Source organism: Salmo trutta, chromosome 16 (genome assembly GCF_901001165.1).
Source record: "Salmo trutta chromosome 16, fSalTru1.1, whole genome shotgun sequence".
Classification (NCBI taxonomy): Eukaryota; Metazoa; Chordata; class Actinopteri; order Salmoniformes; family Salmonidae; genus Salmo; species Salmo trutta.
In genome coordinates, this window is record NC_042972.1 from 52365795 (window position 1) to 52437883 (window position 72089).

The window sequence follows — 72089 nt, forward strand, 5'->3', positions numbered from 1 at the left end:
ATGACCTTGACCCGCAATATTGTATAGATCAGGGGTCTCCAAAAGGTTGATTGCGAGCTACTACCCACCTATGAGAAGCTCGCCACATAATTCTGAAAGTACATAGAATTTTCACCACCGCCAACTCTCACAAACAAATCTCACAAGTATCAGAAACCGCAAGCAATTAATGCAACATTGACATTATCCCACCCCTGGTTAGCCACTATTGGTTTAAAAAGCCAAACCTAACAAAATATCTGCCAATTAATTTCCAGCAATATTGCCCCTCTGTCTGTGTTGTCTACCACTCCATGTGATAACCATTGATGTCATAACCTTTGATGTGACAACCTTCTTGTGGGTTGACAGAAATCCTTCCCCAATTAAATGTTATGCAAAGTAGGCTTACCTGGCAGAAATATATCATGAGTAAGTCTGTCGTTTGTACTTTATCTATTATTTGCAAACTTTGACATGAAATGAGCAGCAGCAGTACATAACCATGGCATGACCGACACGTTAGATGGCACATTACACTCAAAAAACTAAATTGGTTAGTTTTCTTCCAAACCTAAAAAAAGTTTTATTCTGATGTGATTTCAGCACTGGTATGCACACAGAACATCCAATTGTGTTGTTTCTCTATTAATTTTTTTTAATTTCAGAGTGAAAATCCCAAAAAGTATGAAACCAGGAAAATAAAACTGAGAACGCATTATTTAGGAAAATCTAAACATATAACAAAAAAATTTGAGGGGGTGATCAAAGATTATATAGTTAATTATATAGTTAATTAACAATTATTTTACTTGGTATATTGGCAGAAAACATAGTGCACTACTTGTATTGTACACTAAGGACCCTGGGAAGAGTTGCGGGGTAGAGGAGAAGAGAAGAATGTGCCTATTTGAAAGGTAGAAAAAAAATAGTAGCTCACAACATTACATTTTTTTAAAGTAGCTCTCATGCTAGAGAGGTTGGAGACCCCTGGTGTAGATAGACAGTGTAGTGTGTAGTGATTCCACGCACAGCCAATGGATTACGTATCGATGGCCCCTGGTCTCTCTCTGGCTCTATTGATTCCACTGTGTGCTTACGAGCTGGAGAGGACGTACAAAAAATACTTGTTTCTCATTAGTCAAAGAGGCACCTAAGCATCGTTACTATGATAAAACATGAACCGCATTGAAGAAATGTCATCTGGCCTGGTGTACTGTAGTAGAAGTATGACTGGAGTGGCATATTCTCTTTATTCCCCAGTGCAGATCAGACTGTTTTGTTTCTGAGGGAATTATGGTTGTTACCAGTGTGCTTTGGCTTGCCAGGTCCTTGTCCTAAGCTGTGAGACAATCACACTCAGCAGTTTCGAATATCATACTACATTTCAGCGGTACCAAAGATAAACATTCACTCCCAAAATGAAGATGTAGCCCATTTTAAAGTGCTCTTCACTCCTAAGATTTGAATGCAGAACAATTCTCATTGGTAGGTTTGAATGGGTTAGAATGTGGTAAATGCACGCAGGGACTTTATATGAAAGCCTATTAACTATTAATGCAAATACTTTATGTGAAATTGAGCATGGGGATGTCTGAAAAGGTTGTTCATGTCCAACCACTGCCCTGGCCTGTTCTAGATGGGAGAATCAATCACTTTTGGTGGTGTTTCATTGTGACTGGAACAGTTCAAATAACCAACTTGATTTGCAGCCTGACTGACATCTTGGATCTCACATTGGTTGTACACAGTGGGGAATTCCATTCTCTCTCTCTCTCTCTCTCTCTCTCTCTCTCTCTCTCTCTCTCTCTCTCTCTCTCTCTCTCTGTCTCTCGAACACACAAGAACACTTGGATGTCATACGTGAAGATACATATTATGCACACCCTTCACACCGTCACCAAAATGACATTAGGCAGGTGTGATTAATGATGTCCTTAATATGAAATTGGCCTACCAAAGATGTCAGAACTCCTGAATTAATGACTCTTCATCCCTGTTAATTTAACACATCGAACCACTTCCAAAAACAGGAAAGGCTTATGAAAACATACATGAAAACATGTTTCTCAAAGTGTAAGATCAGATCCCGGGTGGGTCAGACATGGTTCAGAACAGTTACTCCCTCACTGTTCACAGGGATAAACAAACTGCTTAGTGCTTACACAAATTCTCTGGGTAAATTACCGATTTAAATTGTATTTACTGTTAGCTGAAGATGTGCATTTGGAGAGAGAGCAGGGGGGAAATAAAAAGGGAAAGAGAGACAGAGCGAGAGAGACAGAGAGAGAGACTGAGAGAGAGACAGAGAGCGAGAGAGAGAGACAGAGAAAGAGAGGAGAAGAGAGAAGACAGAGATCCTATCATAGTAACCATGGTAGTCTATTCAGAAGAGGATGTCCATGAAAATGTTTAAATGAAAGGTGTCTCTTCTACCCAGGGTCTTTTCTTTTCTTGTATCTGTCACTTTGTTGATCCAACACTAGAGTGATTGAAAAGGGCCTTCACATTCAACACAAAGAGCCTATTTCCTCTTTGTCTGACTTGAAAAGCGCTTTCATGATATTTCCTTTAAGAAACATTTGAGAAAATAGTCTCTGCTGTCCTTGTCCCAACAGATGTTTATTGGAAGTTATGTAACATGTCTGTCGCCAACTCAACACTTTTCATCCTATAAAAGCTTACAATGGTTTGTTTCCATGGAGGCCAAACGAGACGTAAACCGTATCCTACGAGGGAGGGGAAGGGTGATCAGCAGCATAATTGCTCTAGTCATTTTGATTTAGTTATTTTGTGTGGCAAAGACTCCAACTTTCTTAAATATAAATTACATCAGAGTTTTAGTCTTACTTACACTGAGTGTACAAAACATGCTCTTTCCATGTCATAGACTGACCAGATGAGTTCAGGTGAAAGCTATGATCCCTTATTGATGTCACTTGTTAAATCCACTTCAGTGTAGATGAAGGGGAGGAAACAGGTTAAAGAAGGATTGTTAAGCTTTGAGACAATTGAGACAAGGATTGTGTATGTGTGCCATTTAGAGGGTGAATGGGCAAGACAAAATATTTAATTGCCTTTGAATGGGGTATGGTAGTAGGTGCCAGGCTCATTGGTTTGAGTGTGTCAAGAACTGCAACGCTGCTGGGGTTTTCACGCTCAACAGTTTTCCGTGTGTATCAAGAGTGGTCCACCACTCAAAGGACATCCAACCAACTTGACACAACTGTGGGAAGCATTGGAGTCAACATGTGCCAGCATCCCTGTGGAATGCTTTCGACACCTTGTAGAGTCCACGCCCCAACAAATTGAGGGCAAAAGGGGGTGCAACTCAATATTAGGAAGGTGTTCCTACTGTTTTGTACACTCATTGTATATGCAAAAAGCCTATAATGCAATGTTTCATTAACCTTCTGTGGGCTGTGACCCACCTAATGTCTTTTGAATTTAGACAAAATAGACAAAAACATGTTTCTACAACTGGAAAATCCAGAGGTTCTGACCCTCCAATTGGAAAATTCTGCGCCATTCAACCTTTTCTTTGCTCCTTAGCAAATGCAGCCAACTCCAAAAGCCTTAAAAATCCACTCAAAACAATCACTATGAGAATGCAACCTTTCATGAAAATGTAGATTTTGCTTTGTTTCACAAATATAAATAATAAAATGTTTGAATCAGTTATAGTTCTTGAAATGTTGCTGTGCAGAACTGGTGCAGGAGCAATCAGATTTTTTCGCAGTGAGTTTTTCGTCCTGAATTGCTCGTTTGAGGGAACTTGGTCATACGTTCTTTCGGGGAGGATCTGTTTGTCTGGACAGATGAATGTGTTGCAGGTGACCATAAACCCCTGCCTCTGATGAGCCCTGTCATCATTAATAAGTAATCCGTTGAGATTGAACATTGATGTTGCATTTTCCTCATCAATCCCCCGCTGCTACAGAGGTTGATGGCTCAGTTCAGACACTTGTTTGAGGCAGTTCGGAATACATATATACAGGTGAGCACTGCACTTGTGATATAGTGATGAAAAGTGACTTTATGGCCTATTTTAAGGCTTGAGGTCTGCGTGCTGTCATCTGATAAAATGGGTACAGTGGTAATGGACCTACTGTTGCCACGGTCTCCACATCTTAGCAATTCATTCATTATTACTGCATACCAGCAGTCTGGACAATAGGCTTCATAGTACACTACATGACCAAAAGTATGTGGACACCTGCTCGTCGAACATCTCATTCCAAAATCATGGGCATTAATATGGAGTTGGTCCCCCCATTGCTGCTATAACAGCCTCCACTCCTATGGGAAGGCTTTCTACTAGATGTTGGAATATTGCTGGGGGACATTACTTCCATTCAACCACGACAGCATTAATGAGGTCGGGCACTGATATTGGGTGATTAGGCCTGGCTTGTGGTCGGCAATCCAATTCCTCTCATAGGTGTTCCATGGGGTTGAGGTCAGGGCTCTGTGCAGGCCAGTCAAGTTCTTCCACAACGATCTCGACAAACCATTTCTGTATGGATCTCGCTTTGTGTACGGGGGCATTGTCATGCTGAAACAGGAAAGGGCCTTCCCCAAACTGTTGCCACAAAAGTTGGAAGCACAGAATCGTCTAGAATGTCATTGTTTGCTGAAGCATTGAGATTTCCCTTCACTGGAACTAAGGGGCCTAGCCCGAACCATGAAAAACAGCCCCAGACCATCATTCCTCCTCCACCAAACTTTACAGTTGGCACTATGCATTTGGGCAGGTAGCATTCTCCTGGCATCTGCCAAACCCAGATTTGTCCGTCTGACTGCCAGATGGTGAAGTGTGATTCAGACTCCAGAGAACACGTTTCCACTGCTCCAGCATCCAATGGCGGAGAACTTTACCTCTCTCCAGCCGATGCTTGGCTTTGCGCATGGTGACCTTGTGCCGCTGCTCGGCCTTGGAAACCCATTTCATTAAGCTCTCGACTAATAGTTCTTGTGCTGACCCTGCTTCCAGAGGCAGTTTGGAACTCGGTAATGAGTGTTGCAACTGAGGACAGACAATTTTTATGCACTACGCGCTTCAGCACTCGCTGAGCCGTTGTTGCGCCTAGATGTTTCCACTTCACAATAACAGCACTTACAGTTGACCCGGGCAGCTCTATCAGGGCGGAAATTTGAAGAACTGACTTGTTGAAAAGGTGGCATCCTATGACAGTGCCATGTTGAAAGTCACTGAGCTCTTCAGTAAGGCAATTCTACTGCCAATGTTTGTCCATGGAGATTGCATGGCGGTGTGCTCGATTTTATAGACCCGTCAGCAGCGGGTGTGGCTGAAATAGCAGAATCCACTAATATGAAGGGATGCAATATGCTTTTGTATATATAGTGTATTACTGACACATTATGCACATAAACAGCGAATAATGATTACTCATTATGAAATGTAGACATAAAATAGCAGCGATTGGGTTATAATTCCTATGTGGTATGAGTCCGTCCACAAGTGCATGAGATTGATATGTTGATTAGTCATGAATCATTGAGCCATGTTTAGTGGCCATGCGTAACGTTAATAATAGCCTATTTGTATAGCCTACTGTTCAGTCATATGAATGGAGCGCTTATTTCAGCACCATGGAGAGCTACGGTTGTTGGCGCTGAACAGTAAGCAATTCAACAAAAAAAAACAAGTCAGTCTAACATAGAAATTACTTTTAACCCCTTGCGACAGACGGTCTTGTCATTTAATTGAAATTGTCATCATATTAGACAATAGAAATGTACATGTATGATAGGGAGATGATAGGGGTTTTGTGATAGTGAATGTTCTCAATCAGGGAAAATATAAAATGAGGTAACCATAGGAACCCGATACATTTTGGGAACTTGCTGTTATCCCTTTCTGTCACGAGGTGTGGAACAACGTGAGATGGCGCGCGCCTGCTTGTCTATGATTATGTCAAGTTGGGTTCGGATTTGGTGAACGGTGGAAGTGTGTCAGACATATGCGCGACATGGGCGGGAATAGACATGTGTTTATAAACCCCCAGTGTGTGCTTCGTGGGGCGGAAACACTTCACTGTGGCAACGAGCCGAGACGACGAGGAGAGGGGATGGGAGACGCGTCGCATGAGCGTCGGCTCTGGTTCTCCAAGGGTGTATGGGGGGTTGGCTAGAGGAGGCGCGTTGCAGTCTGACCCCTCCATACCACCTGTGTGGATGACCACTTCAACCTCATCCGACAGCGTTGAGAACCACGGCTACTCAAAGACGGAGATGGGCGTCGTTACAGTTGAGAACACGTTGGAGGAGTCAATGGCGCTTTCGAGACACCTGTCCGTGGATCGATATGAGCAAGAGCTCGGCTGCGAGAGGGTGGTTATCAACATTTCAGGTCTACGATTCGAAACTCAACTAAAAACTTTCAATCAGTTTCCCAAAACGTTGCTCGGGGACCGGAGAAAGAGGATGCGTTACTTTGACCCACTGAGGAACGAGTATTTCTTCGACAGAAACCGACCCAGCTTTGATGCCATTCTCTATTATTACCAGTCGGGAGGGCGCATCAGGAGACCTGTTAACGTGCCCATTGACATCTTCTCTGAGGAGATCAATTTCTATCAACTCGGGGAAGAGGCTATGGAAAAATTCCGTGAGGATGAAGGATTCATAAAAGAAGAGGAACGTATTTTACCAGATAATGAATTCCAAAAGCAGGTTTGGCTTTTGTTTGAGTACCCTGAAAGCTCTGGTCCAGCTAGGGGAATAGCCATAGTCTCCGTGCTTGTCATTTTAATCTCAATTGTTATATTCTGTTTGGAGACCTTGCCTGAGTTTCGGGATGACAGAGACCCTGTCACTGTGGCACTTACAGTCAACGGGACGGCCTCCTACCACGTAAATCCATTCACCGACCCTTTCTTTGTGATAGAGACACTTTGCATAATATGGTTCTCTTTTGAGTTGCTGGTCAGGTTCTTCGCGTGCCCCAGCAAATCCACGTTCTCAAAAAACATCATGAACATCATCGACATTGTCGCCATATTTCCCTACTTTATCACTTTGGGGACAGAACTGGCTGAGAAGCAGGGTAACGGTCAGCAAGCCATGTCCCTGGCCATTCTCAGAGTGATACGGCTCGTGAGAGTCTTTCGCATCTTCAAGCTCTCCAGGCACTCTAAGGGGCTACAGATTTTAGGGCAGACACTAAAGGCCAGCATGAGGGAACTTGGACTGTTGATATTTTTCCTTTTTATTGGAGTTATTCTTTTCTCAAGTGCTGTTTACTTTGCTGAGGCCGATGACCCGTCATCCAGTTTTACAAGCATCCCAGATGCGTTTTGGTGGGCTGTGGTCACCATGACTACTGTCGGGTATGGAGACATGCACCCTGTGACCATTGGTGGCAAAATTGTTGGGTCATTGTGTGCTATTGCCGGAGTGTTAACTATTGCTCTCCCTGTGCCAGTTATTGTCTCCAACTTCAATTACTTTTACCATAGGGAGACTGATGGAGAAGAGCACGCACAGTACTTGCATGTCAGGAGCTGCGAGCACCTACCCTCAGCCACAGATGAGCTGAAAAGGACTCGTAGCACCTCATCTCTGGGCAAGTCGGAATATATAGAGGAGGGCATCAACAGTGGGTATAAACAGCCCAACTTCACCAATGAGAATAACCAAAACTGCGTGAACATCAAAAAGATATTTACGGATGTGTAACCGCTTTCACTTTATATGGAGTATGACGATAGATAGAATTCAGTTGCGACGACTATTTTTTTTCTATGATGGCTAATCGTGATGTGTAGGTGCATACTGTATCTGTCAGGTGGAGTGTGCACCACACAGGTTCAACCGTACTGTGATCTTACCGATTCGTCCTTGAGTCAAAAATAGGTGTTGACGTTCGGTAGTTCGATAGGTTGTAGGCCTAAGTGTTGCATATTTACCCCCGAATCGAAGTAGAGTTGTCGTTGTGTTTTTTTTTTTTTTTGGAGTGGGAAAGTTCAGTTATCAGTGTTCAGTGTTCTTGTCATGAATAGCAATATAATCTACAATGTCTGTATGATGTCATTTTCATCCAATGATGACATAGGCTATGCCTGACTGAATGGGCAACCTATGCGTAATGGAAATATCATGGACATAACATACTGTAGCCTGCACTATGAGAGCAGACTGAGTATTGTTTAGGTTTAGGCTCTTTTTGTTGTGATCTGATACAAGAGGGAACTTAGGCTACGTATTTGTTTTATTTTTTACAATGTTACTTGTAGCATTACAGCTTATAGCCTATACCAAAACATTTTTTTAAAGATATGGAAGGATCAAGACTTTGGAATGCCTTTGATAAAATACCTCCATAAAATCTAAATGTATCATTACGCAGTACATAGGCTAAAATATTTTGTATAGCCTACAATTGATAGTGGTACTAATTCTTGGTAATCGATGTATCTTATTAAAATTCGATCCAAAGACTGTCATCAGGACTATTTGGAATTGATTTTCCTGCAAAACATGACTTCATCATGGCGGATAGTCTGAGCATATTGATGAAGACATGGACACAATGCATAGTGCGAGTGGATAGAAGAATGAAGAACAGCAAAGTCACGCCCCCTGGATGCGACTGAGCCCGCGTTGTGATGCAGTCGCCATGACGACTACAGATTCCTGGGTAAGAGCGACTGCCTCTAAATTGAAAATGACCCATGTGCCATCTATATGAGTCAGAAACATTTATTCTGTTTTCAAAATTGACTACGAAGTGTAAATCGGATGATTTTGGTCATAAAGTCAGTCTCATCCAAAATTGAGTTTTGCGAAATTATAGGAAAAAATGGCAGGCCTAGGTCACAGAATGAAGGGTACCCTAACAGCTTTCCATGGGCTGGGTTTATTTTAATCCTGCCCACAACTCGCAGCACGCAAGTAATCATCAATCATCAATTCGGAGTGCACATAATCATAATGCCCATGATCAATTTGGTTTGACATTTGATATCCCTATGGGGGCCTATGGGGGTAGTTAGGGACCATTGGTAAATTACACAATGTACCAGGGGCGAAAATCTGATATCAACTTTGGAGGGGACAATTACATTACATTTTCTCAAGAGCAATTCCTGAGGGGGACACCAAAAGTAGTGCTGTAACACATAGCCTACATTGTAATATGGTAAATGTATATTGAGGAACCAAAGAAATAAGGTGTTTGCCGTACTCCTGACTACCGGTACCCAAAACTACACACCTAATCACAACAGCAATACCATTGCCTTTAACAAATCTTAGTTCAGTCACCAGTTTAAGTTGAGAGTGGGGGTATCCATGGCATTTTCCAATTATGTTCCTATTTTACAAGTCAAAAAAATGGAGAACCTTTCATAATGTTGCCAAACAAAGACTCAACAAACTTACCTGAGACTCCCTGTCTCTGCCGGTCTGTCCCTGCATATCTGTCCCCAACTCTGCTGTCTGTGTGCCATCTGTTGCCTGCTCTGCCTAATGACATCATTGTGAAACATTTCCATTAGAATTTCATTTCTTTCTTATGAACATTTTATCAACTAGTCTTTGAGATATTAGGCTACTAGGGTTCTTACTTTACGTTTTGGTGTACTGAAAAATACTCTGATGTCCGTCTTTTATTTTTCTGCCATTTTTCTACCTGGCTGGCTGGCTACACACACACACAGTGTGTAGGTTATTTACAGTAGGAGATGGGCTTCTATCATCTTATCTTTTATCATTCTATTTGGGCTTCGATCTAAAAGGTAGCTAGCAAATGTGAAACGGATTAAAATGACAAGAGCTGACAGCTGTATGAGTTCACCATTTACACAACATATGCTGCAACCTTTTGTAATTTTAATAGTTTGTTTCATATTGGCTGGCTTCCAACAATAGCTGCATTTGCAAAGCTAGTGAGCACCAATTCAGTTTCAGTGGTGTTTGCTATAATCTTTGCTACCCGGGTTAAATAAAGGTGAAATAAAATAAATAAATAAAAGTTCCCTTGCGACAATTTAGCTTTTGCAACGAGACCATTAAATATATTTAAGACAATGGTAGAAGAGAGTGTAGTTCTGTTCAGTTTGGACTTCAGTTTATCGCTAACCTTATCGCAGGGACTTTGAAGCACTAACTTACAGTAGATACGACCCCTCTGTTACCTTGCCAACTAAGGAACTGGCAGTGGATCAAAACATTGTGAGGCAAAGGGTGGGGGGGTCGCAATCTTTTGAAACTTAAAAACGCGCTATTAAGTGTCTATAATCAGCACAATTGCTTTCATTGCGTATTATTAATATTATTTAAATTATAGGTATGTTTCAGTGATATATTGGGGGGGACAAATCATATTTTTCCAAGGATGGGGGGGTCGTGTCCCCCCCGTCCCCCCCGGGATTTCCGCCCCTGCAATGTACATGAGACAATAGATTGAAATGTCAATAGCTCCAAATTTCAATGACTTAAAAACCTCAAACCAATGAAATTGTAGAAATTCATATACAAATATTGAAAGCATTTAATGGGAGAACTAAAAGATGGGCAACATGCAAATATTGTCCCATTTTACATTGTGTTATATATTGACGGTCCGTAACTATCCCCAGAGATAGGCTATCCAAAGTCAAACCAATTTTGCAAGCCTGCTGAAGCTAATTGCCTAAATAATTTGTTTAACTCTTCCCACCTGTGAAAACACACAAGAGACACTCACATCAAACCACACCCCGAACCTGTTTAAATTCAGTCACGGTCACTAGCATTTCTAAATGAACCAAATCTAAAATGAAGCCAAATCAGGAAGTGCAGTCCCCCTTTAATGTTATCACTTTGCGACATGGCCGCCGGAAAACATGTGGCGAGGTGACTTGCGCCACAGCACTTTTGATTTAGTTTGATAAGATATATCGACGAAAAGTGTTAAAGGGTCAAAGTGTTGTTTTTTTAAACTGATTTGCCAACTCGTGTACATTTTCTCTGTCCTTCACATCGGAGTGATGCTGCAGTTTTGCATGGAAACAAGACTATTTTTGAGTCTGATCAACTGTAGGCTACTAACAACAGCCGATGCATAGTCTAGACTACTATGGGGAGTTTTTCCTATCCACCGTGCCTCTACATCAGCATTGCTTGCTGTTTGGGGCTTTAGGCTGGGTTTCTGAATAAACACTTTGTGACATCTGCTGATGTACAAAGAGCTTTATAAATAAATTTTATTTTATTTGGCCAATCCTCAAAGGGCGTTAGTTTTTGAGATACCCCTACCTACCCGAGGTAGAACAAAACACAACCACATTTTTTCACATATTTTACAGTATGTCTTCCATTTATGAAATGGATGGTTGTGTAAAAAATATTTTACTGCAAAAGGGGTTAAAAACACAAAATGTATTTTTGTCAGGCAGGACCATACAGAACTGAATGAGTACAAATTCAACTTAGAAAGTTGTCTATTATTCAGCTACCAAAATGTAATGCTTACATTCATCAGAAATACATCTATGGTTGCTAGCCAAGCCGTCTGGCCGTTCATTCTATCGGTTAGGTTGCCAGAGACTCTACCCAGTTAAGTCTTTTTGTTCTATATCTATGGACGCGACACAGTCATTTGTTCTAAATGTTCCGTTGCCATGCTGGTTGGCAACGCTCTTATCCCTTGCTTGTTAGCTAGCCAACTACTGCTAACACAGTCAGGTCAAACAGTACAGCTATAATAACAGCAAAGTAGCTGCATATGCGTTTGCTTAAGCTGTTTTGGATACATCCATAACAATGAGCTAATGATGTGCGATTTTGCCTGGCATAGAACATGTGCTCTTTCATCAGGACACTTCAGAGGAGTGAGCCAACTACACAGCTAACACAATCACTTCAAACTGAAGCTAGTAAGACAGCAAACTAGCTGTATTTCATGTCGTTTGACCTGTTTTTCTATTGACATTTCTCTGTATATATCCATAAAAATGATGCTTATTCATGATTTGGACTGGCTGAGAGAAGATGTGCGTCCATTCTATCTGTCAGGAGGTCTATGTGTAGCTGGTGTATAGGAGTCAGGCGCAGCACAGCAGATAAGAGTAAATAAACGTATTTTACTCAACATATAATAAATGCAATACAAAAACAGAGCCCACAATAACGGACCTATCTACATAGAAACAATCACTCACAAACAAACATGGGGGAACAGAGGGTTAAATAATGAACAGGTAATTGGGGGATTGAAACCAGGTGTGTAAGACAAAGACAAAACAAATGGAAAATGAAAAGTGGATCGGCGATGGCTAGAAGGCCGGTGACGCCGAACGCCGCCCGAACAAGGAGAGGGACAGACTTCGGTGGAAGTCGTGACGCTATCAATTAAGTTGCCAGAGACGCGACCCAGTCTTTTTGTTCTATATCTATGGACGCGACCCAGTCGTTCTAAATGTTCCGTGCAACACTATTACCATTTAGATTTTAGTCATTTAGCAGACGCTCTTATCCAGAGCGACTTACAGTAGTGAGTGCAGACATTTGTATACTTCTCCGTGGGAATCAAACCCACAACCCTGGTGTTGCAAGCACCATGTTCTACCATCTGAGCCACACGGCCCAACACGGGACACACTTACTTGCTAGCTAGCCAAGCTAGAATAGCTGCATTTTATTTTGTTTGACCTGTTTTTCTATTTACATTTTTTTTGTATACATAGCCATAACAATTATGCTGATTCAAGATTTCAACTGGCTGCGAAAAGATGTCTGTCTTGTCCTGAAACGTTAATTCTCTATAGGACAGTGGAGATCGGATTTCAATATTGAAACAATGTTGCACATTTCGAGAGACAGAGAGCAATGTTTATATAAAACTGTGTTGTTGCAAACCAAGTGTTAGGCTAGAAGCAAGGTGAAATAATGTCTAGATGCTTTTTACAGTGGAGATAAAGTTAATTAACTGTCCGGGTGAGCTGATGGGACACTGGATGAGCAGGAATTAGCCTGATGGAACAGAAAACAACATTTTTGCATCATAGACTTACCCGTGCTAAACTGATTTTTTTAGTATGGCTTAGTGGTACTAACAATGCTTGTTTTGATCAACCCGTCGTAAAAAACCTGCATAAAGTAAGCGCGGCCCTGTCAGTTTTATTGTTCAATCATGTTGCTTTCTCTCTGTCTGTGTATAGGAAACCCCCGAGTCCTTCTTTAAAATATAATGAATATGAACAAGTACAGGGTTTCTGTAGTTTGACAGAGTTTTCCTCCTCCCCAAGGCCAGGAGTATTTCGAGGAGTTTTTTGTGACCTGATTAAAAAAACTCTGGGCCCATCATAGCCTATATATAGCCTATATACATCATACCATATAAAGTCCAGAGTTTTACCTTGTTAAGTTACCAGATCAGGAAAAACTATGGCCCCCAGAAATGTTTTTTTTTCACCACACCACTCTGGGACCTGTGGTGCCACCTCTGCGTTGCGATTCCACAGATGGATTACCAGCCCGCCTTGAAGGAGAGAGCAAAGAGCCCTCCTTGAGCCTTAATGTGATAAATAGGTTGACCTATAGACTAATGAAACAAGCATTTACCTAAAAATCTACTTTATAAAATGGTTTCATAGTTTTTGTGTAGCCTATATCCAAGACAACAAATTGATGAGACACAATCAATTATGCATTCAATTAATAAACATGTTTTTGGTTGTGTTATTGCATGCAAAAAAGAGGATCAACATAGACCTAACACCAAAGAGCAGCAATAATATCAATATAGGTCTACTTCAACTGCCCATTCGAAATATTATAGCTATGTTATAGCCATATTTTATTATCTGAAATCTTGCAGTCCTGAGTCATTCATTACCATTCCTTCTCATTACTAGTAGGCCATGGGCCAGAGAGACAAATTTCATTTTTATTTCACTTAGGGGTGGCAAAGTCTAATGAGGATTTTCATTAAGGTTCATGTCAGTAGGTTATATTTTGATCTGATACCCACATATCGGAGGTAGCTAAATTACTGCATTATATGTTATGACCCCTATGCGGTTAGTTGGGCCAACAGGCTGGGGGGGGTATGAAATGTAATTTTGTATTATCATGGAACAATCTTTTCATACTGATAGACAGTATTATTAACTTCATAATACAACACCAATTAAGGTATGAAACAATTGAAATGGTAATGAATCTCTATGGGCCCACCTTGGGGGATCAAAGGTTATACATGTAAGCATTTTGGGGTACATCGAGACAGAAAGGTCAGTATTTAGATGTGCTCTATTATCACATGGCACCCTAGATGATAACTACATCACATTTCACACTGAACAACGAGACCCATTGGGATTTTTGTTGTTGTTGTCATTATAGATTTCAGTCCCAGATGGCCACCATTGATTTCAATGGGGAGGGACTGCATTGATTTTTCATGGCGATAACTGAATACATAGTTGGTGTAATAAGAACAATAATGGCTTAAAATGTGTGTTACAATGAGGACAAGACAATGTGATGGCCCAAGTATGTCAGTTATATGTATTTAGCCAAATATGACCAGAATAGTGGTAAAAAAAATGCCAGAAAAAGCTGTCTGAATTGTTGAGTTTTGTAGCCATTTCAAATGTATTACATTAAAACACCTAGAAAATGTTTTAGAAGCATTTACTGATGTCTATTGATGAAAATGATATGCAATATGGTTCTATAAATTGTGTTATCGAGAAATGTGATGTGAAACCCGCCCCGTACATTGCACCCTATATGAAATCCCATAGGAATGCATTACGTCCAGCAAAGAGGTACATGTACCCCAAAATGTCTTCATAACGAGCACACCAAGCGTAACATAAAGCTAGGAAAAGTCTAAACAATGATGCCTAGCTATTGCTGACCACAGGGTACACATTTTCCAATATGGCCGCCAAACAGGCTCCACTGCATTTAATTGGATGGGCAGCACGTAGCCTAGCTGTTAAGAGCATTGGGCCAGTAACAAAAATGTCACTGGTTCAAATTCCAGAGCCAACTAGGGGGAAAATCTATCGATGTGCCTTTGAGCAAGTGGCTCTGGATAAGAGCTTCTGATAAATGACTAAAATGTAAATGTCTGACATTGCCACAACTCTTTCAATAATGATAACTCCAAAATGATTATGATTATACAGATTACACATCCAATTTAGCCAGGTTTGCAAAATAGATAATCTTTGTAAAATATATAGCAGAAATATGCCAAAACACAATTCATACCTGGTTTTGGTCAGTATTTGCATCCCTCATTCTATATTTTATTTTCAAACAATTAAAAAGTATCTTTAATATTCCTAAAGGGATATTTCACTGGTTTGTAGTGATTTTAATGATATACCGTTAGCTGTTCCTCTCACAACAAACAGAAAGGCCATATCAGCCTAAAGGCCAAAAAAAAGGAGACGGCAGTGGACATAGACAACCCATGCACACACACCAGCATACATGGAAACAAATGTGCCATGGCAAATACTTAAAAAGGAGAAAATGACAAATGTAATAACACATGAACAAATAAAGAAATACATGAATTATTATTATTGTCAATCCCTGATAACTAATCACTTATAACATCAATGAAGATGAGCAGCCTAATTATACTGATTCATAATGAATCATGATAATTAGGTCACGTCTTTTGAAAGTAAAAATGTGAGAAGGACAGTACATGCACAATGTAACGTCAACAAAATAATGCAAACAACATATTGATGAGTTTTTTCACTCTCACCGTCTGGGGGCTGTAGGGCTGGTCATTTGCACCGTACTCCCGCGGGGTATTGTCCCTGTTCTGCTCTGCGGTCTCCCTCTCCATCCCGCAGTAAGAGCAGCTGTTACGATGAATCATAGCAATCACCAGCCATGGTGCACCGTGCCCTTCCATCAAGGCTGATCAGACCCAATTCACCTAGATTTAATCAGTTACGCACAATTTAGATTTAGTTGAAATCTAAATGGACATAATAGGGCCTGACTATCCCTGTAAAAAATACATCATCCTAGTTGAGAAACCATTTGATATTTGAAAGTGATAGTGCTAAATGCAGGAGAAAATTGTAGTAGCCTAATTAATTGGTTGTTAAAATGGGCTAGAGCAGAATTAGCTTCGCAGATCTCTTTTTATGTCCTTATAAATTTACCCACCACTACTTGAAAGGGCCATTAACAAAAACAACGCTCAGTACTGCCACCAAGTGAGATAACTTATGTAGGACAGACAGGACAATTCATTGTTATGTTCCACATCATGATAGTCTAGACTCTTTTATTTCCATATCAAACATGCATAATTCAATCAAAGATTAATGAACTGATAATGGCAGTATATGTAAGGATGTATGACTTGACAGAATCCTAAATCACATGTAATTTCCCCTTTTTCACAGGATGGACATTTTCATCACCCCATCTCAACCTGCCAACAACCATCACCCAACCGACAATGCAGCAGCAAAACACCTGCACTCTGGAGGTAATTTCCTTGTGTAATGTGGTGGATTATGATGTAAACGAATGAGAGAACTTATCGTCTTGGACATACTGTACATAGTCATAAAAACTGCCTGAGTTTCACCCAAAGTATTTTGACTGACCCATAATAGACTTTAACGTCAGTGTCTCAATCTCTTACCTCCAAAGGCCTACAGGAGGATTACCCTGACACATCACTATGGGATTCAAGCTCCACCAGCACATCCCTCCACCAACACAAATGTTCCACACATACACACTGTACTGTACTGGCCCTCAGAGAGACACCAGAGGCAAGGTGCCACGGACACAGTGCCTTCAGCTGAGACCTCACCTCCCCTCCAATGGACTGCCTGGGGGAAAGGAGCATGTGCTGCACTCTGTCTCTTCCCTAGTGTCTTAGTTCTGGAATAAGATCCCAGAGAGACCAGTACAAGAGGACACACTGTGTATGTTGCCGTTATGTATCTCCCTTGTCTTCACCAGGCCTGTGTTTGGTCTATAGCTACCCCCAGTGGAGTACAGGTGTTTTGTAGCATCACAATGTGTTCATGGTTTTTTGTCGTTGTCCCAGGACAAATGTAAGCACATAAATGTGTCTGCAAATCAGACAGCGTTTGCATGTTGTTACTTAAGTGAAAATCATTTCAGTGTCACAAATTGAGATTACTCATCTCAAGAGGTGAATGTCTTTGAGAAAATGTATTTAACACACTCACACACGCGCAAGCACACACATATTATTGCATTCCTCCATAGGAGGTTGGTGGCACCTTAATTGGGGAGGACGGGCTCGTGGTAACGGCTGGAGCGGAATTGGTGGAATGGTATCAAATACAACAAACACATGGTTTCCAGGTGATTGATGCCATTCCATTCGCTCCGTTCCAGCCATTATTATGAGCCGTCCTCCCCTCAGCAGCCTCCACTGCATTCCTCCTCTTTTTTTCCTTCCGCCTCCTCTCTCTTCCCATTCTACACTCTCATCTCCTCTTTCCAACATTTTATCTTCTTCACCAATAGCGACAATAATTGCATGGGAAAGTCATCAGATTATCTACTCTTCAGAAGCAGTGGCCAAATGACGTCACAGCTGCAGGTTGTTCCAGGTGGCTTATCAGAAGTGCTGAGTGACTTTGTTCTCTCTGACTTCTTTCTCGAAACATGGTCCACTCTTCGCTTCTTCCCACTTCTTTTTTTGTATCGTTGGGGAAATTAAAACTTGCCTGTGAGTTACCCTAGCAATAAATCACTTGTCAGCAAAACTCACCATTACTGCTAATATGGAAAACCTCAAGCTGCAGTTCAGTGCATCTCCCAAGATTCCTAAATGAGTCATGTGATTCCATTTCTATTTAGTCAACCCCACACATGCATTACATACATTATATCTATGTAATGTGACATGTTTGTGAGTTTGAGTCTGTGTGTGTGTGTGACTGTGAAAGTGTGTGACAGTGTTTGTGTCGGTGGGAATGTGTGCAGCATGTACAGTACTGAATACATGTACGCTTGAGCCGATACCCAGCTGTAAAATGTAGATAGTCTCAGCTGGTACTGTACGCCTGGCTGACTGCACTCTAGAACCCTTGGCATCGGAGTGCTGAGAGACACTTCTCAGGAGAGGCACTCTCTCTATTGCCAGGAATGAGGAACAACCCCCTTCATACATACATCCACACACACACAAACCACACACACACACACACACACACACACACACACACACACACACACACACACACACACACACACACACACACACACACACACACACACACACACACACACACACACACACACACACACACACACACACACACACACACACACACACACACACACACACACACACACACGTCATTCATATCATAGATTAGTTGCACAAAACGAAGCCAAGCCCCCCTGTTCTCTGTGGCTCGGTAGGGGCTCTGGCTGCAGGCAGACGTATGTACGTGTGCATGTTTGTGTCATGCTCATGCAGAGGAGGAGAGGAGACCCCGAGCATACTCCTTCCACTCTCAGGCAGACATCTGCCACATGAAAAGAGTGATGCTGTGATGCAGAAAGGAGTGATGCAGATGGGGCGGCAGGTAGCCTAGCGGAGTGTTGGGCCAATAAGGTCGCTGGTTCAAATCCCCAAGGCAGCAAGATGAAAAGTCTGTCGATGTGCCCTTGAGCAAGGCACTTAACCCTAGCCCTAAAACTGATTTAAAAAGGTACATTATATGGCATCAGCCAGTAACAGCATGCTTCAGACATAGTGCTGTTATTACTCTGGGTGCAAACTGCAAAGCATCCATCTACTCTTCAGAGGATGTCTAATGACAGACTGGGGGTGTATTTATAAAGTTCACTCTTCTGAATCATGACTCTGCGTTCAACGCTTTGAGTCAAGACAAAGGGAAGCCCACCAATCATATCATGAGGAGTGTACACATACACGCTTTTCTCTCAATGGATCTAAATACCAAGCCAGTCAGTAAAGAATGGGTTTTAGTGTAAAATGTTTATTGTGCTTAGCTCTTTGGCTGTATGTATAACGATGATCCACTATCCGATCAGTTGAAGGAGCTCGAACGGGACCAAGGATACCAGAGATTACGGAAAATGTATAAATAAATTAATCAAGAATTTAAAGGGGAAAGAAGACTCATATTACTTTCATTGCTAAGTATGAATACAATTTGTAACATTGTCATTGCCCCCAAAATGTCCCAGTCAACAAAGTCAGACAAATCCTTATGGTATTACAAGGCCTGTTTCAATAAACTGCTTTAGTGTTGTACTGGACACTGTAAAATGCATTTGTCTCTAGAAAGAAATGCAAAGTGCTGTGTCACTGTGCTTTGACTTTACCTCTAATATCCTGGATGTGAGGAGAGAGGGAGACTCTCCAGGAGTGATGTAACAACAGGGCTCCCTCTCCTCTGCCTTGTGAATCCCTAGGAGCAGTCACCATAGCAACAATATTAGACTACGCACAAGACTGTTCAATGGTAGAGGAATTTCAGGTTGGAATGTAACAATATAGTCCTATTAAACACACTAGTTATATATAATCATGTTATTAAAACCGTCATAATTTAACGGCTCTCCGTCTCGATAGTCCTTAAAACACATTGATGGAAGAGACCAGAAACACAAACAGACTTCAGAATCAATAAGCCCACGCGGAAAGGAACTCACTATCAACAGTCACCAGGGATTCACTATCAACAGTCACCAGGAATTCACTATCAAAAGTCACCAGGAATTAACTATCAACCATCACCATTAAAACAACCAGATTCAGTTGCATTCTGTTTCAATTTCAAACATTGTCATTGTCCCCAAAATGTTGCCCCCATTCATTGACAGCTGCCCAAAACCTTCCAGCTCAGGGGACGACGTGACCCAGGGACCTCTAGGTTGCCTCTGTAATCCCCCAGATGTCTACACTGAATGCCAGGTCCAGCTTCCTAGCCTCGCATACGTTGTCCAGGCTGCAGCGTGACTGGATCTCTCTGGACCTCCTCTCTCCTGTCCGTGCACACTACAGCACAGGGACACAGAGAAGGACAAGAGAATGTTCGACTGTTACAGCACTTAACCTTGGGTCACTTTGAGAACTGTTCACTCAGGGTGTCTACATTGCCAACGCCGCTTGTCTAGCATCTAAACACACGCTCTGTCTCAAACAGGGCTCCTCACTCCTGCTCCTGGAGTGCTGCAGTACTGCAGGTTCCTGTCCCAACTCCGCAATGAAACACCTGATTTAGCTACTCAGGGTGTGGGAAATCATTTGGTTAGTTGGTGAATCAGGTGTTATTTCACACTAAGCTTGGACCCCCCCCCCCCCAAAAAAAAAAACTATACTGCAGAAACCACAAAATACCTCTTCAGATCCAAATATATCCAAAAGGGCTAAGGGCTAGGAGGTAGAGGATAGCCAGTTGTTTCTGGCCCATACCCCAGTAACACACATGGAAGTTCCGTCATGGCACGCAGGGAATCCCCTTCTATCAGTAGCACTGATTCATCCCTGCCTCTCACTGACTGTGCCTGAGTCATGCAGCAGCAGAGCCAAACTAAACTCACATGAGCTCATAGAAAATGGTTCCCTGCAGTAATCGGATAGTTTACTGGTCGGTGTCTTCATTTATTCACGGTTCGTGCAGTCGTCGGAAATGCACATTTTATGAATGTGACCTTTTGAGTGAAATGTCACATTTCCATGGACCATAATCTTTGACCTATGCAAACTTATGATCAATAAAATACTGTCCCTACTGACAGCTTGTTGGTCTATAGCGGTATATGTGTTCAACTCTATCTGAGGTGAACTAGTCTGCTAGGCTGAGAGGGAGGCTACTGCTGATGCTGCTGCTGTTGCCGCAGTGATATGAATGCCCTTGTGGTTCTCTCTCCTGGTGTCCTGGCTCGGCTCCAGTGTCTGCTCCGTGGTCACGCCCTCCACGCTGCCTGCCCTGCTGTGGCTGTACGTTGTCCAGGCTGCAGCGTAAATGGATCTCTCTGGACCTCCTCTCTCCTGTCCGTGCACACTACAGCACAGGGACACAGAGGACAAGAGAATGTTCGACTATTACAGCACTTAACCTTGGGTCTCTTTGAGAACTGTTCACTCAGGGTGTCTACATTGCCAACGCCGCTTGTCTAGCAGCACTCTACAGTATGTATAGGCTACCTTGTTTTCTTTCAGTATCCTGTATGGTAAGTATACCACATCCCCTAGCTGTAGTCCTTATGGTACCTCAAGAGACAGCCCAGTAATAGTCTCTCTCTCCAACACAATTGTGTTGAAATGACTCACATCCCAAGGGGATTGAAAATGTATCGGAAAAACCTTTTGCTTCAGGGTGCACCATCGCTAGTTGTCCTGAGAAAAAGAATGTAGAACTTAATCTGTTGACAGTAGACAGACTACAGGAAGGTCATTTCAGTCCAAGTTGCCCATGAGACTGAAGACGGACCGACACTAATGAGGGTATTGTTCAAAGGTGGGAATTACATCATCTTTTCCAGTAGCAAGAGAATGTGTTTCCATGCATTTAACAAATGCAGGGAAGTACATGATATCATCTGTGCCCTCTCCGCTGGGATTTTCCTGGATGTGCTACCTGATCTTGGCTGATAAGCTATTAACTGTAATACAATTCAGTACGTCTTTGAATGAAGGTGTCCTTGAATCCCTCTTTGAACCAATACTGTCATTGAATCATTCTAAACATTTCAAAGTACTTCATCAACCAGTTACTGTGATTCTCTCTTTGCATTATGAACAGTAGCATTTGTTTATTCTTTATATGCCATTTAGCAGACACTTTCAAACAAAGCGATGTGGGCATACATTTCACATAGGGTTGGTCCTGGGAATTGAACCCATTACCCTGGTAGTCCAAGTACCATGCTCTACCAACTGAGCTACAGGGTAACATGTTGATTTTGTGTGTGTGTGTGTGTGTGTGTGTGTGTGTGTGTGTGTGTGTGTGTGTGTGTGTGTGTGTGTGTGTGTGTGTGTGTGTGTGTGTGTGTGTGTGTGTGTGTGTGTGCGTGCGTGCGTGCGTGCGTGCGTGCGTGCGTGCGTGTGCATGCGTGTGCGTGTGTGATTAAGCTGCTGAGACTGGGCAGTAATAAGGCAGGCGTCGTCTTATAAGAGGAGGCTGTCAAGCGTGCGGCTGGTGCATTGCAGTGTCAATAGTCCTCCGCCTGGAACACACCACTCCCTGCTCTCTGCTACCTTCCACATAAATAGACAGCCCTCCAGAGAATTACAACACTACTCAGGCTGTGAGAGACATACACTTACACTGCCTATTCAATACGTCTAATTAAGCTAACACAAGCTGTATGTAAAGGACAGGAAACAGATGCATCAAGAACATCCACTGGAGTTAATATTGAACGATTGCCACTAACTGCATCACATATTGTACTGCCATACCGCAGCACTATATGTCAATGGGACCAAGGTCAGAAAACTGGGTTGCGCTACCTGGCGTTATCTGAAGAAAAAGCGGCCATACTGTAAGTGTCAAAGACAAAAAGCCTTAGATTCACCACTCAAGGTTATTCTCTCAACTCTCCTTTCATGCTGCGCGGTGGTATTGACAGATCGGGAGAAGAGGACGGGTGGGGAGCGAATGGAAATCGATACCCCTTAGAGTCCATTCACTGTTGTTGGCCCCCAGCCCACTCCTCCACCACCATGTGATTAAAACACACACCATTAGAGCGCTAGGTCCCTTCACGTTTAATTCAAGTGACAGCTAATGCAACATGAATTGAGTTTCAGAGGCTGCATTAACGGTTTCGTAATGGGCCCTTCGCTCATAAATAATGTCTATGCTGTCATGGGGAACCTGGGAAAGCCTTTAAGAGACAGTGGGAAAGGTGTGAGCACGTGTGGCGGGTTTATGGATGGAGCTGCAGGGGCAGCCTTGACGGTCCTCCTACAATAGGGGCTGTAGCCAGCAGTAACCATGATGAAGCCAAGTCTTACAAAAATCACCAGCTGGTCCTTCCCTCCCTAACTCTAACCCTTTCAATTTGTCATGAACTCAACCAGTCAAGACGTTTTCATCTTATTGTCAAACAAATCACCTCAAAAAGTAGGCTATGTTCGTCCACTCCAAAATAATTCCAGCATCTAAACAGCGCACTGCGCACTTGCGCAATTTGATGAATGGACATCTATCACCAAACACCCAAAAGTGTGTAATGACATTTGGTGATTTTCATTGGGTCTACACTTTTGTAGCCTGAATTAATTAATGCGTCTTGCTGACAAAAATACCTTTTTCTGTAGAAAGAAAAGTTGGGAACCCGAAAAGGGCCCGAGATACGGGACTGTCCCGGGATGACAAGTGCAGCCACATACATTTTTTTCAAATGACAGAGGTGACATATTTACCACTGTATCAGTACAAATGGCATTTTAAACAAACAGGAGAATGGTTGAATGAGCATTATTTAGAGCCCCCCACCCCCATTTAAGGGGACTCATGTCTCATTCAGGCCCCCCGTAATTCACACTCTGATCCTCCCCCTGTGTACAGCATGCATTGTTTTGTAAAATATGAGCAAGCATCATTCTATTGTATTCATTTTTACATTTTAGTCATTTAGCAGACGCTCTTATCCAGAGCAACTTACAATAGCGAATGCATACATTTCATACATTTAATTTCATGCATTTTTTTTTTTGTACTGGCCCCCCATGGGAATCGAACCCACAACCCTGGCCTTGCACACACCATGCTCTACCAACTGAGCCACAGGGAAGACCCTATTCATCCTGGTATCTCTCTTAACTTTAACTCTCACAGTCACACAATAATAATGTTTAGTCGATACCGCCTGCAAACGCTTTTTCATAAACTTTTCACTTGACATCATGTAAAGTGTATTTGTGGGCTTGAAATTTTGGAATAAAGCAGACTATAACTTTCTATGAGTCATCACATCCCAATGGGGCAGAACCAGAGTGTACACGGCTAGTTCACAAGGCTGTGAAATTGCAAAAACTAAAGACAAACTCTATGCACTCTCTCAAGGAACACGTCTGCCTTGTAACTCATCATTTCATTAAAAAAACAAAACTATTAGAGGTTCTGGAAGTCCCTGATTAAATCCTTGCACATGGAATAACAGTTATAGTGTCCTGTTAGTGTGAGTCCTTCACAGTAGCTGGCTCTGTGAGTGTTACAGTGTTATGACTGTGTGGCTGTGTTGTTTTCTGCCAGTATAAACTGTGGCCATACATGTTCACTGCCTTCTGATGACTGGAAAAGCACTCCGCATGAGAATGAAAAACAGAGTATTATTTAATTCAATCGATATTATGTAGCTCTCTATTTTGAAGTGCATTAAATCTTTGTTGGATGCCCCTATATGATGGTGCAGAACAGAACAAAACACTAAATTGCTGCTGTGTCAAATAAAATGAAGAAATCCTCAAACAATGATAAAACCACTCTCCCTAGCTATCACCCTCATGTTTGAGAAGTGTCACAGTTTCATGTGACAGAATAGTTTTGGGGGATTGCGTTCGTAGCAGAAGCATTTTGAAGTCATGCATGAGATTATGTCAGATAACAAAATAATCGTTTATAACAAAATAGTCGTTTACAGTGTTTGGTCTACTGCGTAATAAAATCAGATAGTTACACATTTACATAGTAAACACTCTTAACTGGGTCGTGCATAGGTAGTGATAGCCTGCATTTCATATTAATATACAATGATTAGCTATAATCGAAATCCAAGACCCGTTCCCTTTAAAACCCACGCTGCAGATAAGTGATGAGTGGTAGGGCTACAGTGCGTTCTCGCCCATTCTCCATCCATAGTCTCTTTGTATGCATATCACTGCACGACTGAAGGTTTGAAGCTTTAGGTTACACCAGGCTAATGGCTACTACTGATCCTTACAAATACTGAGACCTAGGGTAATTAAGCATGTTTTACCCCCAGCTAAACAGAGAACCAGGAAAGTGATGCCACTGATTCGGGTTCTGGCACTGAGGAATTGCATAATCTGGCTCTCAGTCCAGGGTGATTCTTCATGCATGTCGTCTCAAATCAATGTCGGAAAATGCAGTTCTCTTTACAATGTATAACGAGGCTGCAATGCATGCATGGTTTTAAGAACGATCCTCTATTCATAGACAGGCACTGTCATAGCCCCCTGCATGTGTATACCTGTGAGCGTTCTGCGTTTTAAAAGCTGTAGCATTTTCAATGAAGGAGAAAATAATGCACGGATTGTGATTTTCTTATTGAGCACTTGTCAATAGCCTACGCATGACTTGTAACCCGCTGGGCACAAACATACATTCAACGTCTAGTTTTGATTTACATTTGGTTGCGTTGTCACCTAATGTGAATTCAACGTCACATCAACCAACATCTTCACCCCTTCATTTAGTTTCGAAGTTGGGAGGAAAAAAATACGAAATTCCCTTAAATTGCTGACTTTTTGCAAATACAGTCAGTTGATTCAACGTCATCACATTGACATTTTTGGTTGAAATTACGTGGAAACAACATTGATTCAACCAGTTTTTCTCAGTGGGAATTTATTTGAAATGAATAGTCTACTTTTAATACTCAAACACGTAGTTAGTAGACTAGGTTTATAGTGATGAGTCATAGTTGCAGATGGAGGTCTTTTTAAAAATGAGAAAAATATCGGAAAACTGGTAGATTATCCTTGCTTGGTTACTAAAACCCTATCCATCAACACAATTGATTAACCCCGTTAGGATTCTATTTTTCTCAGTGTTCGTCTGCATGTTGTCCTTATTTCCATATTTTTTTTGGTCATATCACACGTTGTAATACAATCCGCCTCTACGCCACCTCCCCTCCTTGCTTTTTTCTTTGCAGATGTTGCCAGTGAGCACCGTACGAGGACCGTTACCTTTGCGCCTGTCTGATGCGGTCAACGTCATAGCGGCTAAGGACACTTAACGATGCATGGTATTCTGCTGATTTTAGCACATTTGGATATTACCAGCAGTAGCAGTCCTCCAGTATCTCCTCCGTTTTTGCCAATCGCCACCCTACCACAACCTGCGCGAAGAACTAAGATTGGCAGGTGGAGCCGAGGACACACCCGCATGCTGTAGCTCTCCAACACCGGTGCACGCGTGGTGATGCCGCAGACAACAGGATCATCTGATTAACGGTCCCCGAGTAGGAAACATATTTTTCTTCTTCTCGGGAAATAAAACACACGAGGGATTTTTAGACGCTGGCAATTTACCCCATTATATCAGGTGAAAAATGGGAACGGCAACTACCACCCAGTTTTGAACAAGGTGACTGCTGGTATGTATGGTTTTTAATATGTCTGTTTGTTTTGCTATAGGCTACATCACTTTCATTTAGTCATTTATACTCGACCTCTGCAGTAAAGGGGATACAGTAACGTTAGATGACCATTGAACAAAATAGGTATTTGATGCTCAGTATTTATCAATTGAATAGTGTTTCTGGGATACTTCTGGATTTTGGCAATGAAGCCATGAATCTACTTCCCCAGGGCCAGATTAACTCCTGGGTACCATTTTTATATCTCTGTGTGCAGTTTGAAGGAACTCGCTAACTAGCCTCAGCGCAATTGCTATCTTGCCTTAGCGCAATGACTTGAAGTCTATGGTAAGAGCTAGCTGTTTAGCATTGTCTCGAAACTACTTCTAACTTCCTTCATACTGGATGCAGAGACATGCAAACGGCAACGATGAGTTTATTTGACATTGGGGAAGTAGATAAAGCACTTTATTGCCAAAATCCCCAAATATCCCTAACAAAACTATGCATCTTTATGGAAGATACAAGAGATGGTGTAGAGGGCAGAGACAGAAGAGATTTCTCTTGAAACCTATTTCCTACTGCAGTTTAATAATTTATGGATGTTTTTGAATATTTCAGAGGCATGCACCATTTGAGACCAGTCTAAAATGCTTCAACAAAACTTTCTTAAAGTGAATGATGAATAAGTGACATTGAGGGCTTCTTGGAACATAAAAATAAATGGTGCATACTTTTCACTATTCAGTTATTGGTTTTCAGTGATCAAATCAAATAAAATTGTATTTGTCCCATGCGCTGAATACAACAGTGAAATGCTTACTTACAAGCCCTTAACCAACAATGCAGTTTTAAGAAAATACCTAAAAAAAAGTAAGAGATAAGAATAACAAATGATTAAAGAGCAGCAGTAAATAACAATAGCGGGGTTATATACATGGTGGTACAGGTACAGAGTCAATGTGCGGGGGCACCGGTTTCGAGGTAATTGAGGTAATTATGTACTTGTGGGGGAGGGGGGGGGTGCAAATAGTCTGGGTAGCCATTTGATTAGCTGTTCAGGAGTCTTATGACTTGGGGGCAGAAGCTATTTAGGAGCCTCTTGGACCTAGACTTGGCACTCCGGTACTGCTTGCCGTGCGGTAGCAAAGAGAACAGTCTATGACTAGGGTGGCTGGAGTCTGACAATTTTTAGGGCCTTCCTCCGACACCGCCTGGTATAGAGGTCCTGGTATAGAAGCTTGGCCCCGGTGATGTACTGGGACGTACGCAACGATAAGCTAGATAAGGGCTAGCTGTATAGATTTGGTGCCTTTACTGCATAGACATATTCATGCATTATTTGACTGCAGAAGGTGAATTGATATTGTCCATGGCAGGGGATCAGAAAGAGCACATGCCCTGATTCATATGCTATAATATCTATGTGAATTGTAAACTAGTTGGCTGCATTGCGCTCTGGGCATACAATACATTTCCCCATTAATATGCAAACGTTTATGTGTGTTTTAGAGTGCTGAATACTTTGGTTGTAGCCTACAGAAGTCTATTTTATTTGATGTCAGTGTTACATTACAGTATAAAACAGTCAGCTCCAAAAGTATTGGGACAGTTATTTTGTTGTTGTTGTCTTGGCTCTGTACTCCAGCACTTTGCATTTGAAAGGATACTATGACTGTGAGGTTAAAGTGCAGACAGACAGTTTAATTTTAGGTTATTTTCATCCATATTGGGTGAAACGTTTAGAAATTACACCGCTTTTTTTGTGCATAGTCCCCCTATTTTAGGGGACCGAAGGTATTTGGACAAATTCAATTATATCTGTATTAAAGTAGTCAAAAGTTTAGTATTTAGACCCAGATTTCTAGCATGCAATGGTTACATCAAGCATGTGACTCTATAAACTTGTTGAATGCATTTGCTGTTTGTTTTGGTTGTTTCAAATCATTTTGTTCCCAATAGAAATTAATGGCAAATAATGTAATGTGTCCTTCTGAAGTCTCTTTTATTGTAAATAAGAATCGAATATGTTTCTAAACACTTCTACATGAATGTGGATGCTACCATGATTACGGATAAACCTGAATGAATCGTGAAAATGATGAGTGAGAAAGTTACTGATGTACAAATATCATACCCCTAAAAAAAATGCTGACCTCCCCTGTTATTGTAATGGTGAGAGGTTAGCATTTTTTGGTGGGTATGATATTTATGCCTCTTGTAACTTTCTCACTCATCATTATTCACGATTCATTCAGGATAATCCATAATCATGGTAGCGTCCACAGCGCCAAAACAAAACAAAAATGTATCACTGTCCCAATACTTTTGGAGCTCATTGTATATGTCTTGAGGACAGACAGACAGACTAACACAAATTCTATCAAATTAATTTCTTATGTTATACCAATATGTTATATTATTTAAGTTATCTCTGCTATCTATCCATTTCAGAAGGATCAATCCATGAGGTGACATCCTGTGAGATCCTGTGGCCGTCCGGTCTTTACGGCATTGAATCCTCTCCCTCTCCTCTGTCCCCCTCCCAGCAGTTTCCTGGCTGAAAAGTGCAGGCTTCCTGCTCCCCCAGCAGAATGACTGTAGCCACTGGCGACCCCTCTGACGAGGCGGCAGCGCACCCAGGGAACCCCGCAGAGTATGACCCTGACGCTGACCATGAGTGCTGCGAGAGAGTGGTCATCAACATCTCTGGACTGCGTTTCGAGACACAGCTTAAAACCCTCTCCCAGTTCCCCGATACTCTGCTGGGGGACCCCAAAAAGAGGATGCGCTACTTCGACCCACTGAGGAACGAATATTTCTTCGACCGGAGCCGCACCAGCTTTGATGCCATTCTCTATTTTTACCAGTCAGGAGGGAGGCTACGGCGGCCGGCCAATGTGACCCTTGATATTTTCTCAGAGGAGATCCGTTTCTATGAGTTGGGGGATGAGGCCATTGAGCTCTTCAGAGAGGATGAGGGTTTCATCAAGGAGGAAGAGAGGCCGCTTCCTGACAATGAGTTTCAGAGACAAGTGTGGCTGCTCTTTGAGTACCCAGAGAGCTCGGGTCCCGCTAGGATTATCGCTATCATCTCCGTCATGGTCATCCTCATCTCTATCGTAAGCTTCTGTCTGGAAACCCTGCCCATCTTCCGCAACGACGACGACGAACCGCACAGTGTCTTTGACACCAACACCAACACCACAATCTACTTCACGTCCACCTACTTCACTGACCCATTCTTCATCCTGGAGACGCTCTGCATCATCTGGTTCTCCTTTGAGTTCCTGGTGCGCTTGTTCGCCTGCCCCAGCAAATCTGGCTTTTTTGGTAACGTCATGAACATCATTGACGTTGTTGCCATCATCCCTTACTTCATCACCCTGGCCACAGAGCTGGCTGAGAAACCAGAGGATGGCCAGGCGGGTCAGCAAGCCATGTCCCTGGCTATTCTCAGGGTCATCCGTCTAGTGCGAGTCTTCCGAATTTTCAAGCTCTCGCGACACTCCAAGGGGCTTCAGATCCTGGGCCAAACCCTGAAAGCTAGTATGAGGGAGCTCGGTCTGCTGATCTTCTTCCTCTTTATTGGAGTCATACTTTTCTCCAGTGCTGTCTACTTTGCGGAAGCTGATGAGCCGGAATCGCAGTTTGAAAGCATCCCAGACGCCTTCTGGTGGGCTGTTGTCTCCATGACGACAGTAGGGTATGGTGACATGGTCCCGACCACCATTGGTGGCAAGATTGTGGGCTCCCTCTGCGCCATTGCAGGTGTGCTGACAATTGCCTTGCCCGTGCCTGTCATTGTTTCCAACTTTAACTACTTCTACCACCGTGAGACAGAGGGCGAGGAGCAGGCCCAGTGCCTAGGCCCAGTCACCAAAGAGGACTCGAATGAAGAGCTGAAAAAGAGCCGGAGCGGCTCAACCATCAGTAAATCAGACTACATGGAGATCCAGGAAGGGGTGAACAACAGTATTGAGGACATCCCTGAAGAGAATCTCAAGACTCAGGCCAACTGCACGACATTGGCCAACACAAACTATGTCAACATCACCAAAATGCTCACAGACGTGTAGCCAGCCGGCAGGCATTGTCCTCTCGGTGAGGTTGAGGGGTCAAAGGATAGGACAGGTGTGTAGCCTCCCTTTTCACATGTGCTGCTGGAATATCAAGGCAATAGTTTCAGGACGTATACCTGTACTCGTCTTTTGTGAGTGATGAGAAACACCAGAGACCATGTGCTCACTCCTCCCCTAACTCCCCCTGTTAGCTCGTCACACCTTGCCCTCAAACTGACCTTCTGTCAGATTTAAAATCTTATATTCCACATTTTGCTTGTTGATGTCTGCATGGAGTTGGCTTTGTCAGTGTGACTTTTTCAAATAACCTGTTCACAACAGTAGTACAAAAAAAGAGGAGAAATGTAGTTAAAAGAGGGAATGTATATTTCCAGAATAACCACACCACCAACACTGCTTCAGCCCCCCTGTGCCGGCCCCTACCCTGGTCTCCCTTCATTGCTAAAGGCACACTGCGCTTCTGAAGAGTCTTGTTTGCGTGTTACAATATGCTGCTTCCTGGAGCAAATGAAACAAACCCGTTCTGTGGTGAACTACTTGGAGATTACAGCACGTGGGAGCACTAACCAGACATGTTGTGTTGCTGAGGCCTGTCATGACCTGAGTCTGAGGAGTGTGGTACTGTAGTAGCAATCCACATGATTTACGGGATACCAGCTCCATAAGCTTATGATGGTTTGACATATTTTCTTCAGTAGACATCAGTATCTGATGAATGACTGAGAATGTCCTTGACTTTTCACTGCTTTAGTCTTACATGATTTATGTGTTTACTGTACAATGCAATGCAAGCATCCCTCCTCCACTCATCTGCATCAGTCTGAACCAGTCTTACTGCAGCTTTGAGGACAAAGTGATTGTCTCTTCCTCTTTCATAAAAAAAAGTGTACTCATTTACATACAGATAGGTAAGTAGTTGTGACTGTAACCGATACTGTAGCTAGATACTGTAGGTACTGTAGGTAGTAACTGTAGCCAGTTGATTGTTGCATGGAGCTCTTAACTGAATGAGTATTCTCACTCACACAACTATCATTGCTCCAAAGACACAGTTTGTCTTGCTCTCTATAACCTTCTATCACACATGTGAAGGGATGACTATAAAGTGGGTATCATACATGTAAGTATTCACCCCCCATAGATTTTGTTGCCTTACAAAGTGGGATTGAAATATAATTCATTGTGATTTTTAGTCAATGATCTATACAAAATACTCCAGAATGTCAGAGTAAAAAAAAAAACATTTCTACACAATTTGACAAAGTATTCACTCCTTTTGTTTACTCAAGCCTAAGTTAGTTCAGGAGTAAAATTTGGCTTAACAAATCACATAATCATTTACATGGACTCACTCTGTGAGAAATTATAGGGGTTGACATGATTTTTGAATAACTACCCCTTCCTCTGTCCCCCATACATACAACATCTGTAACTTCCCTCAGTGAAGTATTGAATCTCGAACACAGATTCAACTACAAAGACCAGGGAGATTTTCAAAAGCCTCATAAAGAAGGACAGGGATTGGTAGATAGGTAACAATAACAAATTAGACATTGAATATCTCTGAAAGCATGGTCAAGTTAATAATTATGCTGTTAGATTATGTATTCAATCACCTAGACACATCAAACACACAGTCGTCCTTTTAGACTGAGCTGCAGGGCAGGAAGGAAAGTGCTCAGGGATGTCACCCTGAGGCCACTGATGATTTTAAAACGGCTACGGAGCTCAATGGCTGTGATGGGAGAAAACTGAGGATGGATCAACAACATTGTAGTGACTGCACAATAACGACTTAAAAAGAAGAATCCACATTTTCAGAATATAAATATTCCAAAACATGCATCATGTATGCAACAAGGCACTACATGAATACAGAAAAAAAACATGTTTGGGGAAAATCCAACGGAACACATCACTGAGTAATTTACTCTTTATTTTCAAGCATGGTGGGGGCTGCATCATGGTATGGGTATGCTTGAAATAGGCAAAGACTGCTGAGTTTTTCAGGATGAAAAGAAACGGGATGGAGCTAATCACTGGCAAAATCCTAGAGGAAAACCTGCTTCAGTCTGCTTTACACCAGACACTGGGAGATGAATTCACCTTTCAGCAGGACAATAAATAACAACACAAGTGCAAATCTACACTGGAGTTGCTTACCAAGAAGACAGTGAATGTTCTTAGTGGCCAAGTTACAGTTCTGACTTAAATCTGCTTGAAAATCTATGGCAGTGGAACTTTTCTTCCACTTTGACATTACAGAGTATTTTGTGTAGATCGTTGACACACAACAAAACAAAAAAAATTACATCTATTTTATTACCACTTTGTAACACAATCAAATGTGAAGAAATCCAAGGGGGTGAATACTTATGATAGGCACTGCAGGTTATTATCTAACAAGCTACAAGGGTGTCTAAAAGGAAACCATGCCCCAAACCAGCCTTATAGTTTGGAGGATATTGTGTTCCTGACATTTGACCCAAATGTAACATTCCAGCCACACCGCTGAGCTGAAAACATAGAGGTGTTTCTATACCGCAGTCATTGCAGCTGAGCTTTAATTGGAGGCAAAATGCATTAGTTAATTACTTACAGTACTCAAGCAGTCTAGTTGCAGCATTAATCTCAGTTACAGACAGACTTGTGTAGCCTCGCCTCACGGCTGTCTTGTACAACTGTGTCCATCGTGTCTTCACGATGAGCTATTGGGACAGCTAATGGGACATGTATAAAATGATGCTTCCTCCCTAAACTGCGATCAAAACAAGAAGGCTAACTGAATGCTACTCTCCTAGTGTTGCATGACCTTAATACATTCATAGAAGCATGTATTTAAGTTCAAGGAAACCTATGAAAAAGCCTACGGAAACTATTTAATAGGATACCTATATTTATCTCAATATATACTTACATACTTTAATCTGTGATAACAAAGCAATCTGGGACGTATAAGAAGGGAATTGACGTTCAGCTGACGATTTAGAGATGAGGATGACCATGACGGAGATGATAGCGTTAATCCGATAATCCTTGAAGATATGCAGATCGTTGCTATGTTTGTTTTATGATGTGAACAATGACACTTGTTTATTTCGAGCACCGTTGGGGTAGCCCCATTTCAGGGACTGTCTGTTGGACAGAGTGCCAAAGACATGCATGCGCGTAATACCCTAGCCATTTCGCAGGACAAATGGAGGTACAGTAGTATATCTGTGGTAGATGCATCCCTCAATCCCAAAATATGAGCATTATCTAAATTCTCTCCTCATACTCGAAGGAGAGATGGTTTATATATTGCCAACAGCTGAAGTATGTAGCTGTGCAGCAACTCTTAACTACGCCGTTCTAGGTCTCTCATGACATTGCTGAGTCTGCTGCATTTCTACATCTTTTCATAGTGGTCTTTAGGGCACATGAGAGTAATAGCAGAGCAGGGGATGTTTCGCCAGTGCAAATTAAATGGTAAATGGATTCAGTCTTATTTACCCTTTGGTAAATATTGGTTTGACTCTAATGTCTAAGGTGTTTCTAATGTGTCTGATCTGTCGGCGGGGATGAGAAAGACCAGTTTACATTTTTAGGCCTAGATGTCTACTACCATTGCCGCAGTTTGCACTCAGGGTGCCTCGCTAGATAGACAGACGTAAGGTTCTTATCTCCTGGTACCTCCCTCTGCCCTTAACATGTTCCCTTTCATGTCTTGTGTCTTCAATTGAAATGAAACGTGTTGGAAAGGACTCTTGACTGTGACAATAGTCTGGGTCTGGAACCCTGCTTATTGATGCTTCCATTTACATTATGACGACATTATGTTATCGTGTTCTTACTGTAACACACTTCCCCTCTAATGCACCACCTTGTCCACAACACACATCATATATATGAACTGTACATGACGTGACTATGTAGGTACACAATTAGGTGGTGTTTATTTGTACGCGTGTGTGTGTGTGTGTGTGTGTGTGTGTGTGTGTGTGTGTGTGTGTGTGTGTGCGCGCTCACACACATGCATGTCTGTGTGTATGTAGAGCCCACCTCTGAATGTCAGTGTCTTAGCTTGGTTGTACTGCTGCATTAAAGTGACAGTGTGCAACCATTCATGCATGTTTGCGTACCATTTTTATTTAATTTTTACTGCCCACAGTATGACCAAAAATGACCAAATTGTCTATGCATGCAAATGCGTTGTATGTTTTGTATTATTTTTCTATTAATTTATTTTCCCACACACACTGTCAAATTTAGCAACATATCGAAATAGAAGCACTGGTGTTGAGTGTCAATGATTTGTTTTTTAGATGCTCTAAGCACAAGCACAAATGGAGTATACCCATTTGGATCACTGTGCTTGCAGATTTACTATGTATGCCAAATGTATATTTGCAAAATGGAGTGTCGCAAAATTGAAAATTTATATTTTGCTTTATAGTAAGCATCTCTATACTATTTTAACTCAAAGTGTACAGAGGGTTCCACCAGCAAAATCACAGTCAGAAGGACTCAGAAAATGCACTGCAAAGTCTATCCAGAGAAGCACTGTAGATTGGAAATATAGACACAGATAGGCCAGGGTGTAGAATGGAAGGTGAACTCATAATGCGATTGAATGGAAGGTGAACTCATAATGCGATTGAATGGAAGGTGAACTCACAATGCAGTTCAATGGAAGGTGAACTCACAATGCAGTTCAATGGAAGGTGAACTCACAATGCAGTTCAATGGAAGGTGAACTCACAATGCAGTTCAATGGAAGGTGAACTCACAATGCAGTTCAATGGAAGGTGAACTCACAATGCAGTTCAATGGAAGGTGAACTCACAATGCGATTCAAACAAAGTAGAGTTTCTGCTGTGTGAATTTTTTTTCTCCAGATTCTGGGTTTGTTTGAAATTTAATAGTGAGATTTATAATCGATGATGAGGGCCCCTCCACTTTTACAGAGAAATACAGACCTCAATTGATTCAATAAATAAAAATACAGGAAAACTGCACTGCAAGTTCAAAAATGCTATGCTGTATTGGAGGTCGTAAGTAACTGGGTTAACGGTGAATACTCCCGCGAGCTGTTCCTCTCACCAACATTGTCATTGAATATGAGTGTGAAACTTTCTGAGTGAAACCGCAGTGTGATTTTCCTTTATCTGTAATTGTTTGAATTTGGGCCACAGTGAAAGCCTTGTATTCGACTGTATGCTTTCCATCACCAAAAAAGTAAACATGAGTGTAGCTAAACAAGTAGTAGCTATACAATTTACTGTATATGCATGTGTTTTAGAACAAGAGAGTGTGTTTCTGTGGTCTCAATGTGAATGATACTGTGGCAACACTGATACAGTATGCACAGTACAGCTCCTTCACCTTCAACCCTCCTACACATCATGGTGGCCTGACTACTACTATCAACTTTGGTACAATGGACAATATTTTTTTTTCTATGAAAAGAAATGTGTGGAGAATACTGTGCACAACAATAATGGATTAAGAAGACAAAAAAACAATACTATAATGCTATGCGAAGTCTGGATTTAAAGTAATATGAACTGCACTTTACAGGAACAAAAAGACAATCTGCAGACAAGAAAAATGTGTCAAACTAAAATGCATATAATCCTTCCAAATGATCATAACCATGATAACACAGTAATATCAATAATGAAGACAATAATAATTCAACCAAACTGTGGTTTGTGTGTTTTTAATGTGTGAGATGACTTTTTTTCTTATCCATACATGGTGGTGGACTAGCTATGTTTTTTTTGTTTTTTTTTATGCCAGTGGCCTTGTGCAATTTTAACATGAATTGTTGTATTTGATGCATTGCACCATAGTTAGCACAATTTCATTTGCAGTCTTTGGCTACATGATCAAACAATAACACAATGTCAAAGAGATCTAATGAACCTCAAAACCTGGAAATAAAGAATAGAAAGGCATGCATAGAGATAAAAGATAAACTAAATGTAAGTATATATATATATATACAGTACCAGTCAAAAGTTTGGACACACCTACTCATTCAAATTTTTTTTTTAAATTTTACTATTTTCTACATTGTAGAACAATAGTGAAGACATCAACACTATGAAATAACACATATGGAATCATGTAGCAACCAAAACGTGTTAATCAAATCTTCAAAGTAGCCACCCTTTGTCTTGATGACAGCTTTGCTCACTCTTGGCATTCTCTCAACCAGCTTCATGAGGTAGTCACCGGGAATGCATTTCAATTAACAGGTGTGCCTTGTTAAAAGTTAATTTGTGGAATTTCTTTCCTTCTTAATGTGTTTGAGCCAATGAGTTGTGTTGTGATGAGGTAGGGTTGGTATACAGAATATAACCCTGTTTGGTAAAAGACCAAGTCCATATGGCAAGAACTGCTCAAATAAGCAGAGAAACGACAGTCCATCATTACTTTAAGACATGAAGGGCAGTCAATCCGGAAAATGTCAAGAACTTTGGAAGTTTCTTCAAGTGCAGTTGTAAAAACCATCAGTCATTATGATGAAACTGGCTCTCATGAGGACCGCCACCTGAAAGGAAGACCCAGAGTTACCTCTGCCTCAGAGGATAAGTTCATTATAGTTACCAGCCTTAGAAATTGCAGTCAAAATAAATGCTTCACAGAGATCAAGTAACATGCACATCTTAACATCAACTGTTCAGAGGAGACTGTGTGAATCAGGCCTTCATGGTTAAATTGCTGCAAAGAAACCACTACTAAAGGACGCCAATAAGAAGAGGAAACTTGCTTGGACCAAGAAACACGAGCAATGGGCATTAGACCGGTGGAAATCTGTCCTTTGGTCAGACGAGTCCAAATTTGTGATTTTTGGTTCCAACCACCGTGTCTTTGTGAGACGCAGAGTAGGTGAACGGATGATCTCTGCATGTGTAGTTCCCACTATGAAACATGGAGGAGGAGGTGTGATGGTGCTTTGCTGGTGACACTGTCGTGATTTATTTAGAAATCAAGGTAGACTTAACAAGCATGGCTACCACAGCATTCTGGAGCGATACGCCATCCCATCTGGTTTGGGCTTAGTGGGACTATCATTTTTTTTTCAACAGGACAAACACCTCCAGGCAATGTAAGGGCTATTTGACCAAGAAGGAGAGTGATGGAGTGCTGCATCAGATGACTTGGCCTCCACAATCAACTGACCTCATCCCAATTGAGATGGTTTGGGACCTCAGAGTGAAGGAAAAACAGCCAAAAAGTGCTCAGCATATATGGGAACTCCTTCATGACTTTTGGAAAAGCGTTCCAGGTGAAGCTGGTTGAGAGAATGCCAAGTGTGTGCAAAGCTGTCATCAAGGCAAAAGGTGGCTACTTTGAAGAATCTGTTTGACACTTTTTTGGTTAATACATGATTCCACATGTTATTTCATAGTTTTGATGTCTTCACTATTATTCTACAATGTAGAAAATAGTACAAATAAAGAAAAACCCTTGAATGTGTCGGTGTGTCCAAACTTTTGACTGGTATTGTATATACTGTAACACATTTGAAATCACATACCTTAGGCTACAATAATTGTTAATGCATATGTATTTGATTATACCTAAGCAATAAGGCACGAGGCGGTGTGATACAGTATATTGCCAATATACCACGGCTAAGGGCTGTTCTTATGCACGACGCAACACGGAGTGCCAGGATACAGCCCTTAGCCGTGGTATATTGGTCGTATACCACAAACCGCCATGCTGCCTTATTGCTATTATAAACTGGTTAACAAGGTAATTAGAACAGTAAAATAAATGTTTTATCACACCTGTGGTATACAGTCTGAAATACCATGGCTTTCACCCAATCAGCATTCAGGGCTCAAACCACCCAGTTTATCATTACTTTTATAACACATCAATTCAATTAGACATGCATCCAAATGTATAATGGCTCTCACAGAGAATGATGGTTTGTATATTTCATTGTTTGAGAGTGAGAATAATTTGACATTGTATTGAACATCTTTCCTTACATCTTATTAATGCTAACGATTTGAAGGAACATCTTAGCAGAACCATTGCTAGCTGTTTGTGACGATACAAAGGGCGGTGAATCGATCAAAGAACGCTTTGTTGTTATTCTTAGTACATTCAGCCCAGAGTCTTTGTAGCCCTCGGCTGTGTGGAGGACATTTTAAATGCCTCCTGGCATTTTGGTTGCTTCATCCTTTAAGTGCACCGTATATGCTCTTTGCAATTTAGAGAGAGAGCAAGGAATGTACTATTAATAGCCCTTTTGTTGGAGAGAGAGATTGGGGGAAAGAGAGGGAGGGGATAGGAGAGAGAAAAAGAGATATGGGAGCGAAAGATAGGGGAGTGGGCGGGAGAGAGACTCGAGCAGGAGGGGAGCATGAGAGAAGGAGGAGGGGTACATTCTTTAAGGAATCTTTCACAGTGGACTTTCTGACACTCTTGGCCCAGTCCACCATCGCTTGATAATTAGGGAGGAGACTGAGACGGGCTACAGTAGATGTTTGCATTCATCCATTTCCAGGACTCCTTCTCCAAGGGGAAATAGAGGCGAGAGAGAGCATTTGTTGTCAGGCTCATGAATTCTTCCATGGCAGTATCGTGAGAAGCTCTGTTTGCTGGGGGTGCTGTTATAGTCTATTCATACTCTACTTCCCCGTCTTAATTGTATTCCGTCTATGGTGGGTTGGGTTTCTGTGTCCTCTATGGGATTGCTTACTGTCATACAAGTATTATAATGTGCCATGACATTTAAGATGGCTACCTGTGACAGAAGTAGTCAGATCCAAATTCAGATTTTATATGAAACATAGTGTTTTAGTGCTGCACTGCTCGTGCTCAGCACTGTGCATTGGAACTGCAGGCCTATGTCTCTCTAATGTAGCTATTACAGTGGTTACTTTAATCCTGAATTGCAGTGCAGTGCTGTGCAGCTCTGCAGCTACGCTCCGCGGCTAAAAGGAGAGACAGGAGAAAGAGGGTGTCAGTGAGAGACGGGGAGAGACAGGGAGACAAAGAGAGGAGAACGGAACAGAACAGAGAGAGACGGAGATAAGGAGAGTATTTGTATTTATTATGGATCCCCTACCCTTCCTGGGATCCAGCAAAATCAAGGCATTTATATACAATTAAAAACATGACATTACATTTTTACAATATACTGTATCTACATGACAAAATCCATGTGTACGTGTGTGTTTAGTGCAAATGTTGTTGTGTGTGTATGCATTTCTATGCCTGTGTCTCTTCACAGTCCCCGCTGTTCAATAAGGTGTATTGTTATCTGTTTTTTTATCAGATCTTACTGCTTGCATGAGTTACTTGATGTGGAATAGAGTTCCATGTAGTCATGGCTCTATGTAGTACTGTGTGCTTCCCATGTTCTGTTATGGACTTGGGGACTGTGAAGAGACCTCTGGTGGCATGTCTTGAGAGGTATGCATGGGTGTCTGAGCTGTGCGCTAGTAGTTTAAACAGACAGCTTGGTGCATTCAACATGGCAATACTTCTCACAAGTACAAGTAGTGAGCGGCAGGTAGCCTAGTGGTTAGAGTGTTGGGCCAATAACTGAAAGGTAGCTGGTTCAAGTACCTGCGCTGACAAGGTAAAAATCTGTCATTTTACCCCTGAACAAGGCAGTTAACCCACTGTTCCCCGGTAGGCTGTCTTTTTAAATAAGAATTTGTTCTTATTAACTGACGTGTCTAGTTAAATTGAAGAAATAAACTAGTGATGAACTCAATCTCTCCTCTACTTTGAGCCAGGAGAGATTGACATGCATATTATTAACGTTAGCTCTCAGTGTACATTTAAGGGCCAGCCGTGCTGCCCTGTTCTGGGCTAATTGTAATTTCCCTAAGTGTCTCTTTGTGGCACCTGACCACCAGTGCAGGCTGCTGAGGGGAGGATGGCTCATAATAATGGCTGGAACGGCGCAAATGGAATGGTGCCATTTCGTTCCACTGTTTCCGCTCCAGCCATTACCATGAGCCCGTCCTCCCCAATTAAGGTGCCACCAACCTTCTGTGCTGACTACAGGACTGGACAGTAGTCCAGGTGCTACAAAACTAGAGCCTGTAGGACCTGCCTTGTCAGCCTGGTCTCATAGACTAGACGTAACATAGTAAATGGAAATCCGGGACACTGAAATTGTTATGATATGTTATGTTCGGTATGGTTACGTAAGACAATGGTTACTTAAGGCATGATGGATGGGTGGGTGTATAACGCGAACCTCTAGCAAACCCAAATGTTGCATGTTCGAATCTCATCACGGACAACTTTAATATTTTAGCAACTTTTCAACTACTTACTACTTTTGAGCTACTTTGGCAATGACTTAGCAAGTTAGCTAACCCTGCCATTAACCTTAATCCTTTAAACTAACTCCTAACCTTAACCCTAACTTTAATCCTGTCCCTAACATTAGCCAGCTAGCTAACATTCGCTGCCTAGCCACCTAGCTAATGTTAGCCACAACAAATTGGAATTCGTAACATATCATACATTTTTCAGATTCATAACAAATAATACTTTTTCAAAATTTGTTTCATATTGTAGGTTTTGCAAATTCGTAACATATCATATGAATTGTAATTTGTAACATTATACATATCATCCAGAAATTAATACATACCATACGAAACTTAAAATATCATACAAAATGTAGTGCTTTATCATAAACAGACCTCTCTTCATCTTAGCTGCATCAATATATTTTGACCATGAGAGTTCACAATCCAGTCTTACTCCATAAAGTTGTCTGCTCAACTTGCTCAATATACACATATTTAATTGCAATATTTTGTTAGGGTTTAATGAATGATTTGTCCCAAATACAATGCTTTTAGTTTTTTTTAAATATTTAGGACAAAATTATTTCTTGCACCCATTCTGAAACTGACTGCAGTTTTTTGTTAAGTGTTGCAGACATTTCACTTGCTGTGGTAACTGACAGGTATAGTTTTGAGTCATCAGCATACATAGACACACAGGCTTTACATAGAGATAGTGGCAGGTCATTGGTAAAGTTTGAAGAAAGAGAATGACCTAGTCAACTGCCCTGGGGAATGCCTGGCTCTACCAGGATTATGTTGGAGAGGCTTCCATTAAAGAACCCCCTCTGTGTTTTGTTAGACAGGTAACTCTCAATCCACAATATAGTAGGGGATGTAAAGCCATAACACATACGTTTTTTCAACAGCAGATTATTATTGATAATGTCCAAGGCTTCAGTGAAGTATAACAAAACAGCTCCCACAATCTTTTTATAATCAATTTCTCTCAGCCAATCATCAGTCATTTCTGTAAGTGCCATACATGTTGAATTCCCTTCCCTATAAGTGGCTGTTTGAGCCAGAAAAGAAGAGTGCTTTGCTATTCTTAGCTAGCAGAATGACTTTTGCTTCCCTTCAGGCCTGAAGGCACTCACTTTCGTCTAGGCTTAGATTGAAGAGATGGCAAATAGGAGTGGCAATATTGTCCACTATCATCCTCATTAATTTTCTAATTTTCTCCAAGTTGTCAAACCCAGGTGATTTGTCATTGTTGATAGACAACAATCATTTTTTCACCTCTTCCACACTCACTTTACGGAATTCAAAATTACAATGCTTGTCTTTCGTAATTTGGTGCATGGATGTGTAGGTTCAGAATTTGTTATTGGCATATCATGCCTAAATTTTCTAATCTTGCCAATGAAAAAAAATCATTAAAGTAGTTGGCAGTATCAGTGGGTTTTGTGATGAATGAGCCATCTGATTCAATGAATGATGGAGCAGAGTTCGCCTTTTTGCCCCAAATTTCATTTAAGGTGCTCCAAAGCTTTTTAATATAATTCATTATATAATTTATTGTTGTTTCATAGTACAATTTCTTCTTCTTTTTGTTCAGTTTAGTCACATGATTTCTCAATTTACAGTACGTTTGCCAATCGGCTGTGCAGCTAGACGTATGTGCCATTCCTTTTGCCTCATCCCTCTCAACCATAACATTTTTCAATTCCTCATCAATCCACTGGGATTTAAGAGTTTTTACAGTCATTTTCTTAATGGGTACAAGCTTATTAGTAACTGGAATAAGCAATTTCATAAATGTGTCAAGTTTAGCACATGGTTGCTCCTCATTACACACCACACACCAGCAAACATTATTTACATATTCAACATAGGAATCACTACAATACTTGTTGTATGACTTCTTATACACTATATTAGTCCCAGCCTTTGGAACTTTGGTTTTCCTAGAATGGCTACTATATTATGATCACTACATCCGATGGATTTGGATACTGCTCTAGAGCAGATTTCTGCCGCATTAGTAAAGATGTGATCAATACATGTGGATGATTTCATTCCTGTGCTGTTTGTAAATACCCTGGTAGGTTGACTGATAGCCTGAACCAGGTTGCAGGCACTGGTTACAGTTTGAAGCTTTTTCTTGAGAGGGCAGCATGATGAAAGCCAGTCAATATTTAGGTCACCCAGAAAATATACCTCACCGTTGATATCACATACATTATCAAGCATTTCACACATATTATCCAGATACTGACTGTTAACACTTGGAGTTCTATAGCAGCTTCCCACAAGAATGGGCTTTAGGTGAGGCAGGTGAACCTCAACAACGGAAATACTGTAGTTTGCAATCGTTAGCTAACATATTCCATTTGTCTTGTGTTAGCGAACGGTCTGAGAAGGCAATGTGCAGTGAACGTGAGTGTCTGTTTTGGGTCTAAACTGCCACTGCAATTAATCAAGTGGCCATGTAGGCTTTCTATTACATGTAGTAGGAATAGCTACATTATTGCAGCAAAAATTTCACATTAAGCCTTACCTAAAATATCTGTTTGATGTTTCTCCGTAACATTTTGGAATGTTCATTCAAATCGTTCAACCGACATTGTTACTAAGTAACAATGTCGAACTGAAGCTGTGTTGAACTCAACTCTGTAGCCATATTACTTCAACAGCATTTGACATGAGATCCTTTCGAAGCGTTACAGGAATATCCCTCCGAACATAAACGGCAACACCTCCACCATTGGCATTCCTGTCTCTTCTGAAAACTGAATCATCAAAGGTATTATCTAATTGAGTTTCAGAGATTGTCAGTATATGAATTTGGTCTGTTACTAGCAAGTTATCAATTTCATGAACCTTGTTTCTTAGACTACATATGTTAATGTGGGCTATTTTTAGCACTTTTCTGGTATTACTGGCTTTACTGGGAGACTTATCAGAGGTAGACATGACAGTGATATTTATGTTTGAGCTGATAGTGCAGAGTGAGCTGCACACAGTGTACTTCCTACAAGGGCCTCAGTGGTCACAGTATAACTCAGGTTCACAGGCACCTGATTACTGCACACATTAGCTGTAGGATTGACAGATGCATTCTGTGGAGTTAGAGGGACATAAATTAGGTTACTTACATTATGATTGCCAACGCCCCTGGGACAATGTACATTTGCAGCGGCACTACTACAACAGTGACACAATGGTAGGAATTATCTGAGCAGGACATGGGTCACTGTTAAGGTATTGTCTCAACGCAGACTTGAAATGTGCGGACAGGGTGCAGGAGAGAAGATGATTTGGATGGACTCCATCATTACTGTAGAGCATATTCTGTTTCCAAAAGGTGTCAAAGTTATCTATAAAAGTTATACCAACAGAGCTACAGTAGTATTTTAACCAGGTGTGTAATGCCAGTAGACTGCTGAATCTTTCACACCCATGGCCCAGTGATGGTACCGGGCCTGAAATAACTGGCCACCTTTTGGAATCTTTCAGCGCTAGGATCAGTTCTTTAAAAATCCATTAGGGCAGGGAGAGACAGGGTGAAACAGAGAAAAGAGAGGAGGGAGAGACAGGGAAACAAGGAGAGGAGGGCAGGGAGAGATAGAGAAAGGAGAGACAGGTGGGCAGGGAGAGACAGGGAAACAAGGAGAGGAGGGCAGGGAGAGATAGAGAAAGGAGAGACAGGTGGGCAGGGAGAGACAGGAAACAAGGAGAGAAGGGTAGGGAGAGACAGAGAAAGGAGGGCAGGGAGAGACTGGTGGGAGGGGAGCAGGGAAAGGTGTGGTGAAACAGCCTGTGCTCTCTGGCATCTCTCCCCAGGATAGGGGATCCCACGACTGGGGCAGGTGGCCACACGTGATTTGCCCTAGTGTCACGAAGAATCGTGCGTGTGTGTGCAGTGTGTGCAGGTGCATGTGTTTCTGTGTTTCTCTGTGTGTGTGCCAGTGGTAGAAGCACGACTGAGCAATCGCAAAGGCAGCCATTTTGCTCAGCAGCTCGTAATTAGGAATACAGCCTCTGAACCAACAGGAACCCATCTCTGTAGCTTGGACACTGTAACAAAGGGGACTTCTTTCTCACTCATATGTTTGCTCTCGGCTGCAGATTTTTATTTATTTAGGCCAAATTAAGTTAAACTTCCTGCAATAGCAGGGTTGATTATTAAATTATCCAACTTGAAAAGTTGGAGGTTAGTTGAAGTCACTCCAGCAGCAACCTCACAGCAATTGTTGGTTTAAAAACAGTGGTTGGGTAGAAATATAACTGTACTAAAATGTTCCCCCTCATGCTGATGGAGGCTTGCCTCCTCATTCAAGGTGAAAACTAAGCAGAACACATTACTGACCTCTAGAGGATTTTCCTTACACAGTGACACCTCCTTCATTCGCGCCTACATTTTCTCTTGCCTGCACGTGGACTGCAGATCACACTATCCACATTGGGTGGCTGAGGCAGTGTTGTGTAGCCTGTCCGTGTGTGATCTCCTACACATTACACACACACTTTGCCCTGTGAGGAGGTAACAAATAGTGAGAAGTAATTGAAGAGAGTTGTAGCAGAGGCATCGCAATGAGATTTCAATGTACATAATATGTACATAAACTTTTACATTTATATTAGCAATGGAATGTCAGGTGCCTAGACAGGGATCGGGGGCTTGGCAATGAACATTCTTGCTTCGCAGCTTAAATTTACCGCTCATGTCCCAGTTTAGGCACCAGCCAAGCCAGTAAGCATGCTTTTACCAAACTATTCAACTTTGCCAGCATTTTTTCAATTAAAGGGTTTATTTTCTCGTCCGTACACTCATTACATTTTATCTTCAAGACAACACAGTTACTGCTAGCTAGCTTGCTTGCTAAAGCTAACAACATTCTTCATCAAGTAACATTAGCCTATTAAAAATGAACAATTAACCCTCTTATACGAATATAAAAGTACAGTAGGCCTATCTTACAACTTTAGCTTATCAAAGTTACCTTCAAACAAACCAGGCTTTTTTTTATCAGTATAATGCAAATCATTACATGTGGTAAAAGAAAGTTGCGACTGAAAACGTTTGTAATTCACCGGGGAGTTGAGATCAGTAGGTGCAGTGCAGCCAAGCACCGTTTACGTTTTTTTTAAGCTAGTGCGACAATTTCAGAATGTAACAGGCTACTACTGCAATTTCAGGTAAAAACTCAATAAAACAATTCTTAAAAGGAATACATTTCAGCTGTTTTGCAAACCGTGCTCTGCTATTTAATTGTTGTTAGTTTAAGAGCATTTCGCTTGAAGAGACAATTCCTGTTTACATCTGAATGCTCGGAGGGGGGTACTCTCGGCCCGAGTCTCGCCTGTGACCTCCAGAAAGCGGCGTTGGCGACGCGAGCGTTGCATTTCACAAGTTTACACTACAGTAAAAGGTCTCGAAACCTCTAAAGAGTCTATCGTTGTGTAAAACACCCTATGCTCAGCCAGCCATTTGGCAGTGTCCCTCCCCTGGGAAAGTCAACCTGTCAGGCCCAACAGGAGAGCAAGAGAGAGCTAACTCCCACGCAACAGCACACAGCATGATATGATAGGACAGCATGACGCCTGGCTGATGTTGATACTGTGGAAAATTCTCTATTTCACAAGACAATGAGGGCTGAGTGAACAACATTGGACAGCTGAGGAGACGATGATGTTTGGATGTAGGTTATTTGTATCGTCATTGTGTACGTACACAGTACCAGCTGTGTCAGCTGATACAGGACTAATTTAAAGGTATAGTTCACCCAAACACAAAATGATACCTCAGGAGTTCAGACACCATGTAGCATTATAACTTCAATTAAAGAAGACCAAGCTGTTTAGGTTTTATTCATCTGATACGGTATCAAGCTTAACAGATGCTGCATTTTCTAATTGTCATACATGTATTACGAGGCTATAAATACTGTAAATACTAACCTTTCATCCACAGAGACGTTTTAGAGAAAGAGAAAGAGCGAATCATCAGTTTAATCAGTCACTGACCTCACCTTGATCACGATCACTTCTCGTTGGGGTCAGGCTGTACAGTACTTTGCCTCACTGATGGGTGTTGCTTCGTTCCATCTTGTAAGATATTGATGTTGTATGGAGCCATTTCCAACATACCAACCAGAGTAAGAATGTCAGAGTCCTAAAATATCACGTGAGTTAATATTTCATAGCCATCTAGGTTCTTAGGCTTCTTCCCCTCCCCCCCTTCATATCCCACTTCTACAGTAGCTCCTGGCTCAGAGAGCAGCGCAGAGGAAACCAAGAAGTCTCTCCCAATCCACTGAAGATAGATCATAGCAAGGTGTTCCACTTCCTCTTGCCTTTGCTAGTCTCAACTAATAATGCATGTTGATGATGCAATTTACTTTCAACATGAAATGTTCATTAAAGGTTAACATTTAGGGATTGAATGGAGTTGGCCTGTGTGGTCAAGTGGTTAGTGCCACTGACCCCAGCACACATGTAAAGCAGAATACACTCTTAGTAATAAAAGTGCTATCTAGAACCTTTGGCTGTCCACATAGGAGAACCCTTTGAAGAACTCTTTTTGGTTCCAGGTAGAACCCTTTTGGATTCCATGAAAAACCTTTGGAACCCCAAATAGTTCTACCTGGAACCAAAACTGGTTCTACCTGGAACCAAAAAGGGTTATCCTATGGAGACAGTCAAATAACCATTTTTTTCTAAGAGTGTAGGCATGGGTTCGAATCCGATCCATGCCTTTCTGACTCACAATATCTCCTACCTTTCCTGTCTACTCTTCAAAATCCTATCTCAATAAATACATAAGGCCCTGAAAAAATATGTAAATAAAAAAGGGATCGAGTGGAGGTGTTGTATTTATTTATATCATGTACGATTTCTTGATACTAGTGTATTTTTTTCCATATTGATACATGAAACTTTGGTGCGTGATTTGACCAAATAATTTTGGGACAAATATAATTTGTTTAATCTACGACTGGAAAAATTCAGATTTAAAATGCATGATCAGGGAAATATCAAATGATACAACTCTAATGGCTATTTAGAATTCCTGTCCCAGCCAGACATTGAATCAATGTAGAGCACAAAATAGCCCCCAGTGTCTGTGAGGGAGGGATATTTTCAGAATGTGTGACACTCTGGAACTACCATAAATTGTGTATGCTGCTCTTTCATGAAGAGGACGAGGAGGAGTGTACCCTGGATGACGCTGTTCATCCTCTTCCACCATTGAACTAGCCTATAGAGGAGGGGGTAAAAACAGGGGGAAGAGGAGAAGAAGGGGGTAGGGGACTCCTCTTAAGCACCAGAATTCTATTATAGTAATTTATTATCCAGAGCGACTTACAGGATAATTAGGGTTAAGCACCTTCCTCAAGGGGACATCGACAGATGTTTCACCCTAGTCATGTCAGGGATTCAAAAACACGACCTTTCGGTTATTAATCCAACACTCTTAACCGCTAGGCTACCTGCCGCCCCAAATACACACATGCCTGGATGTAGTGCACTCAGTCTCACATACTGCGCGCACACACACACACACACACACACACACACACACACACACACACACACACACACACACACTGTCATTGGGGGGGTTACATAGGGAGTGGAGATATATAGATATAGAGATATTGAGGTAAACAGGGCTTCTGGTGCTCTTTTTGATTCATTATTTATCTGCCATCTAAGACAGTGATCCAGTAGTATCATGGCCTGAAAGAACACAGTGGAGGCTTGGATATTTGGAGGCTTGGATACAAGTTTTTAGTACCATTTCAAGGGTATGCAGTATAAAAAAATATATGACGTGAGGAATCTGACGGTTCTTGCAAGTTATAAAATGCATTTGTTCCACAGAAGGGAGAGCAAACGTGGACGGGACTCTTGAGATGGGTAAAACACCATATGTTGCTATTCAGAGTCTTGGATGGAAGGTATGCAGGTTAGTCTTCTAAATAGGGAGATGCAAGCCAAAATTACACAATAGTCTAAATACCGATATAGTTTCTTTCATCACAGGAAGCTAACAACACACAGCGAGACAGTGAAGCACTGCAACTATTGCAAAAGTGAGGCATACAATTGAAATGACACCATACCTCATTACACCATACCAACCTAAGGTGGGGTGTGTTCAGTCGGCGATGTGATAGAATACCTATTGCGACGGTACGGACAGGACAGGAGTTTCCGTGTGTTGTCGGGAACATGGAGACCGCAGCTTTTCAGCACCTACGTTACACCGTTCGATGCCAGGAAATGAATATCACGTTATCAACACCCCGCAGGCAGGCTCCAGCTGCAGTGTGGAACTAAAGTCCTCACCAGGGACACAAAGTGATTAGAGCAGAAATACTTTATAAGCCAATAAGAATCAGTGGGGGTAGTAGGAGCAGGGAGATGTGGGAATGCTTCATCTTTGTGTTGCAGTCTTGAGAGATGACACCTTGCTGGATTTGACGAAGATCTATATGTGACCGTAACGTTTCACTTTAATATGTTTACAGTATTTGCAAATACACTGTGTGCAGGATAATCCCTTCAATCATGTCTCTCTCTTTAGCCACTTCCTATCTATCCAGTGTAGAGATAGTGTCAATGAGGGGAATGAGGCCATGAAGGTGAGGGTAGAGCTGAAAAATGGCATAGTGTGTGTATGACCAACAAGGCCTAAGTGTGTGTATGTGAAATATGATAGAGACCCAATGGCACCTGGCAGACAGACAGGTAGGTAAGTCACTTACAGGACTTTACTAGCTGCACCAACACTGGCGTTTGGCAAAAGATCATCCCGACAAACAGAAAGACAGCCAGATAACGAAGAAATACAGATAGAGATAGATATTACCTTCAGAAGTATTCCTAGTATTGGAACTTTCACCAGTAATCCTGTAGTATTCTCAGTACCAGTATACAGTAAGTAGTGCAAGAAGCAATGCAATTAGCAATGCTACTGTAGTATTAGTAGTATTAATATAATCTTGCCAGACACAGTGCTGTCTGTCTAGAATGTGAAAGCAACACCAAGCGCCTGATGGACCACATGTGGATTTTATTTTCTCTCAGGGAAATTGGCCAGATTAATTGTAATCGTGTAGTTGTTGTTATATCAGAACACATCTGTACCGCCTATTGACCTCCTAAAATGTTACTGCCCTGCCGTCTGTCCACACTAGGCTACGTGCTAGGGTTCATTCTGAATTAAGACATTGCCTGGCCATGGACAGGATCTAAACCCATTCTAATAGGATATGGTAGCAGCTCCACATGGATGTGCATCTTATTCCGCTGAAGGACAAGGTACCAGTTCTTTTTTTCTAACCTTTTTAGCTGTAATATTTTGTAATATTAAGGATTAATGACATGGAAACCCAGTGTTATTATGAGTAATACTGGGCAGATTACTGTGTGATGTACAATGAACTCATGAGTATTATCTAAATCTAAAACTAAATAGGGGTAGCTAGTGCTACACATTTCATTTTGGGTTGGCTTTGGTTACTTAAGACCAAGTCGAGAGGAACCGTTTTTTGAAAGACAATTTCCTGTATTGATAACATGTAGGCCTATTCACATTAGGTAGTATTAATTGAGTGTTGGTTGACAGTTTTTGTCATATCAATTCACTTTATCTTCTAACAAAAAATTGCATAAATATGTATGAGTCGATGAAGAAATGCACTACATCATGTGGATGTTGTCCAAAAACCAGAAATGACCCTACCATGATCATGTACATGTATTTCCACACAGCTTTAATTTGGTTGAAAAGGGTGGAACGCTCATGCAACAACTGCTGTATAGTGACTACCTCTCACCTAGCCCTCACGGCTTTTGTCTCAGGGCAGAAGATCACAACCAAAATGGAGTCTATATAGCTACTTGAATCCATCCAACCTGTGTCTAGTAAACCACGGTATTGCAGTTCCATTTGAATTATACAACGGAAGATACTGTAGATGGCGGAATGAGCGAGAGTGAGAATGTGACGCCAGAGGTATTGAAAGAAATCACACTACCTGTGACCATAGACTGTGTTACCCGCGTGGTGAGGAATGTTGATTAGAAATAGGGGGTGGTGGATGACATCTCTCCTCTCTACAGGGTTGTTGGCGAATTTTTTATTTCTCTATGTCTGCGATGGAGAGGAATTTGATCATCCGCCTTCTAAGGATGAGTCTCCTGTGCACCATATTTGTAATCAATCTTCCCTGTTTATATTGAATATTTGGGTTTATTAAATCAGAATGTGAATGGAATAGTCTTGTCACAGAATGACTGGACATGTGCTGCTAAATTGCAGTGGTTCGTTGGTCTTAAGACTGTATGAGATTTGACTTTCTCATCCCGGTAGTTGGCCTAGACATGCAGAACACCCTCCATTCCATTGTATTAGTGAGCTGGAAACAATCCAGACATTTCAATTAAGTCTGCAATCTTTAGTCACTAGTGTTCATCTATGAGAGTGATCCCCAGGGCTTATATCCCTGATCTGCTACACGTTGCATAATCTCCGTAATGGGGTAGAATCCACACAGCAACACACTGGCCAAACACCTCCTTGTCCCTGATGAGTTAGGACTGTCTAAATATAACAGCGAGGATCACACTGGAACCTGGCAGTTTTTGCACATCAAATTACGGTGCATGGCCCAAGGTTTCTGTCCCCTGTGGTTTTCCCAACAAACTGCAATCACATACATTTTGTAACTGAAACTAAACAAGGAGCATCTCCCTCCAAAACAATAACCAAATGGTCACATGAAACTTAAAGCTGGCAGGTAATTTGAGTGGTTAGGGGTTAGTTACTGGGTTAAGGTGAGGTGTTAGGGGTTAGTTACTGGGTTAAGGTGAGGTGTTAGGGGTTAGTTACTGGGTTAAGGTGAGGTGTTAGGGGTTAGTTACTGGGTTAAGGTGAGGTGTTAGGGGTTAGTTACTGGGTTAAGGTGAGGTGTTAGGGGTTAGTTACTGGGTTAAGGTGAGGTGTTAGGAGTTAGTAAGTGGGTTTGGGTGAAGAGATAGAAGTTAGTAAGTATTAACAAAAATAGGGCTAGATTAGAAAAACTAAAACACACCAAAAACAACGATACGGCTGGATTCGACCGATGCAACTTGCAGATTGTGAGCTCAGGGTATTTGCATGCACTGCCATCCCCCAACATACCTCATTCCACGTCACATTGTCTTTTCACTCAATCTGCACTTTCATCCCACTGCATGACCATATGACCACAGCGGTCAAATACCTCTAGCAAACAAATGCTCTATTAGCAAGAGAACAGGCTGCTTATTATTATCTCACAATGATCCTGGACAATTTCTCTTATGGGTGGAAATGCATTCGGATTGCCTGAAGGCCTCACTCTGACCTCTGACCTCACTCGGACCCAGAGCTGTTCACCTCTGAAGGGGGCAGGACCTACGACAGCCCTCCTACCCTCCTGGCCCTAGCCAAACATTTCTCCCGTGTTTGAAGTCGCCACTGAGATAGGTGTCTTCTAAGCTATAGGATTACTTGACTGATAAAACTAGGGGCATAGTATTACACACGTAGATTGGAATAACCAGAGGAGCGTTCTACCTGACGTACACTTTGAAATCCTTCCGGGCCTAATGGATGAGCGTATTATGGAACGTTTAGATAGAATGTCTAGATCATGTGTTCTGGATGATGAGACACGCGCCTCAATGACATATCATGTTCAACCTGACTGTCTGCTGAACCCCAAAAAAACTGTTTGTGGATACTGTATACCCTGAGCAAAGTTTCCTGCAACTCTGGACCTATCAACATTCATGAATGGAAAGCTGATTGATTTCACCTTCCCATTTCAACTGGATTTCTTTAACATTTTCCATGTCATGCTACATGCATGATCGGCGTAGGCAATTAGGCATGCAGTGTGCTGGCAGACACATAGAGTACAAGCAGCCCCAGCATATTCATTACACGCATGGGTGAGTGAAAAAGTGCTACGTAAACAGTGTCCATGTTCACAGTTAAGGGGATAGTGTCACTGAGAGGGGGATCAGATGAGCAACACTGGGATAATGATACCAGGGAGAGAGTGACACTGCAGTAGCTAGAGACCTGCGATCAGGAAAAGAGTGGCACTTTTTTTTATTTTACCCAGTAAGCTGAATAAGAACACATTCTCATTTACAGCAACAACCTGGGGAACAATTACAGGGAAGTGGATGAATGAGCCAATAGAAAGCTGGGGATGACTACTGTAGGTGGCCAAGATTGTATGAGGGCCAGAATGGGAATTTAGACAGGACTCCAGGGTTAACACCCCTACTTTTACAATAAGTGCTATGGGATCTTTAGTTAACACTTAGAGTCATAACACCCATTTAACAGCACCCTACACAGGGCAATGTCCCCAATCACTGGCCTGGGCCATTAGGATATTTTTTTTTATAACTAGAGGATATGGTGCTTAATACTGGCCCTTCAACATCACTTCTAGCAGCATCTGGTCTCCCATTCAGGGATGACCAGAACCAACCCTGCTTAGCTTCAATGAGAAGGCAGCAGTGGTATGCTGCTGCAGTAGCTAAAGACCAGGGAGAGAGTGGCACTGTGACACTGTAGTAGCTAGCTGCTGTGTGCTGCCTCCCTGATCATCTCCCTTCTGTCCCCTTCTTTCACTCTGCCCTCTCTTTCTAGTTCACTCTCACCCCCTCTTTTTACCTCTTTCCCTCTCGCTCTGTCTCTCTCACTCTTTCCTTCTCTCTCCCCCTCTCTCTTTCTCTATCTCACAGTCACAAATCACTATGCTGGTAATGCATTGATTAGACTCAGACAAGTGTTTCTCACTCACTCCGTCTCCTCTGTTTATGTGTGCAGTGTTTAACTGGCAGCCGCTGCTTCAACTGCCCGCCTGCCTGCCTCAATGACATAGTAAAAACACATCCCTGTGGAAAAGCGTGATGCCTCAGCACTGCGTGTGTGTGTGTGTGTGTGTGTGTGTGTGTGTGTGTGTGTGTGTGTGTGTGTGTGTGTGTGTGTGTGTGTGTGTGTGTGTGTGTGTGTGTGTGTGTGTGGAGGGCATGGAGAAAGCCCAAGAGGGATTGGCGGGCCTTGAAGGTTTGCTTGACCTTGGGAGCCACTCTCCACTCCTCTATTCCCGCAGTTTTCAAGGAGACAGAAATCCCAGGCTGAACCAAGCTGAAAGGTAGACTAGATGGGGGAATCTATTCCGACTATATGGATAATCAGCTCTCTGTGTAACACAATAGCCTTGTGGTGTTGCCAAGTTGGCCATCCTTCTCACTTGATTAACTTTGATTGGAAGCTTTTTTCTTTCCTTCTAAGGAATCAGCAATTCAGCATGGAGATGGATGTAGCCGTGCTGTAGATTTCATGTCCTTTCTACTTTGGCTCGCTGCAGAGCGTTGTGACAGAGCAGCTGTTTTGTTAATTTGACAAAGCCTTGCTCGCTGGCATGCAATGTGGACGTGCTAAAATAAAATCTAAGTTTATTGGTCGCGTACACAGTTTAGCAGATGTTATAGCGGGTGCAGCAAAATGCTTATTTTACTAGCTCCTAACAATGCAGTATAATGTCAAACAAGTACACAAATAATAAAAAATAAAAATAAACAACAAAAAATCAAGAAATGAACGAATTCAATTAACCACCCAAATAGCAATGTAACAGTAATCCAATTAACAACCCAAACAGCACTGTAACAGTAATCCAATTAACAACCCAAATAGCACTGTAACAGTAATCCAATTAACAACCCAAACAGCACTGTAACAGTAATCCAATTAACAACCCAAATAGCACTGTAACCGTAATCCGGTTAACAACCCAAATAGCACTGTAACAGTAATCCAAATGCAATCTAGAAGTATATACACCAGATTAATTTACACAATATACTGTATACTAAGAATGATATGTACAACAGTAGATAGAGTGAGCTATGTCAAGAAGTAAAATATGAATATATTAGAATGAGCTATGTCAAGAATACAGTATTTAAATACAGGAGTACAAAACCCCATCGCAAAATGGATCGAATTTTAAGAAAATTAGCTTCCTAAGGGGCAGCAGTCTCCAAGGTGCAGGTTAGAGTACCGGGTGGTAGCTGGCTAGTGACAGTGTCTGAGGTTCAGGGCAGGGTACTGGGCAGAGGGCGGCTAGTGGTGACTGTTTAACAGTCTGATGGCCCGGAGATAGAAGCTGTTTATCAGTCTCTCAGTTCCATCTTTGATGCACCTGTGCTGTCTCCGGCTTCTAGATGGTAGCGGGGTGAACAGGCCTTGGCTCAAGTGTCTAAATTCCTTGATGTTCTTCTTGGCCTTCCTGTGACACCGGATGTTGTAGGTGTCCTGGAGGGCAGGCAGCGTGTCCCTGTTGATGCGTTGGGCTAACCGCACTACCCACTGGAGAGTCCTGCGGTTGCGGGTGGTGCAATTGCCGCACCATGTGGTAATATAGCCCAACAGGGTGCTCTTGATGGTGCATCTGTAGAAGTTTGTGAGGGTCTTAGGGGCCAAGCCAAATTTCTTCAGCCTCCTGAGAAGCTTTTGACCATCTCCACTGCAGCCCGTCAAAGTGGATGGGGGCATACTCTCTCTGCTGTCTTTTGTAGTCCAAGATCAGCTCCTTCGTTTTATTGACGTTTAGGGTGAGGTTATTGTTGTTGTTGTTGGTAATCAGGCCTACAATTGTTGTGCCGTCAGAAAGGAGGGGGCTGAGCATGCAATCCTGTGGAGCACCCATGTTGAGGATCAGTGTGGTGGAGGAGTTGTTGCCTACCTTCACCACCTGAGGTTGGCCCGTCAGGAAGTCTAGGACCCAGATGTACAAGGAGGGGTTCAGACACAGGGACCTGAACTTAGTGATGAACTTGAAAGGCTGAGCTGTAGTCAATGAATAGCATTCTTACGTATTTCTTATTGTCCAGGTGGAGGGCAGTGTGCAGTGCAATGGTGATTGCGGTGTCCGTGGATCTGTTGGGGCAGTATTCAAATTGTATTGGGTCTAGGGTGTCAGGTAACTGGAGGTGATATGATCCTAACTAGCATCTCAAAGTACTTCATGATTTTCTTGGCTACAGGAACAATGGAAGACATTTTGAAGCAAGTGGGGACAACAGACGGGGATAGGGAGAGATTGAATATGTCCATAAACACTCCAGCAAGCCAGTCTGCACATGCTCTGAGGATGCAGATTGGGATGCCGTTGGGGCCGGAAGCCTTGCGAGGGATAACCAGCTACAAAGTATTTCCCACGTCGGCCACATGAGATCGGGAGCACACAGTCCTCGTGAACGGCGGGGGGGCCACGTCGGTGGCACTGTGTTGTTTTCTTCGAAGGGGGCGAAGAAGGTGTTTAGCCGAGAGCCTGGTTAAGTCTGTCAGTGTCCACAACGTTGATGGCTTTCCCTTTATAATCCGTGATTGTCTGGAGTCCCTGCCACATGCATCTCGTGTCTGAGTCATTGAATTACAACTCCACTTTGTCCCTGTAATGTCATTTTGCCTCTTTGATTGCCCTATGGAGGTCATAGCTTGTCTGCTTGTACACGTCCATGTTCCCAGTCACCTTGCAGTGGTTAAATAAGGTGGTTCACGCTTTCAGTTTTGCACCAATGCTGCCATCTATCCACGTCGTCACTTTAGGAACAACATCCTCTATGCACTTCCTGATGAACCCAGTCACAGAGTAAGTGCATGAATCGATACTATTCCCAGAGTTGACCCAGAACATTTCCCAGCCCGCATGATCAAAACAATCTTGAAGCACTGGATTGGATTGGTCAGAACAACATTGAACAGTCCTTACCATGGGTGCTTCCTACTTAAGTTTCTGCCTAAAAGTGGGGAGGAACAGAATGGAGGCGTGAACCGATTCGAATGGGGGAGAGGTCGAGGGCCTTGTGCCCTCCCAGACGGAAGAGTAACAATGGTCAAGCGTGTTCTCTTCGCGTGTAGCACAGGAGATATGTTGATCAAATTTCGGGAGCGTTTTCCTCAGATTTCCTTTATTAAAGTCCCCAGCTACAATAAATGCTGCCTCAGGATATGCGGTTTCCAGTTTGCACAAAGTCCAGTGTAGTTCCTTGAGAGCCATCGTGATGTCGGCTTGGCGGGGGGGTATACAAGGCAGTGACAATAACCAAAGAAAAATATATTGGGAGGTAATGCAGTTCACATTTGGTGGTGAGGTATTCCAGATCAGGAGAACAAAAGGCCTTGAGTTCAGCAGTCTCAACAGCAGTCTCAACGTCAACAGTGAAGAGGCGACTGGGATGCTGGCCTTCTAGGCAGAATTGCAAAGAAAAGCCATATCTCAGACTGGCCAATAAAAAGAAAAGATTAATATAAGCAAAAGAACACAGACACTGGACAGAGGAAGGGTTTTCTAATGATCAATTGGACTTTTAAAATGATAAACCTGGATTAGCTAACACAACGTGCTATTGGAACACAGGAGTGATGGTTGCTGATAATGGGCCTCTGTATGCCTATGTAGATATTCCATAAAACAATCAGCAGTTTCCAGCTACAATACTCATTTACAAGATTAACAATGTCTACACTGTATTTCTGATCAATTTGATGTTATTTTAATGGACAAAAAAAATTGCTTTTCTTTCAAAAACAAGGAAATTTCTAAGTGACCCCAAACTTTTGAAAGGAAGTGTATGTGTGTGTGTGTGTGTGTGTGTGTGTGTGTGTGTGTGTGTGTGTGTGTGTGTGTAAGTGCGTGTGTGTGTGTGTGCAGAGATGGGGGATAGAGTCCTCAGGTACACAATGGAAGAGTATGGAGGGTGTATGACAGGAAGATCTAATCCTTAGAGTGATGTTGGATTGGATATGAAACCCTCAGGTGTTATGGCATCTGCTTAATCTGCAGGAGCTGTGGTAAGTTCAGGATCTACCGTCCCTTGCCGCGTCAGACTGATCTCTGTTGGCTCCACAACAGTGAGGATATACTAGGGCTCCCTAGCTACCTTCAGTATCACAATACCCCACTGACTGAGTAAGTGTGTGTGTGTTCACTTGTGCGCGTGCGTGCGTGTGTGTGTACGTGAGTGTGTGTGTGGGTGTCCGTAATGGAGTCTCTAGTTTCGTATTGGGTGTGTGATTACCAGATGAGAGGCTTTACTAGAGCCCAAGACAGTCCGATATCCTGATTGTCGTGCTGTATGAGCAGAGGTAGGGAGAAGGAGCACGGGAGCACAGATATCTGGAGAGGAGAGAGAGAGAGAGAGAGAGAGAGAGAGAGAGAGCGGTCAAAAGAACTTCAGGCTCAGACCTGGGGACGCTGGTGAGTGCTCCGGATGTCTGTACACAGTTAGCTTCAAACGTGTTAATGGTGTGTGTGTTCCTCTTTACCTGTGGTGTTAATGGGGATGGAGTTAGTAGTGGGATGGGGTCCTGTTATCTGATTTGGTAACACTTTTTATAGTGATTTTTACACATAGTGTTTTACACATGATGCATACTTGTGACCAGCAAGGCTTGTTTTGAGAGCAAAAACCTTTTAATTCTAATCAAGGATTGAATGGTGTTTGATTTAGTGTTTTGTGTGCTTTTGGTTTGGAAAACTCATGAAACTGCATCTGAGATTAAGGTGGTCTGGACCCCCATAATCCACACAGACAGACAGACATGCACGCTAACACACACATGTCCATAGGGAATATCTGACATGTCTCTGAGCTTTCATATGTTCAGAATTTTCTCTGTAATGTTTTGTAGCACCTCGGTCTATTATTCTCTCTGATCCCTTTTCATCAAAGTGAAAATAGCTACTCTGCACAATAGGAAATTAATTTACAAATACAGTTAAGGTCTGCCGTAGGCCATCCATGGTACTATATACATGTAAATGGTAGCTTTTTGGTATGTTTTCAACAGTAACATACAGTATATTCAAAATGAGTAGATTCACACTAACTTCAGAAATCACTCATAAAATTCAAGGTATATTTTATTTGAAAAAATGTTTTACCTTTATTTAACCAGGTAGGCTAGTTGAGAACAAGTTGTCATTTACAACTGCGACCTGGCCAAGATAAAGCAAAGCAGTGCAACACAAACAACACAGAGTTACACATGGAATAAGCAAACATACAGTCAATAATACAATAGGAAAAAGTCTATATACAGTGTGTGCAAATGAGGTAGGATAAGGGAGGTAAAGCAATAAATACGCCATAGTGGCGAAATAATTACAATATAGCAGTTAAACACTGGAGTGATAGATGTGCAGAAGATGAGTGTGCAAGTAGAGATACTGGGGTGCAAAGGAGCAAAATAAATTATTGCAAACTTGCTGACCCCTAAGAAATGTGGAAATGTGGAAACGATATGACCTCAAATTTCATCAAGATCAATGTGATATCAAGTGCAGTTTATAACCTGCTGCCAAAGCCTGCAGTGCTACTGCATCTGTAAGTGAGCCAAGAGGTTCTCTCTGCATGTGCAAGGCCCTAGGTATCAAGTAGAGACAGCGGTCGCAATTTAAAAGCTTGAGTAAGGATATGTTTACCTGTCTAAACCTGACAAGTGGAAAGATAAATGTCCTACCAGTACTAATCCATCCCAAGTTGCTTTTCTGTAATGTTCGATTGATATGAAAAATAATCAAGACTATGTAAATGTACCATCCAGGCAAAACTCTGACGATCAAAATACATGTTGTTTTTTGAGTTGTGAGTCATTTATGACTGAAGTGCGATGGAGAGCTGATCTCCTGTTTTAGGAGATTGAGCTGAGAGATGACGATACAGAGTGATGTCTTGTTTACAGACACACACAAACAGAGCCAGAGGATGGAAACTAAGCAGACTTTTATTTAATTTTTTTCAGATTACAAGGAGATGGCATCTTAAATCAGACCACCCTGTTGAATGCACCTGTCTGAATGCTCTTCGGGAATAAGGAGACCGTGGCAGGATCATCAGACTGGTTGTGGCGTCGCCCCAGTCCCATCTCACTGAGGAACAGAGGAGTGCCCTGAGAAACGCACAGTGATGGAGGTGCCACTGGTGAACTTTGAGAACATGGATGATATCGGCATCAACATGGGCGACCCCAGTGACTCGGGCTACCCCACTTCACCCACCTCAGAGGCGGTGCCTGATCAAAACCTAGTCACCAATCGTGTGACGTCACCAAATTCGGCACAGCACCGTGGGCACCAGATCAGGCCTGAGGGGTTTTCTCCCTCTACACCACCTACACTGACTGCTAAAGGACAATCTAGCTGCAACAGTCTGCTGTCCAACTCCAAACTCCTGATGAACAGTGAGGGCTCGCCGATTGACAGCATCTTCAATCAGCTGGTTCAGGAGTGCCGTGACAACGAAGAAGACCTGTTTGGGGAGAAGCTGGAAGTGAAGGACGGGAATCAGAAAGTGGTCATCAATATTTCAGGCATGATGTTTGAGACACAACTCAAAACTTTATCACAGTTTCCAGACACCCTGCTAGGAGACCCCGCGAAAAGGATGTACTACTTCGACCCAATGAAGAACGAGTACTTTTTCGACAGGAATCGTCCAAGCTTCGATGGGATCTTGTACTTCTATCAGTCTGGGGGCAAAATTCGAAGACCGGCTAATGTCCCCTTAGAGATTTTCGCAAAAGAGATTGTTTTCTACAAATTAGGAAAAGAAGCTATGGAACAGTTCCGTGAAATTGAGGGGTTCATAACAGAACCCGAGCCGCTGTTGCCCACCAACGAGGTCCATAAGCAGTTTTGGCTTCTTTTTGAGTATCCAGAGAGTTCCAGTGCAGCTAGGTCAGTGGCCCTGGTGTCTGTCTTTGTCATTGTCATCTCCATCTTCATTTTCTGCCTGGAAACTCTTCCAGAGTTCCGTGATGACGTAGACCTTATCACCACCTTTTCCCTGGGTCTCAATGGAACCCAGGAAGGACCTGCTTCAGTCCAAAACAACTTATTTGCCTATTTCACAGACCCCTTTTTCATTGTGGAAACTATCTGCATAATTTGGTTCTGCTTTGAGCTTGGTGTACGCTTTGTGGTCTGCCCGAGCAAAAGTGACTTCTTCCATAACATTATGAACACCATTGACATTGTCTCTATAATCCCCTATTTTGTAACCATGGTGACAGAGCTGTGGACCACGCCAGATGAAGACATCAACTCCAGCCAGAACATGTCACTGGCCATCTTACGCATCATCCGTCTAGTGCGAGTCTTCCGAATCTTCAAGCTCTCGCGACACTCCAAGGGGCTTCAGATCCTGGGCCAAACCCTGAAAGCTAGTATGAGGGAGCTTGGCCTGCTGATCTTCTTCCTCTTTATTGGAGTCATACTTTTCTCCAGTGCCATCTACTTTGCTGAGGTGGACGAGCCCCACACACAGTTTGTCAGTATCCCTGACGGGTTCTGGTGGGCTGTGGTGACAATGACCACTGTGGGATACGGGGACATGTGTCCTACTACTCTGGGAGGCAAAATGGTGGGGACTCTCTGCGCCATTGCCGGCGTGTTGACCATCGCCTTACCCGTCCCTGTTATCGTCTCCAACTTTAACTATTTTTACCACCGGGAGGCAGAGCAAGCAGAGAAACAAGTGATTGATGATGCGACAGAGGCTGCTCAGAAAGTATCCGACGCAAACAGATATGAGTATGGTAGTACAACCTCTCCTAACATGAGCAAAATCAATGGTAGCGCACAGGATGACAAGAATGACATGTAATGTGTTTATCATTGAAGTTATTATAACTAAGGGCATGACAAACTAAGAAATCAAACATATCTAAATACTGAAATGCACTGATGTAATTTTTGTTTCTGTATTTTATATTCTATTCATAGCAGCATTTGTGCACATAGTAAAGTATTCATCTCTCACAATATTCAAAATAAGAAGATAATATTAGTCATCAGCCTGGCTGATCTGCATGTGGATGTGTCAAAATGCAATTAAGATTTTATATAAACAGTTACAGCATAAAACATTTACAGTTTGCACTGGACAGATCTTGAGTATATGTGGCATTATAAGCTTACAAATCCTGCAGTTGTATTTGGCATGACGTGATACATTAGCATCAGGCAATTGTGTTCATTAAATTGTTTTCATGAAAAACATCAATTACACTGTGAACTACATTTCATTTTCAAAGGCACGAGCAAGAAAAAACCCCTTGGATCAGGGCTCATATTACACCACATGTTCACGGTACACTTTCATGGTATACACCAGTGTAGTAACTTGACAAGGAATGCCCACACGCATTTCGATCTTACTTTCCTTTACTTTCAACCCAAACCTAAAGGTGTATTGCCAGGTACAAACGGTACAAATATAACAGAACTATATAGCCCACTCAGCCGGTGGTAGAATCACATTGCACAGAACTCACTCTTGGTGATGACATCATCAAAGGGGAAAGGTCAAGGTTAATGCCAATAATAACCATGTAATTATTTATATAGTGTCCACACTATAACACTTCTCCCCCCTCAATTTAAATCCCCCCCCCCTGTAAGGAAAACATAAGGTTAACAAGTAAACCACATTAGTGTTTTCTTCTCTTTACTACACCACACTGTAGAACTTCTGCTGGTGTTACGGTAAATGTAACCAAAACAACAACAATAAAATGACAGTCCTTATTTCTTTTCAACTAGGTCTGCTGCTCCAAACAAACACTAACACCACGAGTCTCTCAGTCTCAACTACAGAGTTAGTTTTTCAGGAGGCTTGTGACTACGCTGTGATCTGCGCAGTACTCCTGGTGTGCTACGAGACACAGGTAAGGCATGTCCCAGTGGAGCTGGGTCTGAGGGCACAGGAGCGGGTTGGGTGTTTGTGAGAGAATGTCCATCACCCTCTGCTGGAACCACTGAATGCCCCTGTTCCTCAGATGCTGTTTCCTGTGGGATTTCAACTTGTATACTACCACCCACAGCTGTTCCGTCTGAAAACATGGTCTTGTCTTTGTCATAGCGCAGGCGGAGATGGTCCTGGTGTCTGCGCATGACTCGACCATCAGTCAGTTTGACCACAAAGGAGACGGGACCACTCTGACTCAGAATGATACCTGGCAACCAGCGTTGGCTGCTTGTGAAGTTGCGGATGTAGACAGTGTCATTGGGTTTTAACTGTCTCTCCCTTGCGTGGTGGTCATGTCTCTCTTTTTGTTTCTCCTGCTTCCGTTCCACTCGTGCTCTGATGTTCGGACGCAGTAGATCCAGGTGAGCTTTTGGCCTTCTGCCCATTAACATCACCGCTGGAGCCTGTCCTGTTGTTGTTTGTGGCGTGATGCGGTACTGGAACAAGAACCGAGAGAGCTTAGTAGTGATGGTTCCCCCAGTCATCCTTTTGAGCCCCTCTTTCAGTGTCTGCACAGCCCGCTCCGCTAAGCCGTTTGAGGCCGGGTGAAACGGGGCGCTGCGGACATGGCGGATCCCGTTTCTCCGCATGAATTCTTGGAACAAATCACAGGTAAACGTTGTTGCGTTGTCGGACACCAGAGAGTCCGGCAGACCATGGGTTGAAAACACCTGCCGAAGCTTTTCGATGGTTGTGGTCGCTGTGATGTTGCTCATGATGTGCGCCTCCAGCCACTTGGAGTGTGCGTCCACCATGACAAGGAACATGTGACCCATGAAAGGGCCTGCAAAATCTATATGCAGCCTAGACCATGGGTGGTCAGGCCACTCCCACAGATGTAGTGGCGCGGGCGGCGCCATCTTCTGGTTGATCTGGCACTCAGAACATGATTTAACTTTGTCTTCTACCTCCTGATCCATGTTAGGCCACCAGATGTAAGATCTGGCTAAACTTTTCATCCGGGAGGCACCCGGGTGAGCCTCATGGACCTCATCCATGACTTGTGCACGGCCAGGGGGTGGAACAACCACTCTGGACCCCCAGAGTATGCAGCCATCCTGCACACTCAGCTCCGTTTTGCGCTTTGCGTAAGGTCCTAGTCCATCATCCTCTATGACAGGAGGCCAACCCTGCATCAGGAATCTTTTCACTTGGGACAGGATAGGATCCCGGTCTGTCCACTGTTTGATCTGATTGGCATTCACAGGTGAGTTTGACAATCTCTCCATTAGGAAAATTGTCTCGGGAGGCACCACAGTTGTGGCAGGCATCTCTGGTAGCGGGAGACGGCTGAGCGCGTCTGCATTTGCATTGTCCTTCCCCGCTCTATACACTATCGTATACTGGTAAGCCGACAGTGTCAGGGCCCAACGCTGTAACCTTGCTGAAGCCATGGGCGGAATGCATCTTGATTCACTAAAAAGGCTCATCAGTGGTTTGTGGTCAGTGCATATGGTGAAATGACTACCGTAGAGGTACTGATGGAAGCGTTTCACAGCAAAGACTATGGCCAGACCTTCCTTGTCTAACTGTGAATAACCCTTCTCAGCACTCGTCAGCGTACGTGATGCAAATCCAATGGGTCTCTCTGACCCGTCCTCCATCTGATGAGAGAGTACTGCCCCGACGCCATAGGGTGAGGCGTCACATGACAGGATGATCTCTTTGTCTTGGTCAAAATGAACCAGAAGTTGTGCTGATTGTAGTAGTGCTTTCACTTCCTTGAAAGCTTTCTCTTGTGCTGGCCCCCACTTCCATTTACAGTCTTTGTGGAGCAACTGATAAAGTGGAGCCAACACTGTTGACAGCTCAGGGAGGAACTTCCCATAGTAGTTCACCATGCCCAGGAACGACCTGAGCTCTGACCCATTCTTGGGGTTTGGAGCATCCTTGATTGCCCTGACTTTGTCCTCCACAGGACACAGACCCTGCGCTGTGATCTTGTGACCTAGGTATGTCACACTCTGTGCTTGGAATGTGCACTTGCTACGCTTCAGGCGCAGCCCTGCCTCAGAGAATCTCTTTAACACCTGGTCCAGATGGTGGAGGTGCTCCTCCTCCGTCTCCCCTGTAACCAGGATGTCATCCAGGTACACTGCTACATGAGGGATCCCCTGCAGCAGATTGTCCATTGTCCTCTGGAAAATGGCTGGGCTGGACGCCACTCCGAAAACCAAGCGGTTGTACCTGAACAAGCCTTTGTGCGTGTTGACTGTGACATACTCTTTTGAGTCCTCGTCCAGGAGGAGCTGTTGGTAGGCGTGACTCATGTCAAGCTTTGAGAACGTCTTGCCTCCTGCCAGTGTCGCGAACAAGTCCTCCACCCGTGGCAGCGGGTAAGCGTCTAGCTTAGAGGCCCTGTTGATGGTGAGTTTGTAGTCCCCACATATACGCACCGTGCCGTCACTTTTCAGAACGGGAACGATAGGAGCTGCCCAGCGGGAGAACTGAACGGGAGTAATGACGTTTGCTTCCTGCAGCCGCTCCAACTCATCTTCCACTTTCTTTTTCATGGCGTAAGGCACTGTCCTGGGCTTGAAAAAGCGAGGCTCGGCCTGAGGATCCACGAACAGCTTAACTGTAGTGCCCTGCAGTGTGCCCAGTTCCTCTTTGAAAATCTCTGGGTATTTTTGAATGACATCCTCAGTCACTCGGGTGTGTTTTATCTCACCCCAGCTCAGTTGTATTTTGTTTAGCCAGTCACGCCCTAGTAAACTAGGCCCATTCCCTTTCACCACCAGGAGCCGTGCTCTCGCTTCCTGGCTGTTGTATGCAATGTTCACTTCTAGAGCCCCAAGCAATGGTATGGTCTCCCCGGTGTACGTACGCAGTCTGATCCCTGCCGGTGTGAGGGCAGAAACCTGTCTTGAGCCCCATTTTTGTTTGTAGGTCTCCTCACTTATGACAGAGGCAGAGGCCCCCGTGTCAACCTCCATCCTCATCTGCTTTCCATCTACCTCCACTGTAGCATAAATAGGCTCTGCGCGCGGCTCCCTCACATTAAACATGTTGTAGGAACAATGCTCGTCCTCCTCCTCTGTGCTCTCTAGGTGGTGCGCTGCTGACTGAGGCTTTGGTGCTGTGAACTTGCCCAGCCCAGTCCGCCCACCCTCTGGCTTGCTCCTAGGACCCCTGCATTTTTTTGCTAAATGTCCCTTTTTGTTGCAATTGTGACAGACAGTCTCCATGAACTTACAGTTGTTACCATAATGTGTCCCTCCACATCTGAAACATTCCACTGCTTTTCCCCTTTTTCCTGCCGCCTCTTTTGTCACCTGATGCACTGCACAACTTTCACTATTGGCCTTTTGAATATTTTTCACATTACTAGCGGCCATCTCCATCCCTTGAGATAGTTCCAATGCCCTCTTGAAAGTCAGTGTGGCTTCCCCCAGCAACCGGCGCTGTATGCTGTCCTCATTAATGCCACAGACTAATCTGTCACGGAGCAAGTCCCCTAACATAGCCCCAAACTCACAATGTTCAGAGAGTTCCCGTAATTCAGCAACAAAGTTAGCAACAGACTGACCTGTTTTCCGAAAATGGCAGTTAAACTTGAACCTCTGGACAATCACTGAAGGCTTTGGATTGTGGTGAGTCTGAACGAGAGCAACTAGATCCCCAAAAGGAATTTCTCCCGGTCTCCGTGGTGTAGCCAAATTCCTCATTAGCTTGTAGGTTTTAGCCCCACACACACTCAAGAGAATAGAGCGCTGTTTAGCCTCATCTATGATTCCATTTGCCAAGAAAAAGTGTCCCAACCTTTCCACATATTCCGTCCAGTCTTCGTTCTCTTCCACAAACTCAGTGATAGTCCCAAACATTGCCATTATAACGCCAACCTGTCCTTGATCCTCGTTAGCGATTTGCACTTGCTGCTGATTGTCCCCGTCGGCGTTTCCGTCCAGTGGCACCTGCTCTCCGTCGCTCATTAAGCTAGCTAGCTAACTCGCCCTGTACAAGTTGATAAAGTTTTATCCTCGTCGCCAAAAAGGTGTAGTAACTTGACAAGGAATGCCCACACGCATTTCGATATTACTTTCCTTTACTTTCAACCCAAACCTAAAGGTGTATTGCCAGGTACAAACGGTACAAATATAACAGAACTATATAGCCCACTCAGCCGGTGGTAGAATCACATTGCACAGAACTCACTCTTGGTGATGACATCATCAAAGGGGAAAGGTCAAGGTTAATGCCAATAATAACCATGTAATTATTTATATAGTGTCCACACTATAACAACCAGTAAGTGCAAAAACATGCTGTCGGCAACTCTAGTTTTTGACACTATTATGCTGCAGTAGTTTTATCACACTAGCAATCTAACAACGCAGTAGTTTTATCACACAATCTATGTAGACACTAACTAGACCCTTTAGGGCAGCACTTTATAATAACACCTTGTAAGGAAGCATTTATAATGGATTAGTCAATAGTTTATTCATGTATTATTCCAAATGTGAGTACGCTAGTTATTTACAGTTTCATAAACAACTTTTAAAGTATTTTTTTGAATGATTCATTAGATCATTAATAATATGTTTAATATAGGTACTAATCATTAGTTAAATCTTCTTGCGTGACCTAAAGTAAAGTGAGCGATATAATGTTAGACAATATTAGTGAGTACTGCTGGAATGGTAGCTCCTTAAAAGGGCAATCAGCAGTTGGTACATTCATTTTCGGACTTATAAATTAATGATATGTACCCACTGATTCTTGAAGAACATAGTTTATAAATTCCTCATGAACTTACAGTAGTTCAACGGTCGTACCCCCATCACACCCCAGAAAATAAGCTTGTTTGACTCCAGTGTTTGTAAACAAAGTAAATGTAAACAAACGAAATAGCCTCAAAACATGTTTAAAACTATAAAACTGTTTTATTAAAACAGTCCTTGCATCCATAGTTCTGTCTATGAATTTGAGAGTGGTTACAATTCTCCAGCCCCATCTCTCAGCTTTTTATCCAAACAGGTAGGGGACTACGCTTTGCCACTTTAAGGTCTCAAAATAAGGTCTCAAAACATATCGATGGTAAAATAATAAGCACACAACACAGGATGTTTAAGGAATGATATTGAACATTTTATTCACAAAAACTGTTGTAAAACGACTGTAGAAAGGACGTGCGGAAGAGTTGTAATGCAAATGTTTTGCTAATGTTGTCAACCTCGCAAACGCAAATGAATCACAAAACAGGGAGATGTCGCCTACACACAACAGCTGGCCGTACCAGACAGTTTTTCCTCTAATGGTTTTTATTCCATCATTACTACTGATATGTGATTGAGGTAGAAATGTTACATGTATGATTTGCAGGAAGACATGTTACATGTATAACCTTTAAATGCTTACAGTGCTTCAGACTTTTAACGACAGACTATTTTCAAGCTTTGCTTTGTTTGGCAACACTTTTACTGTAGTAAGTTTTAAACGTAATGGGATAGTTCAGCAAAATGATGTATTCCGATATTTGTTTCCTCGTAAGCAATCTATAGAATTCTCTAAAGAGTTACTGCACACTTTTTATTTTGATGGATTTATTGATTTTGAAAATTATAATTATGGGTGTGATCAGCTTTAATATTTCAAATAGATTGTGGCTTCTGTCAATGTAATTGTCTGCATCATTTCCAATCCCCCATTATATGTTTTTATAAATATATATACTGAATATTATTTTAAATATATACATGTATATATATTTTTTTTTACACGTATAATTTCCCTTATTATTTTCCCCTAACACCCCTCACCTAATTGGAGTAAACTAAAGGAGAACAGAAATTAGGCTTCTGCTTCCAGTTTATACATACTGCACACATTTACAGACACAGTATATTTTACAATCGTTATCTTTTGTTTATTTTAGTCCTATTCTTCAGCTACCCTCATCCCCTCCCATCGATCTCTTAAGACCATACAGTTTTGATTTCTATTTGCCATATATTTTTCAACTGTGCTGTGATGGTTCACAAAAGTTGTGAACCTATTTTACAGACACAGTATATTTTACATTAATTCTCTTATTTTTTTAGTTATTTTTTGTCCCACCCTTCAGCACACTTTGGTTGTGGCATAAAAGTCACTGCCAAGAAATGCTAATGTTAGCATTTTCGGATGAAAAACGTTACGTTACTCAACATTGAGCGTGTCTGAAGTTACACATCACACCATTACAATAGTGTGACTGTTTTGGGTTGAAATGTTCAGTATAAATCTTAAACATCCTCTCTATTATGTGCTTATTGTTTAACCATCGATATGTGCCATTTGAGACCTTAAGGAACATCAGGTACTGCTGGATTGTCTACCAATGGCATATCCATATTTTCTATGAGAAATAACACTGGTCACTCATGTGTGAATGACTAGCTTACTATCATTTACAAAGGTGCACACCTACTCATTAAAGGGTTTTTCTTTTTTTCTTCTAATTTCTACATTGTAGAATAATAGTGAAGACATCAAAAATATGAAATATCACAAATGGAATCATGTAGTAACCAAAAAAGTGTTAAACAATATATTTTATATTCTTCAAAGTAGCCACCCTTTGCCTGGATTACAGCTTTGCACACTCTTGGCATTCTCTCAACCAGCTTCATGAGGAAAGCATTTCCAACAGTCTTGTAGAAGTTCCCACATATGCTGAGCACTTGTTGGCTGCTTTTCTTTCACTCTGCAGTCTAACTCATCCCACACCATCTCAATCGGGGTGAGGTTGGGTGATTGTTGAAGCCAGGTCATCAACCATTTCCAAGATGGCATAGCAGTCAGACGTACTTTGTCCTCGTCTTGTCGTGTCCCTTTGTATATATATATTTACATCTTTTTTTCGCATATCTTTTTATATATTTTTTTCTAAAAACTCAACTTCAAAACACTCTCCTGCAACCCACCTCACCAATTAAAAAAAAATATATTATTTACCTCAAATCTGAAATCCACAACAGAAGCTAGCCAGAAGTAAGCCAGAAGTTATCCAGTTCACTAGCTAACGTTAGAATTCAGCTAACCACAGTTGGCAGTCATCAGCTATCCCTTAGCTCAAAAAGCTATCGCCAGTTTGTACAACGTGACTCAGACCAGAGCATACTGGACCTATTTTCTCTCCATATCCCCGGATTTCTACTGCAAGCTCTGGACATTTACACCTGGATCTTGCAGCTAGCTAGCTGCTATCCGAGTGAGTATTGACTAATGTCGGTCCCGGAGCTAACATCAATTATTCCGGAGCTAGCCAGCTGAAGAGTTCCATCAGCCACTCCTGGGCTACAATCACCTATCCGAACCCGTTTTACTGCCGATGTGGAGCCCCATCGGGCCTTCACGACTGGACTACCGACGTTATCTGCCCGAGGGAGTTATCCAACTGGCCCCTCCGTCGCGACGTAACCTGAACGCCCATCTGCGGCCAGCTAATCGTTAGCTGTCTTATCGGCTGCTATCTGAATAGGTCTATCGGCAAATTTTCTTGGGCCACTATAACTATCATTATTTTGCCAATTGGATTGGTCCCCTCTACCACACGGAACCCCACTAATCTAACAACGGAAACGCATGAGGTGGCTAATAACAGACCATCTTCTGCGAACTTGCTACCCATGGCCCGGCTAGCTGTCTGAATCGCCATGACCACAACCGACCTCACTACTCACTGGACCCCTTTGATCACTTGGCTAAGCATGCCTCTCCTTAATGTCAATATGCCTTGTCCATTGCTGTTCTGGTTAGTGTTTATTGGCTTATTTCACTGAAGAGCCTTTATCCCTGCTCATTATACCTTATACAACCTCTCAGTTCCACCACCCACACATGCGATGACATCACCTGGTTTCAATTATGTTTCTAGAGACAATATCTCTCTCATCATCACTCAATGCCTAGGTTTACCTCCACTGTATTCACATCCTACCATACCTTTGTCTGTACATTATACCTTGAAGCTATTTTATCGCCCCCAGAAACCTGCTCCTTTTACTCTCTGTTCCAGGCATCCTAGACGACCAATTCTCATAGCTTTTAGCCGTACCCTTATCCTACTTCTCCTCTGTTCCTCTGGCGATGTAGAGGTGAACCCAGGCCCTGCAGTGCCTAGCTCCAGTCCTATTCCCCAGGCGCTCTCTTTTGATGACTTCTGTAACCGTAATAGCCTTGGTTTCATGCATGTTAACATTAGAAGCCTCCTCCCTAAGTTTGTTTTATTCACTGCTTTAGCACACTCTGCCAACCCGGATGTCCTAGCCGTGTCTGAATCCTGGCTTAGGAAGACCACCAGAAATCTCCATCCCTAACTACAACATTTTCAGACAAGATAGAATGGCCAAAGGGGGAGGTGTTGCAATCTACTGCAGAGATAGCCTGCAGAGTTCTGTCCTACTATCCCGGTCTGTACCCAAACAATTTGAACTTCTTCTTTTATAAATCCACCTCTCTAAAAACAAGTCTCTCACCGTTGCCGCCTGCTATAGACCACCCTCTGCCCCCAGCTGTGCTCGGGGCACCATATGTGAACTGATTGCCCCCCATCTATCTTCAGAGCTCATGCTGCTCGGTGACCTAAACTTGGACATGCTTAACACCCCAGCCATCCTACAATCTAAGCTTGATGCCCTCAATCTCACATAAATTATCAATGAACCTACCAGGTACCACCCCAAAGCCGTAAACACGGGCACCCTCATAGATATCATCCTAACCAACTTGCCCTCTAAATACACCTCTGCTGTTTTCAACCAAGATCTCAGCGATCACTGCCTCATTGCCTGCATCCGTAATGGGTCAGCGGTCAAACGACCTCCACTCATCAGTGTCAAACGCTTCCTGAAACACTTCAGTGAGCAGGCCTTTCTAATTGACCTGGCCCGGGTATCCTGGAAGGATATTGACCTCATCCCTTCAGTAGAGGATGCCTGGTTATTTTTTTAAATGCCTTCCTCACCATCTTAAATAAGCATGCCCCATTCAAGAAATGTAGAACCAGGAACAGATATAGCCCTTGGTTCTCTCCAGACCTGACTGCCTTAACCAACACAAAAACATCCTGTAGCGTTCTGCATTAGCATCGAACAGCCCCCGTGATATGCAACTTTTCAGGGAAGTTAGAAACCAATATACACAGGCAGAAAAGCCAAGGCTAGCTTTTTCAAGCAAAAATTTGCTTCCTGCAACACAAACTCAAAAAAGTTCTGGGACACTGTAGTCCTTGGAGAATAAGAGCACCTCCTGCCAGCTGCACACTGCACTGAGGATAGGAAACTCTGTCACCACCGATAAATCCACTATAATTGAACATTTCAATAAGCATTTTTCTATGGCTGGCCATGCTTTCCACCTGGCTACCCTTACCTTGGTCAACAGCACTGCACACCCCACAGCAACTCGCCCAAGCCTTCCCCATTTCTCCTTCTCCCAAATCCAGTCAGCTGATGTTCTGAAAGAGCTGCAAAATCTGGACCCCTACAAATCAGCCGGGCTAGACAATCTGGACCCTTTCTTTCTAAAATTATCTGCCGAAATTGTTGCAACCTCTATTACTAGCCTGTTTAACCTCTCTTTCGTGTCGTCCGAGATTCCCAAA

At 42.5% G+C, this 72089-nt stretch overlaps 4 protein-coding genes across 4 annotated transcripts; 3 read left to right on the forward strand and 1 right to left on the reverse strand.

The window, feature by feature from the left end:
- The first annotated feature begins 5938 nt into the window (after positions 1-5938).
- LOC115151004 (potassium voltage-gated channel subfamily A member 3-like) lies at positions 5939-17074 on the forward strand. Its single transcript, XM_029694893.1, has 3 exons — positions 5939-8641; positions 16377-16462; positions 16630-17074. The coding sequence occupies exon 1, from the start codon at positions 6088-6090 to the stop codon at positions 7678-7680; it is 1593 nt and encodes a 530-aa protein (XP_029550753.1). The 5' UTR covers positions 5939-6087; the 3' UTR covers positions 7681-8641; positions 16377-16462; positions 16630-17074.
- An 8650-nt stretch (positions 17075-25724) lies between these two features.
- Positions 25725-30547, forward strand: LOC115151007 (potassium voltage-gated channel subfamily A member 2). The gene is made up of 2 exons (XM_029694895.1): positions 25725-26295; positions 28732-30547. Exon 2 carries the CDS (start codon positions 28872-28874, stop codon positions 30354-30356), a length of 1485 nt encoding a protein of 494 aa, XP_029550755.1. The 5' UTR covers positions 25725-26295; positions 28732-28871; the 3' UTR covers positions 30357-30547.
- A 29114-nt stretch (positions 30548-59661) lies between these two features.
- Positions 59662-61652, forward strand: LOC115149886 (potassium voltage-gated channel subfamily A member 10-like). Its single transcript, XM_029692688.1, has one exon. The coding sequence runs from the start codon at positions 59690-59692 to the stop codon at positions 61355-61357; it is 1668 nt and encodes a 555-aa protein (XP_029548548.1). The 5' UTR covers positions 59662-59689; the 3' UTR covers positions 61358-61652.
- Positions 61653-62616: 964 nt separating this feature from the next.
- On the reverse strand, positions 62617-66520 carry LOC115151009 (uncharacterized protein K02A2.6-like; the record flags this gene model as incomplete). The annotated part of the gene is made up of 1 exon (XM_029694896.1): positions 62617-66520. A coding segment is annotated over exon 1 (3816 nt), but the record flags the coding sequence as incomplete, so codon positions are not given.
- Between the last annotated feature and the right edge of the window lie 5569 nt (positions 66521-72089).

What these genes read in the sequence shown, in the direction of transcription:
- LOC115151004 (XM_029694893.1), top strand. Translation starts at nt 6,088, where the DNA reads ATGAGCGTCGGCTCTGGTTCTCCAAGGGTGTATGGGGGGTTGGCTAGA.
- LOC115151007 (XM_029694895.1), top strand. Translation starts at nt 28,872, where the DNA reads ATGACTGTAGCCACTGGCGACCCCTCTGACGAGGCGGCAGCGCACCCA.
- LOC115149886 (XM_029692688.1), top strand. Translation starts at nt 59,690, where the DNA reads ATGGATGATATCGGCATCAACATGGGCGACCCCAGTGACTCGGGCTAC.